At 43.4% G+C, this 72089-nt stretch overlaps 1 protein-coding gene across 1 annotated transcript; it reads right to left on the minus strand.

Moving 5' to 3' along the window:
* Positions 1 to 4381: 4381 nt before the first annotated feature.
* LOC132820307 (FERM and PDZ domain-containing protein 1-like) lies at positions 4382 to 60112 on the minus strand. Its single transcript, XM_060832331.1, has 16 exons — positions 60093 to 60112; positions 58840 to 58991; positions 56552 to 56654; positions 53116 to 53161; positions 50755 to 50859; positions 47454 to 47549; positions 33347 to 33472; positions 31517 to 31636; positions 29318 to 29454; positions 26853 to 26979; positions 23225 to 23320; positions 22950 to 23132; positions 20756 to 20894; positions 14733 to 15530; positions 6572 to 6679; positions 4382 to 5724 (listed from the first exon to the last, which is right to left on the minus strand). Exons 1-16 carry the CDS (start codon positions 60110 to 60112, stop codon positions 4382 to 4384), a joined length of 3699 nt encoding a protein of 1232 aa, XP_060688314.1.
* Positions 60113 to 72089: the final 11977 nt, after the last annotated feature.

Genomic DNA, 72089 nt, shown 5'->3' on the forward strand with positions numbered 1-72089 from the left:
TGAAAATGAACCTTTCAGCTCAGCGAGCAAACCTCCATCCAGTTCCTTTTCTTAGCCAAATAAAGATACCCATAATGTACTGGTTGCTGAAATATTGACCACCATATTCAGTACACTTGGTTTACCTCAACGAATTGTGTCTAACAATGGTCTGCAGTATACAATGCCCCTTCCAAGATATTTGCAGGAAATGGGGTGTTCAAGATATCTTCTCCTCACTACAGCAAAATCTTTGATCATTAATTTCAAATCAACTTGCTAAGATTGTCAAATAGTTGTGATAAATTTTGTGCTACTCCTTATGGCAACAGTTCATCCTGACCGGTAGCTTCAAGGTTTTGAAGTCAAGTCCCCGTAGTTCTTCCCTCCCACACAATCACCCCGCACTACAACCCCCAACTACATGTACACAAACATTGTTCAGAATAAGAAGAAAGTAGTACCAGAAAATGAGTAACGAACATGCAGACAGTCCAACTCGAACAAAATGTTAAAGTCTGAGACACTTTAAAAATGAATTTAAAGGATGTGGGTTTTGTTGGCTGGGGCCAGCAATTAATGGCGTTGTGGGTAGACCCATGGTGGTGTAAGGGAGGGAGTTCCTAGATATTCTTACAGAGCATGGGTTTGTGGAAAAACACTATGTTGTTGTATTTGGCCTCGGTCATACGTTTTTAAGAATAATAGTCAAGTCCTCCAAAGAAACAGATCCATGCTATCAGTGCTCATGTCAATATCTTTCATGCCCCCAAGAATCTATCCTAGGTGTCCTCCTGTTTCACATTGATATGCTGCTTCTTAACCACATTATTATAAAAAAGATATATTGTCAACACTTAACTCTACCTAACCACAATCTCTCTTGACAGCTGCACTGTTGCTAATTAATGATCTGTCTGACTTTCAAGATTGGGAGAAAGTGAGGACTGCAGATGCTGGTGATCAGAGTCAAAGAGTGTGGAGCAGAAAAAGCACAGTCTGTCAGGCGGCATCCTAATGAAGGGCTTTTGCCTAAAATGTCATTTCCCCTGCTTCTCAGATACTGCCTGACTGTGTTTTTCCAGCACCACACTTTTTGACTCTGATTTTCAAGAGCAGAAATTTTCGCTAGTTAAATATTGAGAAAACTGATATGCCATTCCAAACTCTGTTCACTAGCTATGGTTCATCTCTCTCCCTCTTTCTCTCTAGCAACTATTTGAGACCAAAACAGATTGTTTGCAACTTTGACCTCATATTTGACCCCAAGAAGAGCTTTCAACCACATACTCATGCATTGCTCAGACCATCTTTTTCCAAAGATCCAATTTTATCCGCTACAGTTAATCTGCTGCTGAAAAAGGCAGAGTTTTGAGAGTGCTCAGCGGCCCCAGAATTCTTTGCAAGTGGTAAGGCAAAATGAACGAAAGAAGCAATCAAAACTAAAAGTGGATATATAGATTGTACAAACACTGCATTAATGACAATGCTTGTAAGAAAGCTATAGTGCACATTAAATGCCAACACGGTGACAAAGTTACAAATAGCTACCTCCTTACCATGCGCAATTCACAAAAAGAGAAGCTAAGAATAATTGACAGTGTTAATGTATAGTCCTGCATGATATGAATTGGGGGTCAGTTTAGCTCAGTTGGCTGGATGGTTGGTTTGCGATGCAAGGTGATGCCAACAGCAGGAGTTTGTTTCCTGCAATATACAAGTAATCTTTGATCATTGGTAACACATTTTAAAGCTGAAAATGTGTTGCTAGAAAAGCACAGCAGGTCAGGCAGCATCCAAGGAACAGGAGATTCGACGTTTCGGGCATAAGCCCTTCTTCAGGATATGTGTAAGTTTATTTCAAAGGTGTGGCCATTGTCATTTCCAGCTGTAATTTCACTAACTTTATGTAGAAGTCTGTGAATAAGACTTAGTATGAATTCATACTAATCAATATCATAAGCTAAAAGGATTATTCCTTGTCCCTTATAATGATCTTATTGATGTGCTTTATATCTCTCTCTGAGGGTTGATTTGCTTACTGGGCTGGATGACTAGTATCTGGGGTAGAATAAAATGAACAATGGACATTCAAATCCTGCACATAAAGGGTTGAATTTTTGCTTTGCTATGCTTAATGCAGACAAGTATCCTTCAAATCGTATAACCACACGGAACTCTGCAACAGACAGACATGTCTGTGGTCCCCATAGATTATGCCTAAAATCACAGTTCTTTTTAATAATAATAAATACATGTTAATTTAGAGTCATAAAATCATTTAGCATGGAAACAGACCTTTTGGTACAAATCATTCATGCCAACCAAGTTTCTCAAACTAAACTAGTGCCACTTGCCTGTGTTTGGCCCCTATCCCTCAATCATGTGTATGTCCAATGTTGTTTCAATTTTGTAACTGTGCCTGTATCTACCACTTCCTCTGGCAGTACATTCTACATATGACCCTCAAGTCCCTTTTAAATCTTTCTCCTCTCACCTTTTGAATTCCCCCACTCTTGTTAGATTATAAAGACCAAGTTGCGTTTTAAATCACCCGTGGTGAAATTTCTTGCTACTGTAATAGCATGAGCTAATCACGTCACTTATGCAGGCGATCATCATACGTGTTTCCTGTAAATATCAATGTCAATGTGGTCTGTAAATATCCCTACAGAAATCCTCAAATAGTAGAAACAATGTTTTCAGTCATTTTCTGGAATGAATATGGCTTTTTAACCACATGTTGAGACTCTCCTCTTCCCAAACCCATGGAAATTGACCATCAATGATTAGTGAGGAATTGACTGCGAGTAGGACACTGTTAGTTCTTGGATTATGCAACTCTCCAGCTTAGGAGCAAAGATCAGTTTATGTGAATTATAGCTGAAAGAGAAAATAAAATGTTTGAAAGTATGACTTTCTCTGTACATACAACAATGTGCTTCTGTGAAAGTATAGTCTTTGTTGCTTTTTTATTCAAGGTTGTTTGAGTTTTGAACCATTAAAAGAAAAAACAAGGAAAATTTTCTGATTAAAAGCTGTCTTGGGCATCCATTATCACAAAGGTGATTCCTTAAACCAACACTCCCCATCCAGGGACTGATAATTGTAGGGAAACTGTAGACCCAAAATTGCAAGTGACAATTTTCAATACCTTAGTTTCAATGATGGGCAAATTGTTAGCCTCAGTATAACATAATTGTGTTCAAGAGCTCTTTCGGTGCTGTGCATCAAGGAGTTAGTCCCAGACCACATGTATAATTACAAAGAAACTTAGAATTTTTACAGCCTTGTATGTCACAAACAATGGCTTCTATCTTGATATAATCAGCATTGGCATGTCAAAAGAATTGGTGAGGTGATAATTTAAGTTTTTCTGTTGTTATAAACCACTGAGAGAATTAATGATCTTTTGCAGCATTGCCCATTTAAGCTCTGTATCCTAAAATCCTAGCCTCTGTCGATTCAGATAGAAATTACACAAATATATCAACTAACTAAGAATGCCTTTCTTGTAAACCCAGCAAGTGATAGATACTGCAACCTGCCTCCCGCCATCCTGAGAAAATCCAATGATCACTGTTTAACACTGTAATGTGGAAATAAGATTCTTTAATACCATATATTTTCTATTGCAACAAACAATGTCAAATTCAAAGACTGAAACATTCTACAGCTTAAAGTATCTAATGCTAATATCAAACAACAGAACGTGAGATAGATGCTAAAGGAAAATTCTTATATTTCTATTACTTTTCACTGCCTACTTTATCTACAGTCTCAAGGCAGCACCTTCTTACCTCAGCACACACACACACATGCATATATATACACACACACACACACACACACACACACACACACACACACACACACACACACACACACACACACCCTGCACGCATACACAAATGCACTCATGCACAGACACACGTGGGCAGACATAATATTTTCATTTCGAGAGCTCTCTGGAGGAGACTGCTTATTTGGTATCAACTCATATCAAATTATATGAAATTTTGTAGCATGGCCTGGTCCTCTGGAAACACGATGGGAAGCCCCTGAAACCTTCAGATTCCCAACAGTCAATGGAATGAATTCAGACCTCAGTTTCAGTTTGAAAGGGCAGCTTTAAAATGCTGTCTATATGAAGTCTGAAGAATCAGCAGAGTACTACATTACCATAGAAACAGGACATGTCTTGCATCAGTTCTGATTGTTATTAGTCATATGGCCAATGCCAATCAAAGTGTCATATTGTAGTGCACATGTTTTTCCAGGGGATGAGTTTAGTGCATATCATGTACTTGTCACACAATTCTACATCTTTCTTTAAATTGTTCTAATAATATTCTCTCATGGCCCAAACTTTACAAACACTGTTTTCTGTTTCAGGGGTATATTATTTGAATGACTGCGTCTGGCAGAAAACATCAGCAGTCAGTGCATTACACTGCTGAGCCAGGAGTTTCATGCTTAAGTCATCACACTTCCTGCTGCATGCATCCTGAGAGATTTTCACAAAGGTTTTATAAGTCAAAGAAATCTCTTTTAAGTTATTGACCACTTCGGCATGACGTTCTGCGCAATGCATGCAGGTCGTGAACTGGAGACATGTTGCTGTTAGCTGTATGAGGGCCTGGAAACTTTCAGAAACTCCCAGGAGCATCTCCACAGGAGCCTGGTCTACTTTAATGCCCTTCTGGCAAGCAGACGTCAGTTTTCCACTTTCAATATATAATTTCTCCTTTATTGATGAAGTAAGTATTGCACATTCTTCCTCAATATGACTTTCTCTGGGGAATTCTTTCAGCACATTGAGTAGCTCCATGATATCGTTCCGTATCAGATGGAACCCATTCGGCATGCTATATCTTTCAGTCTTGAATTGTGACAGAATGGAGCCTTCAAGCTTTGGTGCAAGATCAGTTTTAGGAAAATCAAAGGAGCAACTGGTAAGCATGAATTTCTCACTTTGCCCAGTAAATGTGGTGAGGTATTGAGAGAGGTGGTTTTCTGAATCAGGTGGGGTGGTCTTTGGTGAACACTGCCATATGGAATATGCTAAATCTTTGCTTTCGTCATTAACATCAGTACCCTGTGCTCGAAAACGATTCCCATATACTATCTGACAGCTACACGTGTCCTTATCACTCATTGGGAGCTGTTCATCTATTTCCTTATCCACGTCAGTTGTGAGGATAGCTTGAACTCTGGAGTCAACATTCAAACTGTGTTTATTTTTTATTTGTTGGAGACAGCTCAGTTTGGTGGAGGGACATTCATTTTGCTGAGTAGCAGTTGCAGATTCCTGAATGGTTGAGTTGTCTACTTCATAAAGCTGCCTTGGTGTATTTGTCAGTGAAGATATTTCCTGAGGAAGGTTTCTATCTTGAGGGCAAATTATCGATGTACTGATCTCAGTTATACTTGCCTCAGTCTGGTTAGAGATCTGTTCTGTTTTTGATAAGTCATCTTTCGAGCTGTCTTCTGCAGGCTCCGTGTTGCACTCAGAAATGTTAAGAGACCTCACTGCACAAGTTTCAATCTTTGGTTCTAAGTGTGGTGATTTTAAATGTTTAAACATGCCGAATGTCTTAAAGGAGACTCGGTTTAAATTCAGACGTAAACTGGATATGTCAAGGGAGTAAGCAACTTTGCTTTTTTTGTCTGTCTTAGATGAGTTCCTCCTGCTGGAGATTTCCTCTTCCAGAACTGAGTTTTCTGTCAGTGCTGTCAGATCTTCTGTAGACACCACAGAATACATCCATGAAGTTATACTGCCATCATCATTTTCTTTGACTATTTTTAACCACTTCTTCAGAGATGAACATATTTTCCTTGGAGTTTACTTGATATAAAGTTTGCCTGAATGCAGTTCCACTTTGATTCTTGTTCATCTACTGAGCATGTTCATCTCCCATTTCTAGGACTGTGTTGTTTTTGACAATTGCTTCACCTTGCCCTTTGTCTTTCATGCTAATTGTGTACATGGTTTGTTGTTCATCAGTGCAAGACACAGTGGTAACATTATGCATCTTATCTTCTGTTAGATTCTGTGAGTATGCATGAGCAAGCTCTAGAATTACTCCTGAAGGACTTGAACACTCCTCCACATTGGTGCAGTCACCTCCAGGCAGCTGAGCTTTAAGAGAAATGTTTAATTTTTCTCCTGCTTTAGTCTTTGTATGAGAAGCACATTCCTCTCTCATGCCAGAATCACATGGGTAACGTCTGACTGAAACTGGAGTAATGACTGGTATTGTTTCTGTGACTGACTTTGTTTCCATGGTATCTGGCTCCATTTCCATTAAATCTGATTGGACCTTTTTATTGGCACAGGTGGAAATGGATGTTAATGAACCAATAGGCTTAGTTTCCAACAAAGCAGGTTCATTTTCGATACTTGTCAAAGAAGAAAGAGTATTCCATCGATGCATTTTTGTCTTTACATGTTTCTTTTCATTACAACGCATACGATCTCCATGTTTGTTTGAATGACGCTGCAATTGAACAGCTTTTACATCATATACGTCATCAGATGCAAAATGTCTTTTTCCTGTGGTTGTGTATTTTATTTCTTCTGGTTTACCTTTGATGCATTCAACAGATTTGATGTCCAGTCCTGTGTCATAAAGACTTGGACTTATCTGCACATTTTGTTTTGCTTCAATCCCCTTAACTTTAGCAGACTCCAACTCTACCAAGAAAACAAAAGAAAATATTTAATTTGTTGACATATTGTTTATCCTTTCTCCAAACATCAAACAACAGTGACTATTCTGCTAGTTAACAGAGCAGTTTAATTTTCATCTATATGACTCTTAGCATATACATGTAATCACTGGCCTCTATTGTTAATTGATTTTCAACCTGTATTGAAATAAATTCTTGAATATACCAATAGAGCTATACAAAGAAGAACTGCCCTATCTTAAATAAAATGAATTGAATAATGGATAAGGAGCAAAACCTCAAGTTTCTATCTTCCTTTCTATTTTATGATCAGCGTATCAAATGTATTTTTTGTACTAGAGTTGCCCCTTGAAATGATTTATTCCAGTGATTCTAGGGGCACATTAGGGTGAATTTTTATAAGTGGATTTTTCAATGGAACAAGGATTCATTGGTTAAATGCTTGTGCCCTTGCCAGTATTGTGCCTCAATGGGACGATATACCAAAATCACAAATGTACCCTTGTTCTGCAACCATACCTAGAATATCATGCTGCTAAATGTCCACTATCCTGACAATAGTTACAACACTATCTTCCTACATAGTCTACCGGTTCAGCTCTCTTTGAGACAGTAGACTGAACTAGGGTTTGGCTGCTTGGCAACAAGGAATGTTACACGGTTAATGACAATTTCAGCTGCTCAACAACATGTCATTTCTATTTTTTCAATGAAAGCTATGTTGCAGTTAGGAGCCAACCACTAATGTCACAAGGAAATGGCACTTCTGCTTGCTCTGCTTAGGTTCAACAGGTCAAGCTTTGTTAGAATGTTGCTGTGATTCATGATGGCCGACTCCCTCCTTCACAATTTGGACAGTTGTAGATCTAGGAGAAAGGAGGGACTGCAGATGCTGGAGATCAGAGTCGAGGATGTAGTGCTGGAAAAGTACAGCAGGTCAGGCAGCATCCGAGGAGCAGGAGAATCGACGTTTTGGGCATAAGCCCTCCATCATGTGCCCAGGTCCTGATGGACTTTATTCAAGAATATTAAAAGAAATGACTAGTCAGAGTGCGATGCAGGAAAATGTAAAATAACCATTTGTAAGTAACTTCCATCTATCAGATCTTTAAAATTAAAATTAATACATCCCGGCATCATGTTTGAATACATTAGACTCTCTAATTTGGATGTTCGTAATTCGGGGACCTCCCTTCCACCCCACCCCTCCAACACACAGTGAGATAGTTGTTGCCTTAGTTTTAATTATCTATATTTCATGAGATTCAGGAAAAATTCTATTAAACTGGAAGACAGTTAATTGTAATTTCTTTACTCAAAATGGGAGGAGAGCAGGAAGCAGGGAATGACAGGCTTAACATCAGGGAAAATGTCAGAAGTTATAAAGAAGTTATAACAGGCCACTTGGATAAACTCTCAATAATCAGGTAGCATCAACGTGGTTTTGTGAATGGGAAATCACATTTAACCAATCTATTAGAGTTCTTTGAGGAAGGAACATGTCCCATGGATAAAAGGGAACTGATGAATGTATTGTATTTCGATTTCCAGAAGGATAAGTGTCTGTCAAGACCACAGCTCAGAATATCAACAATACTGGGGACATTTTTAGTCCTTATTTCCAAAATCTGTGTTTTTTAAAAAGACTACAATTACTGAGATAAAATGACAGCAGATATAAATGTAAAGATTAACTGACTAAGATTTAGTGTGGGATTGATGGGATAGGACAGCGAAAGGAGTAAAAGAACAGACTGAACTGTGATCTTTTGTGAGTACGACGATAATGGGAGGAGCCGATGAGCTCCTGCTCAAAACCAAGTCACTCATGCAAATTACAGACACGTTTTGTATTTCTCCCTGAAAATAATGTACAAGGACAGGAATGAAGTAGCCAGTTTGAACTCTACAATAGTGGACTAGTGGTACTGAAGGCCTTTCTGTGGACCAGAATTCAGGCATACTGGGCTATGAGGGTCACAACTGAAGAACTATGCCATTGTCACCCTTGTTGCTTGTAAAGGAATTTTCTTACTCGAAATGCTCCAAGTCAGCTAACCGAACATTGAAACAGAGATCCCTCTCTGCTGCAAACTGCTTAAAAAAGAAATCAGGACAAAGGAGCTTCAATCAGCCTGCAAACACACAATTCTTGAAAAAATATATTCAATTACCAATATCAACATTACCAGTCACAACATTCAACTGCCTGCTCTTCATGAACAATGCTAGAACAATGTTTTCTTAATTATCATTCTTTTATTACACTGTGTGTGGGGGGAGGGAGGGGGGAGGTGGAAGGGAGGTCCCCGAATTACGAACATCCAAATTAGAGACACTAATATATTCAAACATGATGCCGGGATGTATTAATTTTAATTTTAAAGATCTGATAGATGGAAGTTACTTGCAAATGGTTATTTTACATTTTTATTACACTATTGTCTTGAAGTGTCAGGAATTACTGTGCTGTCTTACATGTTTTGCACTTCATATGCTGCCTTGTTTATGATCATGTAGTTTGCACCAGTCCTTGTGGCACTCCACTGGTCACAGACCTCCAGTCTGAAAAACAACTCTCCACCACCACCCTCTTGTTTTCTACTTTGAGCCAGTTCTGTATCTAATTCTCCCTGTATTCCGTGAGATTAAACCTTGCTAACCAGTCTCCATTGGGAACGTTGTTGAATGCCTTACTGAGGTCCATATAGATCACATCTACCACTCTGCCCTTATCAATCCTCTTTGTTACTTCTTCAAAAAACTCAATCAAGTTTGTGAGACATGATTTCCCACACACAAAGCCATATTGACTTTCCCTAATCAGTCCTTGCCTTTCCAAATGCATGTAAATCCTGTCCCTCAGGATTCTCTCCAACAACTTGCCCACCACTGAGGTCAGGCTTACTGGTCTATAGTTCCCTGGCTTGTCCTTACCGCCCTTCTTAAACAGTGGCGCCACGTTTGCCAACCTTCAGTCTTCCGGCACCTCACTTGTGACTATCGATGATACAAATATCTCAGCAAGAGGCCCAGCAATCACTTCCCTAGCTTTCCAGCGGTCGAGGGTACACCTGATCAGGTTCTGGGGACTTAGCCACTTTTATGCATTTAAGACATTCAGCACCTCCTCCTATGTACAATGGATGTTTTTTTCAAGATGTCACCACCTATTTCCCCACATTCTATATCTTCCATGTCCTTCTCCACAGTAAACACTGATGCAAAATACTCACTTAGTGTCCCCCCCATCTCCTGTGGTTCCACACATAGGGCTGCCTTGCTGATCTTTGAGAGATCCTATTCTCTCCCCAGTTACCCTTTGTCCTTAACATATTTATAAAATCCCTTTATGCTCCTCTGTTTCCTTATCCTTATACTCCCATCACCTTACAAAAAAGTAAAAGAGCCTTTACTTTAATTGTTGCTGTACCTGCATGATAACTTTCTGAGTTCCATGCACCAGTACACTCAAGTCTCTCTATACACGAATATTCAAACATTTTATAGATTTACTTTGCCATTCTTACTATCAAAGTGAATAATTTCTCATCCACACGGAATCACAGAATTGTCATGGTACAGATGGATACCCAATTGGCCCATTGAGTCTGCACTGGATGTCTAAGCTTTTTTATCCTAGTGTCAGACTCCTGCCTATTCTCCACAATGCCGCACATTTGTTTTCAATTTAAATAATTGTTCAATGCCCTCTCGAACATTTTAATTCACCTTCCCTCCATCACACTTCCAGGCAGTGCATTCCAGATCCTAACTATGTGCTGCATGAATTTCATTTTTCTCACTTTGCATTTGTTTTTTTTGCAAAATGCCTTAAAGGTGTACCCTCTGGTTCTCAATCCCTTTAAGAACAGGCACAAGTTTCTCCCTGTCTATTCTGTACACACCACTCACAATTTCCAAAACTTCTATCAAATCTCCCAACAGCCTTCTCCTCTCCAGCAAAATAGTCTCAACCTCTCGGATCGATCTTCACAGCTGAAATTTCTCATCGCTGAAACTATTCTCATAGGCCTTTCTGTACTCTGTCCAATGCATTCATATCCTTCTAAAAGTGTGGCACCCAGAACTGTATGCCATCCTCCAAATGAGATATAACCAGTATTCTGTATAGGTTCAGAATAGCCTCCCTGCTCTTGACCCCTATGTCCTTATTAATGAAGACCCGATTACTGCATACTTCATAAACAGCTCTTTCTACTTGTCATGGCACCATTAATGAATTATGCAGACAAACAACTGGTTCTTTCTGCTCCTGCAGACATTAAAAATCGTATCTCTTATAGAATCACAGTCATAGAGATGTACAGCAAGGAAACAAACCTTTGGTCCAACTCGTCCATGCCGACCAGATATCCCAACACAATTTTTCCACTACTTCCTCTGGCAGTTCATTCCATACATGTACCACCCTCTGCATGAAAAAGTTGTCCCTTAGGTCTCTTTTATATCTTTCCCCTCTCATCCTAAACCTATGCCCTCTAGTTCTGGACTCCCCCACCAGGGAAAAAACTTTGTCTATTTATCCTATCATGCCTCTCATGATTTTGTAAACCTCTATAAGGTCACTCCTCAGCCTCCGCTGCTCCAGGGAAAACAGCACCAGCCTATTCAGCCTCTCCCTATAGCTCAAAATCTCCAACCCTGGCAACATTCTTGTAAATCATTTCTGAACCTTTTCAAGTTTCACCATATCTTTCCGATAGGAAGGAGATCTTATATTGTCTGCCCATTTCTTTCCTACCAAACTGCACCACCCACACCTTTCTACATTGAATTTATCTGCTCTAAATGCCCACGTCACTAAGTTGTCAATGTTTTCTGAACTGTCTTCTTACATTTATAATTCTTCTGAATTTTGTGACATCTGCAAGCTTTGAAAATATCTCCTGCAACAAAAATCCCCAGTGTCAACCAAAGGGGAGCACTATTGCAAACCTCACTCTAGATGAAAAATATCCACCAGCCATTACTCTGTTTCCTGTCACTCAATCAAGAATAAAATGGACAGCAGTAATCACATCCTCAAGAAGCTTTAATAAATTAATTAAACCATTTCCTTTTCATAAAACCATGTTGGTGCTGTCTTATCCTTTTATATTGTTCTAAATGCATTATTAAGACTTCCTTAATGATAGTTTCCAACATTTTCCCAGCAACTGTTGTCAGGATAACTACTCTGTTCTCCCTCTCCCTTCTTTCTTGAAGAGCAATGTTACATTTGCCTACTTCTAATATGCTGGACTGGTGTTTTTAAAATGGAATTTTGCAAAATCATAACTTTTGCACCCACTATCTCTATAGCTACCTCTTTTGAAATCCCAGGATGTAGATCAAGAGAGTTTAGGATTTGTTAGCTTTTAGTCTCTGTAGTTTCTCTCATTCATTTCCTCCACTAATATTAATCACTTTTCCATTCCTCACCCTTGTTAGCTCCTTGATTAATCAACAGTTCTCTTATGTATTTGTGTAGTCTACTGTGAAGATGGGTACAAATAATAATTTCTCCTGTCTCTTCCTCCAAGGGACCAACATTTATTTTAGCCACCCTCTTCCTTTCTTCACAAATTTAAAAATTTTTCAGATTTTCTTTTAAATTCCTGGTTAGTTCATTCTCCAATTCTTTTTACACTTCTCGCCTGGCCTTTTATCACCCAGTGTTTTATCTAAACACTCCCAACTCTCAGCCTTTCAACTATTCTTTACAACCTTATAACCTTATCCCATTCACTGATCAACTACTACCATTGGTCACCTTTTTACTATCAATGATGTGGAGGTGCCAGTGTTGGACTGGGGTGTACAAAGTTAAAAATCACACAACACCAGGTTATAGTCCAACAGGTTTAATTGGAAGCACTAGCTTTCGGAGCGACGCTCCTTCATCAGGTGATTGTGATGAACCATCTGATGAAGGAGCAGCATTCCAAAAGCTAGTGCTTCCAAATAAACCTGTTGGACTTTAACACACTGTTGTGTGATTTTTAACTTTTACTATCAACTCTCTTTTCAAAGACATGACTGAATCTTCCTCCACCACCACCAACTGCATATTAAGGTTTTCCATGTTCTCTTTTGTTACTTCACCAGTCATTTTAAATTCGAGTCCTCAGGTTCTCCATTCCTCCTCTGATTTTTTTGTATCTGCCCTGTCTAGATCGCTCTTCCTTTCAACATCACTTCTCGAAGGTGAACAGACTCACTTGTACAACCCTGCTGATCAAATTTGAATCCCTTATACCTGAAACCAATCTTATTAATCTTTCCTGCACCCTTTGTCTCTTGAAAGCCATGATTACATCTATTTCCACCACACCTTCAGGTAACATGTTCTGGATCGAACACACTCACCATATAAAAATATTAAATCCATTACATGTCATCTGCCACATGTCTGTCCATTTCACAGCCATTTCATATCCTCTTAAAGCTTACACTGAAGTCTAAAATTTATCAAGAAAAACAGTGATCCTATTTTTTAACCATGGGAAACAGCAGTGATCACTTTCTCCCTCCAGTCCAAAAAAAGTAATTACTGCTACCCATTTAGAGTCCCTCAGACATTTCATTTTTATGTATTCCAAGGTTTTCAAATTTGACAGCAAACCTACTTTGGGATACCTTATCAAACCTGAAAATGTGTTGCTGGAAAAGCACAGCAGGTCAAGCAGCATCCAAGGAACAGGAAATTCGACATTTCGGACATAAGCCCTTCATCAGGGATCAGGATACCTTATCAAACACTTTATATACATTACATTAACTGCATTACCCTCAACAATCCTCTTTATTCCCTCTTATACAAGTTATGTAAAAATTATCTGCCTTTAAACATACTGAATAGACTGGGGCTATTTTCTCTGGAGCATTAGAGACTGAGGGTAATGTTATCAAAGTTTATAAAATCATGGTGGGCATGGATAGGTAAACAGACAAGAATTTTCCCCAGGGTTGTAGAGTCCAAACTAGAAGGCAGAGGCTTAAGGTGAGAGGGGAAAGATGTAAAAGGGACCTACTGGGCAATTTTGTCACGCAGAGGGTGGTGTGTTTATGGAATAAGCTGCCAGAGGAAGTGCTGGTACAATTGTAAGGCATTTGGATTGGTATATGAATAAAAAGGGTTTAGAGGGATATGGGCCAAGTACTGGCAAATGGGACTAGATTAATTTAGGATAGCTGGTTGGCATGGACAAGTTGGATTGAACAGTCTGTTTCCGTGCTGTATTTCTCTATGCTCTAAATTGATGCTTGCTTTACATAACTCACACTTATCCTAGTACTGTTAATTCTGAGCCAGATTATCATTTCGAAAAACTTTCCCACCACCAATGGCTCTCCATTAGGGAACATTGTTCTTATCCCCTTTTGTGATGATCAAGGGCTGTTCTGGATTTTGGTTTTGGAAACTAAGCAGGGCAGATTCAAAAAATATCAGCAGGAAAGTATTTCCATAATAGTGACCAGGATTTCACTAAACTGGTCTGGAAAATGATCAAAGGCATACCAAGGGTAAAAAGTTTTAATTTGGAGAAAAATTTTTTCGTGAATTCTTCTATTTTTAGTGAAGTATAATTTTCTTAAATTGCTTTATCTGTTTATTTCTTTAGAAACTGAATGACTTTACCAGGGATTAATTGTCTCGAGATTAGAAGCTTTGTAATTCTCAGATATGTCAATTACTTAAAATTGACTTTTTCAAATGAGCTCAACAATGGGACTAAATTGAATTTATATCTGAAGATGCAATTTTTAACTTGTGGGGATGTCAATAATTTCATCATTGCCTGTTTAATTCAGATTCTTCACATCACTGGAACTCAGTACCTGTTCCTCATGTGTCATCACTAGTCAGGTATATAAAGGTACATTGATAACATGTAATAAGTGAATTAAAATAAACACAGAATATATTTTAATTGTTCATCATTCTTAAGTATGTTTGAAAATGTGTTCAAATATATTTTGGATTTCATTTAATTTGTTGTATGGGGTAAATGGAAGCAAGTGGAAACCTGATTGTCATCTGTCAGACCTACCTGCTTCAGTTCCATTGAATTTGATGTCACCTGAACCTTCCGCATGAGTAACCTTTTCAGCTGCATTGAAAAATTCGTTAGCAGAGCTGCTGTCCTGAAAGTCAGGGGGAGGAGCCAGAATCGGGATAGTGAGGACCTCACTGGATAAGTCCCCATCAATAGCAGGTGGTAACTCAGTGAGCAGGCCATGACTTGTCAAATTCCAAGACTTGTCCCCTTCTGCATAACTGTCACCCTCGTTCCTGGTGCACTGGTTGCAAACTTCTGCAGTGCATGGGTTCTCACTTTGGCTGAGGTCAGGAATAGAGCAAACCACCTTTGTAAAACGTGCAAAGCATTTAGAAAGGGTCGGAGTAGAGGCTAAGGAGTCTGCTGAAGGTTGTTCATAACTGTCTTTCAATTCCATGGTACAGTGCTTCTTTGTAACTGGCTCACCATCACTCTCTTCAGTGTTAGAATCTTTGTCATCATCTTCAGAAATCTCACCATGTGAGTGTGGAGCTGAAGTCTCCATTTGCAGTTCGTCCATAGAGTCAGCAGAACAGCTTCTATCACAAAAGTCTCCTCCCTGACTTGTTGCTTCATCATTCAGATCAGATATATCCCCTGTGCTGCAACTGGTCTCTTCCTGGATATTCTCCCGTAAGCAGTCACTGTCTGTAGCCTCACTTTCCGAGTTCTCAATGTCCTCATTTTCTTCAGTCAGAGGCCCTATGAATCCATTTCTCAATTTGTGGATATCTATAGACTCAATGTCTGATGATGACTCTGAATCACTTAAGCCTTGGGCTTCGTCACCTGCACAGTAAAAAAGTTACATCTAAGGTCAGATGAAGGAACCATCTAATATTTCTTTAAAAACTGAATTCTGCCATCTTAAAATGCCCTCCTGGAAATTAGGAATGGGCAATAAATGACATCCCATTAATGAATTACAAAAAATTATAAAAACTTCAATGATTAACTTCTTGTTTTAGATTAGATTACTTACAGTGTGGAAACAGGCCCTTCGGCCCAACAAGTCCACACCGACCCGCCGAAGCGCAACCCACCCATACCCCTTACCTAACACTACGGGCAATTTAGCATGGCCAATTCACCTGACCCACACATCTTTGGGCTGTGGGAGGAAACCGGAGCACCCGGAGGAAACCCACGCAGACACGGGGAGAACGTGCAAACTCCACACAGGCAGTCGCTTGAGGCGGGAATTGAACCCAGGTCCCTGGCGCTGTGGGGCAGCAGTGCTAACCACTGTGCCACCGTGCCGCCCCCACTGTGCCACCGTGCCGCCCCCACTGTGCCACCGTGCCGCCCCCACTGTGCCACCGTGCCGCCCATGCTCTTCCTTTCTGTTTAAGTTATTTATTTTGCTTGAAAATGTTTGTTTGGTTAAGTTTCTTCACGAAAACAGAATATTCCTGTCTGCAAGGAGTTAATTGAAGGAAATACCTGGGGTGGAGCCTTTAACTGTTAAAGTTTCAATATTGAAGTCATACCAATTGTACGTGTTCATTCAGCTTCAGGACACCACTCAAATACAGTGCCAGGCTATTACTCATGATTTAAAAGGAAAAGTAGTAACTTTTACAGTAAATAAAATTTGATATCCTATTTCTTGATCAATATTTCTGATTGAGACATTCCTTGAATAAGCTTTCAACACTTTCTAGATCCTACGGATACATATGATAAAATGTAAGTTCCTACATTCTGGAATTTTAACAAGACCTATCAGCAACTGAAACTCATCTAACTGGCATAAAGTCAGAGTGAGCAATGCCATTGGAAAATGTGAGTTGTGTCTCAACTGTGATTCGCTCATCTCTCTCAGATCGCTGCTACTGATATCATTCTGTGAGGGTAACGTGTTTAAACTGACATGAGTTTATTTTCTATCATAACTTCATTGCAAAGAGTCACTGTCTGAAAATGATGCCAATAATCACAAACCTCGTTAGTGCTCCACAGAACTGATCAGTCTAATGGAAGGATTGGCATGACATAAAAATTGTTACCATCCCTTAGGTACAACACCCACAGGAGCTGAACAGTCCGTTAACCTCGATTTCTAATAATCTGCACACATCTCATAGGGTCTGAGAGAAGAGTCCTCCTGTCCTTTACACTGTGTTTTTTCATACATTAATTCATGTGATGAGGGCATTGCTGGATGACCAACATTTATTGCCCATCCCCAATTGCCCTTGAGAGGATGGTGGGTGAGCTGCCTTTTACCTTTACTGACTGTGTGGATGATATGTCATAGCAGGAAATGTACACTGAGAAAAGGAACTGAGCCTTTACATCCAGGAAATTGACTGAACGGAAAGTGAAGAGAAGAGGTAGGGCTTTATGACTATGTAAGCACATACTATTTGGGAACAGATGTGAGTCACTTGGACAATAAAGTCTTCTCTGCCAATCAATACAACCATAATTAATCTATTTGTGCTTTAAATTCCATTTCCCCACTTCCATGTGATAACCTTTCATTCTCCTGCTTAACTATTTATCTGCTTTTGCCTTAAAAAGGATTTAATGACCGCAGCCCCCAACAACCATCTGAAAGAAAAACACTCCTGAAGATTAGATTACTTACAGTGTGAAAACAGGCCCTTCAGCCCAACAAGTCCACACCAACCCGCCGAAGCGCAACCCACCCATACCCCTACATTTTACCCGTTACCTAACACTACGGGCAATTTAGCATGGCCAATTCACCTGACCCGCACATCTTTGGACTGTGGGTGGAAACCGGAGCACCCGGAGGAAACCCACGCAAACACGGGGAGAACGTGCAAACTCCACACAGTCAGTCGCCTGAGTAGGGAATTGAACCCGGGTCTCAGGCGCTGTGAGACAGCAGTGCTAACCACTGTGCCACCATGCCGCCCACTCATCTCTGCTCTAAAAGATTGTATTCTTTTAAAAACTGTGACCTCTAATTGTTGATTCACCCACAAGAGGACAGGCCATTTCCATTTCCAACTTGTCAAGGATTGCACTTCTAAACTCCAAAGGAAACAAGGCAGTCTGCCCAACCTTTTCTCATAAGACAACTTGCACATTCCAGGTATCAATCTCAGAAAGCTCCTCTGAACTGTTTTAAAAACATTTATGGTCTTCCTTAATCGAGAAGACCAAAACTACATGAAATATTAGAGCTGTACTGTCATCAATTCCCTGGATAATTGAAGCAAAATACCTTTATGTTTACATTCCATTAGCCTTCATAATTATGTGCTGCACATGCAAACTAACATTTTGTGAATCATGCACTATCACATATAGATATCTCTGCTCCTTGAAATGGTGCAGTTGTTCTTACTTTAAGTAATACTCTGCTTTATTTTTATTCTGCTTGCAAACTAAATAATTTTTCCACATTATACTACATTGGCCTAACTTTTGGGCAGGGGAAAAACAATGGCTGCAGATGCTGGAAACCAGATTCTAGATTAGAGTGGTACTGGAAAAGCACAGCAGTTCAGGTGGCATCTGAGGAGCAGGAAAATCGATGTTTCGAGCAAAAGCCCTTCATCAGGCTTTTGTCAAAACGTCGATTTTCCTGCTCCTCGGATGCTGCCTGAACTGCTGTGATTTTCCAGCACCACTCCAATCTAGAATCTAATTTTTGGGCGCTCATTCAATTGATTGACACCCATCTGAAAACTCCTTATGTCCTCTTCACAACATACTTCCTCGCCCATCTTTGAGTCATCTGCAAGTTTAGCTGCCATGGCTTTCCTCCCCATATCTAAATCATTGTTATAAATGCTGAGGCCCCAACACAGATTCTTCTGGGACTCATCATCCTGCCAATCAGAAAGAGAGCTTTTTCAAACACATTCTCTCTTTCTGTCAGCCAGTCAATCTTCTAGATATTTTTAATTAACCTGCTCAGTGATGTTATTACACATCTCTGGAGCAGATGTGACTTGAACCCAGCCAATCTTCTATCAATTCAAATCTGTTAATATTTGGGTCCTATTTGGTGCAATAATCTTTTATGTGGCACATCAAATCCCACTGAAAACCCAAGTATAGTATCTCTACAGGTTCCATTATCCAAAGTATAGGCTAACACTTCCAAAGATTGACATAAATTGATTAAGCACGATTTCCCTTTCACAGAATAATGCTGATTCTTCCCAAATAGCTAGAGTTGCGTCCAGCTATAAGCTCCTCAATAATGATTCTAACACCTACCCTGTGACAAGTCAATTGTTTCCTCTTTCCCTCCCTTCTTGAATAATGACATAACATTTGCTACACTTCAGTCCAATAGAACCTTATCCAAATCTATGAAACTTTGGAAAATCAACATCAATGCTTCGACTTTCACATTGGTCCCTCTGTTTAAGGACCCAGAATGAAGTCCAAATGGGCCTGAAAGCCTGTCAGCCCAGAGTTCTACCTGTTGGCTTCATCACACTTCCCTCTTAATTGTAATTTCACCAGGTTTCTCTCTCCCTTTGATTTACAGCTATTACTAGAGTGTTTTTGTATTTTCTATAGTGAAGACAGAAGCAAATATTTGTTTAATTCAACTGCCATTTATTTATTATATATTAATTTCTCCCCATTCTCACTATCAGGAGGACCACTCATCTTACTTAATCTTTTCCTTTCTAAATACTAGTAAAAACACATTATCTGTTCTTCCTTTTCTATTTAGCATCCTCTCATACTCTAATTTCTTTCCCTTGATTAATCTTTTTGTCATTCTGTGCCATTCCTTATCTTCTGTCCAATATCTGACCTGCTAATCATATTATACTTCTTCCTTAATCTCAGTACCTTCCTTAAATTCTTAAGTTGCCCATAGATGATTTGTTCTTCCTTTGCAACTTCTTTTTTACAGTAGGAAGATATTTACTCTTAAATATACCTATTTTGAAATATCCCTTAAATATCTAACCTTTACTTCTATATCAGTCTATTCCTGAACTTAGTGTCCCAGTTCATCTTAGGTGTGCAGTTTTCGAGCATACATAATTGCCCTTTTTAAATTATAAAATACTAGTCTCAGACCCACCCATCTCCCTTTAAAACTGGATAGGAGATTCAATCTATCTAGAGATGCCTTTTCTCTGTGGCCAATAATTAATCTTGTCACGTTGCACTACACCAAGTCTGGTACAACAGACCAATGGAGTCAGGTGTTACTAGGGGACATAGCTTTAAATTAAGGGGTGGTAGGTATAGGACAGATGTTAGGGGTAGATTCTTCACACAGCGGGTTGTGAGTTCATGGAATGCCCTGCCCGTATCAGTGGTGAACTCTCCTTCTTTATGGTCATTTAAGCGGGCATTGGATAGGCATTTGGAAGTTATTGGGCTAGTATAGGTTAGGTAGGATTCGGTCGGCGCAACATCGAGGGCCGAAGGGCCTGTACTGCGCTGTATCCTTCTATGTTCTATGTTCTATGTTCTATGCCAGGAGAAACCCCTTCCCTTTTTTCCAAATAGTAGACAGAATTATCTAAGCTTTCCCAAGTCTTAATGTTCAGCATCCAGTCAGTGAGAGAGTCTTCAAGTGTTACTTGAAACTGCAACTTTCACACAGGATGTAAAGGTTGCCATTTAACAAAAGATGACATTAACCAAGGATTCAATCAGTATTCAAAACATCCTTGTCGGATTTGGAATGTTAACAAATGGCAGAGAAAACATATTTCTGCATGGGGGTAGTGACAATAGAAACAAAATTCACATTTGGAAGTTTGCTTTCAAAGATCAAAGAAAACTTACAGCCCAGGAACAGGCCCTTCGGCCCTCTAAGCCTGAGCCGATCCAAATCCACTGTCTAAATCTATCACCCAATTTCTAAGCATCTGTATCCCTCTGCTCCCCACCTACTCATACATCTGTCCAGATGCACCTTAAATTAATCTACCGTGCCTGTCTCTACAACCTCTGCATTCCAGGCATCTATCACTCTCTGTGTTTCTTGGGCAAAAGTATGGCAGGAATAAAACTGGGATTCTTATTTTTAAAAAAACCGACTAATGTATTACCTTCTTCAGTTGTCTGACTTTGATAGTTGCCAAGCCAGATGAATATGGAGTCTGTTGAGTTCACATATAGCCTATGATATCCAGCAATCAAACACACAAGGTCTTTAGCATGACGAGTTTCCAGTACCAACGTCAGAGACTGTAAATAAAAACAGAGTCAGTAATTAAACTTTTCCACTAACAGACCTAACCTGAAAATGATATCAGCTCACTCATTTTAAAGATTTTGCTCAGCATTAGCTTCCTTGAATTTGCTGGGTGCAGTGTCTTCCCTCATTTGTTTTCCTTCATCTATAGCATGAAAATGTTGTACAATGCTGAAATTGCTTGTTGATAAGTGAGTGCAACAGGGAATCTGAGATCTGGGCAAATACTGGATAAAACAATCTATTTCTTTAACCACTAAATTCAAGGATTGAGAAAGAAGCAGGGACAATAGAGCAGGCAGGTGAACTAGTCAAATTGGGCTCAGAAAGAGAAACAAAGAATAAGAAAAATTGTTTGGATACAGACAAAAAAAAAGAGAGAAAGAAGAAGCGAAAGCAAATGTAAAACGTTGCAAATTTCTAACAACATTTATTACAATTTGGAATAATATCTGGGGTTTGATTTATTCCTCTTCTGAATGGGAGAGGTGGATTGTATTATGAAAACCTAAACTTCATCATTAAAAATGTCTTGGTGTTGTCAAGTATTAACCATTGCCAACTTCCCGAACGGAAACTTTGCATTTATATAGCATATTTCAGAGCCACTAGGCATCACTTTACAAACACGGATTACTTTTCAGATACAGTCACTGTTCCAATGTAGGAGTGGGATGAGTTCAATTAATCATTAATATTTAAATGCAACAATTTCTTATAACTTTCAGGCAAATTTGTCACAGAAAAATGGGGCGCATTCAAGAAGGAAATATGGAGAGTACATGGCCACCGTGTTCCAATAAAGGAAGGGGTGGGACCATTAAATCCGGTGAGCACTGGATATCTATGGATACACAGCAATGGATTTAGAGAATAAAGAGATACTTATGGCAGATATCCAGGACTGAAAACAGCTGAAATCCTAGAGGAGTACTGAATGTTCAAGAGGGAACTTAAAATGGAAGATAGGAGACCAAAATTGGTGACATGAAGGGATACTAACAATTAAAATAGAAGGAAATCCTAAACTGGTTTACAGTTAGAGTAAAAGAGTCGTGCCATTGGGACCACAGAGTAAGGCAGGGAGTCAGAGGATGTAGGTAGGATTCCAAAAGAATACTTTCAGACAGTACTCACTTGTGAAATGGACAATATGCATACAGAAATCAGGGAGAAGGTCTGTGATACAATTAAATAAATTATCATTGACAGAGAGAGCTCTGAGTGGTCTGGCTTAGAATTCGATAAATGCCCAGGGCTGGATGAAGTATATTCCAGGTTGGTGAGTGAGGCAAGGGGCGAAATCAGGGACGTTGCAATAATTTTCTATACCTGTCTGGCCCAGGAGAAGAGTCAGAGGACTTGAGGACAGCCAATGTAGTAGTTATTCAAAAAGGAGCAAAGGATAAACCAGGAGCTAGAAGCCAGTCAGTCTAACCTCATGCTGGAGAAATTGCTTGAATGATTCAGAGGAACAGAATTAATTTGTAATTGGAGAGGCAGGAATTATGACTCGAAGAGCCTGCCTTCCACTGGTCTGCAGTGGCCTAGTCATTGCTGCCTTTGGAAATTACTCCGGTGTCAGCAGATTAGTGTCACTGGCATTCTGGGAAAACAGGCAAGATGGGCTGGCAGACAGGCAGAAATCCCACCTTTCTTTGGTAAATGTCCTTAGTACCTCCTCCCTTTCCTTCACTTCACTTTCTGGGCTTGATCAGATTGGCCTGGCCTGGCTGGAAATATGCAGAGACCTCCCTAGCTCAGGGCCAAGTTAAATTGCAGTCAGGTCTCTTGATGTTGGGATCATGGACGTGCCAGTGCGGCTACGTACTAAAGCCATCTGCTGTCTGATTGACAGTGAGCAAAGGTAAGAGTCACCCGCAAGTAACTTCATTGCAAAACATTAGCAAACTGAGGATAGGAATAATTGCTGAACAAATGTTACTGCAGCACAGGTCACAGCAGCAAGGATTTGACCAGACAACACCCGTATCAGAAAATGTACTAAGTCCTTGTTCAAGCAAGCAGTTAGCATCAATAGCCTTTACCTTCACATCCACCAGGTAGATGTTCACCACGCTGATCTTCTCATACTCAAAGGTCAATTCCAACTTCTGGATGTTGTTGAAGTCTGTTAACTGGTTTATAATATTGAGTTTGCTGTTAACAACTTCGCTGATACCATATTTGGCTCCGACCAACAATGTGATAAATGATTCGCTGTCCTGCAGCTGAAGAAGTTGCATTTCATTAGAAACTTATTAAAGATGACAAAAAAGTCTAGTTTTAAAAAATGAGCCAGTTTCTGTTTCTCCCTACATACCAGAAGGGTTGCGTTAAAGGTTTTCCCTCCATATGCTCGAAGATCACTCAATACGTTCAGGTAATTCAGCCGGACTTGTGCCGTGGATATCAGTTGCTTCAAACACAATGCGTGTATTTTAATATACTGGCATGAAAAGTTATTTTAATGAAAAGATGTCCCCAACAGCGTTGCACATGTGGCAACATTGATCAAAAATGGTCAAAGACTTTCAATGGAAAATAATGGGAATCCCGCCTGGAATTTTCCAACTAGTGATTGAATACAATGACAGAAAACACCTATCAGCAAATCACGTTATGCATTGGCAGCAGGTATGGCCCTGTGGTTACATCCTCTTTAAACTCAATCTTGCATATTTATAAAGACCCTACAATAACTCTCTCCTTCAATGCATATACCATGATTTTCAGCATTTCCTTCCCAGACATAATTATAGTTCTAAATTTTCAGATGTCTATTTAATTTGCCATCTTCACATTTTGATTCCATGACTTCATTATTTAACAAATTAATCCAGTTGAGTTTATTACCATAAAACAACAAGGCACACTTCCTCTGATTTTAAAGAAATTAATGGAAAATCCATGTGATGAATACATTTTATCTTTTATCTTTGCTGCATGGATTTAAATAACTGCTTTACAAAAAAAAAGTTTTAATATCAAATAATCGATGTATATTCATGAAGCTCAATTTATCAAAGATATTCTTTATATTGTGAACAATTGGTTTTCCTCCCTAAAATGTAATGTCCTGAACGTCTGCAGTTAACGCTGGGGATCACAAAGTGGCTGATAGATAATGATGAGCAATTTCAGGGGCTGATCAACTTTAATCTTTCACACACAAAAATATTGAAATGCTTAACTGGGCTTACAATATGAGAAGCTTTAATTAAAACTTATGACCTAATTATAAAATATGCAGCTTTGAAACTGCATTTCCCAAAAAAGCAATTTTGTTTAAAGCACTCTTTACAAACAAGCTTCAACTTAATAGCACTGGTTACAGTGGAATTTCCTACATCACTTCACAGCTGAGTAGGAGGATGTCTAAAGAGAGGCAGAAGCAGTGGAGGAAAATACACAACTGAAGTCTCTTATTGAGGAATACAGCAGCAGAAAAGGCAAACACATGATGAGGTTAAAAGGATATGGACTTGTCGGTCAAGGAGGAAAAGTTTCCTAGAGATGTATGAGACCATAGAGGGATTGTAAAAGTGTTATTAAAATGCAGTATATGGATAAAAAAATTGAAGGGTGATTCAAGATAAAGGATAATTCTGCACTGGTGCTAAGATTAACTTGAAGCACTTAGGATGAGAGGCACTTTACAGGCACGCATTAATGATTAGCTGACTGATAGAGGAGGTGATAGTCTAGTGCTGTTATTGCTGTTTTGTTAATCCAGAGACCCAGATAATGCCCTGTGAACCATTTGAATCCTGCCATGGAAAATGGTGAAATTTTAATTCAATAAATATCTGGAATTAAAGAGTCTAGTGATGATCATAAATCTATTGCCAATTGTTGGGAAAACTTCATTAATGTTCTTCAGGGACAAAGTTGTCATCCTTTGATTGAGATGTGAGATATTCCACAAAGAGAATTAAACAAGATTCCATGGTAAGTACAGTAGTGGCCAATATTTACCACTCAGCCAACATTTTATCAAGGTACCTTGGTTAGTTATCGTGTTGTTGTTTGTGGGAGTCTGTCTTGTGGAAATTGTTTGCTAGGATTCCTGTCCTATAACAATGACAACATTTCAAAACAGGGTCACTTGGTCTGAAGTATTTGTGACTTCTTTTGTGAAAAAGAATATTGCTAGGTACACGTCTTTCATTCCTTTAAATAGGCCTCAATAACCTTGGGTTAAGAGATAAAAGTTCAGATTTTGCCCTTCAGATGATGGCCATTAACTCAGGCTGGATTTAAGGTGGAGACAAATGGAGAAAATAGCGAGTTTAAAAAGAATTGTGATCCTTGGACACAATGAAGCTTAATTTCAATACAGCGCAGAACAGGCCCTTCGGCCCTTGATGAAGCTTGATTACAAGAAGGGCAGACCAGTATGTGTCATCTGCCGGTTTTATGGGGTTTTTTTCTCTGGGTATGACAGGGCTTAATTGTGATGCCCTCTACAGTTGAATACAGCAACCATTCACGACCAGGTTCCCATATGAGGAAAGGCCACTTGGACAAATCACCAAGGAATGAATAATGGCAGCAAAACCAAACACTCGGAATGAGCTAACAGCATCAGGAGATGGAAACATAGAAAACAGCAAAAGTTTGTTTTCTCCTCCTTTAATACTTCACGAATACAGATTTGAACTGGAATGTCACTCAGACACATATTTAAGAGGCTTTAATAAGTAACAAATAAATATTTCACTGATTCTTAGAAGGCAAAGAACATTCACACTTTACAGCGCTCTGCTTTAGCAACAGTATTAAAGTGTAAAGGGAAATATTTTCCCTTCAATATAAAACTAGAAACTTTTGTACTTGGGATAATAACCTCTTCCATGTTCCTACATGTTTCAATGAAGTCACCTCTGACTCATCTAAACTCCTATACAGGTCCAGTTTGGTAAAGCCCCGCACCAATCACAATGCATTAATATCCTTCCATACATATGGTGATCAGTATTGTACACAGTGCAGTAAAAAGATTCCATAATCGTAATGTGTAAATGAACGATAATTATTTTGCTTGTTCTCTTAATTGAGAGCTATCGATTCTCTTGGACACAAGAAGAATCTTGTGTTTGAAATACTCCTGTGCTCTTGGATCAGTGGTTAGCACTGCTGCCTCACAGTGCCAGGGACCTGGAATCAATTCCAGCCTCGAGGCACTGTCTGTCTGGCGTTTGCATGCTCCCCCGTGTCTGCATGAGTTTCCTCCAGTTTCCTCCCACAATCTAAAGATGTGCAGGTTAGGTACATTGGCCACGCTAAATTGACTATATTATTCAGGGATGTGTAGGTTAGGTGCATTAATCAGGGGTACATATAGAGTCGTGGATAGGGGAATGGGTCAGGGTGGGTTACACTTCGGAGGGACAGTGTGGACTTGTTGGACCAAATGGCCTGTTTCCACACTGGAGGGATTCTATTCTATGAAATCTCCAGAGAGCAGGAAGGGACCTTGGTTTAATGACTCATTCAACAGATGGCACCTTAAGCACTTCAGCATGCCCTCATTACTGCACTGCAACATCAACCAAGTTACTTGTTCTCAAGTCTCCAGAATTGGACCTGATCCACAATGTTTTGACCAAACGGCAAGTGCGCTACACATTGAGTCATGGCTTATGCAACAGCACAATTTTATAAAACAGCAAAACGACCAAGAAAGCTGTAAATCTGAAATAGATACCTGAAAAAGTTGGAAATATTCAGCAAGTCGGGTAGCATGATTGGAGGGAGGAAAACAGTTAACATGGGGAATGCTTTGTCAGAACTGAGAGCACTTTGAGATGTAACAGTATTTAAACAAGGCATAAAAAAACTCAAGGGTACGTGCAGAAAGAGCATCTGTGATTGGGTGGAAAGCAGTAAAGATTGATTTTTTTTAAAAACTCACTTTTACCTCTGGATATCCAGTTATAAAGAATTACCTTTTGTCCTGGTGCAATCAAGCTATGATTGTTCTTAAGGTGATAGTTAATGGCCTTTCTGATATCTTTCTCTTTCATGTTGTCAAGTACAGTTGATGAGACAAAATTCTCAATTCCCCAATTCACCCTGAAAATAATAAGGTTGCATTTAAAACTATTTCACCCCAATCATAGAATTGTACAGTTCAGAAAAAGGCTATTTCACCCATTGTGTCTGTACTGACTCCCAGAAGAGCTATGATATTTGTGACATTGGAAACTATCCCTCCAAACCACTTACCATTCTGACTTGGAAATCTATTGCCATTTCTTCAATGTCACTTGGTCAAAATCCTGCAATTCCAACTCTAAGGGCATTGTGGGTCAATCCACAGTACGTGGACTGCAGCAGTTCAAGATGGCAGCTCACCACCACCTTCTCAAGGGCAACGAGGGATGAGCAAGAAATGCTGGGCCAGCCAGCATCACCCATGATTTATGAGTGATTTTGTTTTAAAATTTCATGTTCAATTAATTAATAGTTGCAGCTTATGCACAATGATGGTGGAGTTGGAACAAAGAACCCTACCTCATAGAGCCATCTGGTGATCTGAAGCTGCAACTACATTGTGACAGTTGCCATAGTGATTTCCAATACAGGGAAGTGTCTGGTTTGCAAATGGGTTCCATTCTGGAGTTTGTTCACAAGTTGGTTTGTACACATGGCAGCACACAATACAGGACAATGGAAAGCAGCTATTCATTAGTACAGGAAATGTTTGGATATCTGGTCGTTAAAGTTATGAACATGCAATGGAACACATTCATAAGTACAGTCAGTTCTGCTATAACGCTATTGTTCTGTTCTCGTGTAAACCTGTGTTATAAGAAAATCACATAATAGCAGCACTATTTAAACTAATGGGGCCATGGTCGTGTTATACACAAAAGTTCACACTATAGAAACAGTGTCCCCAATTCGTCAATTATGTTATAGCGAATTCACATTAACAAAATCCACACTTTAGCAGAATGATCTGTATGAGCATTCTTAAGTTGGACGTTTGTAAATCAGGGATCCCTGTATATGATTCAGAACCTTGGGATGACCCAAAGTGCTTTATTGCTAATAAAGTACTTTTAAAATATGGTCACTGTCATGATAAAAGAAACATTGCAGTTAATTTGTACACAGCAGTAGCTGACACACAGCAATGTGAACTGAAAACCTGATTTTGATGAGCAATAAATATTGGCTAGAAATATTCAATGCATGTTGGATTTTTTAAAAAATTCTTGTTTTCTCAGGAAGAATATACCAAGTACTGCACTTCTGCTTCCTAGTTGTGAAACCTGAAAGGCTTCAGAAAAGATTTACAAGGATGTTGCCAGGGTTGGAGGATATGAGTTATAGGGAGAGGTTGAATAGGCTGGGGCTGATTGCCCTGGAGCGTCGGAGGCTGAGGGGTGACCTTATAGAGGTTTAGAAAATCATGAGGGGCACGGATTGGGTAAATGGACAAAGTGATTTCTCTGGGTGCGGGAGTCCAGAACCAAAGGGTGAGAGGGGAAACATTTGAAAGGGACCTGAGGGGAAACTTTTTCACACAAAGGGTGGTGCGTGTAGGGAATGAGCTGCCAGAGGAAGTGGTGGAAGCTGGTACAATTACAACATTTAAGAGGCATCTGGAAGGGTATATCAAAAAGAAGAGTTTACAGTGATATGGGCCAAGTGCTGGCAAATGGGACTAGATTAAGTTAGGACATCGGGTCGGCATGGACGGGTTGGACCAAAGGTCCGTTTGCATGCTGTACATCTCTATGACTCTATCAGTGGACTGCTGTTACAGCTATTGAGGTCACACTGACAGGGTCTGGGAGTGAAAGGTGTCTGGGCCTGTTTTTGTGTCAGTAGAGATTGATACTAAGTTGACTTCCATTCCTATCCCAATTTAAAATCGGGTCTGGATGAAATTTAAAGAATTACGAAGTGCCAAGGAGTTAGTCTTCAAGTAGAGGACTAAAAATAAGAATCTAAGATTAATTCCACTTAAAGGGGTAATTCTATGACACGTTAGTGAAGTAACTCATAACTGAAAAGTTCCTCTAGCCTGGAGTTTCGCAGACACTGAGTGCTGTCAATGAGGAGTTTCCTTAATGAAGGGTCTAGTTGCTAAACTCATGCAAACAATGCCTCACTAACAGCAAGTTCCTCCAGACAAGCGTCTCACTCGCTAGGAATCTTATTAACAAGGAAACTGACTAATAAAGAATCTCGTTAATAAGGAGTTTCAATGAAAGGAAGACTAGCTAATGGGAAGATTTGCCAATTAAGCAGCTCACTAAGAAAGTGTCTGACTGATGTGATGGCTTATGAAACAGGGGTCTTGCTATCAAGAAGTCCATATAGTGCTGTGTGAACATAGTGTGGTGTGAGGTGCAGCTGAAGCATTGCCCAGTTCAATCTGCCCAATGTATTGACTCACTCAATGTACTTCATGGAGACTTTCTCAGAATGGTTGGAGCTGAGGATGCATTCCTGAATTTGCAGTGCTGCAAGACGGATAGCAGTGCTGTATTTCATCTCCATCGCAAACCTCTCCAGCAGCACATCATTGCAACTCTGTAAAAGAGATTACTAAAGGCATCACACAGCATTCTAGAAAATATCCACACAAATTGCCACCACTTACAAATGCTTTCACAAAATTACAGAATAGAATAAAACTATGCAACAGAAAAATGCCCCTTGGTCCATCAAGTATGCGCTTGTCAAAAACTCCTTTTCCAGCACTTGGTCCATAGCTTTGTCTGTCTTGGCTTCGCAAGTGCATTGTGTTGCTGCTGGTTCTTTGAACAATCTGTCCAGTTAAACCAACACCCTAGTTTTTTCCTTGTAGCTCTACATATTTTCTTTACAACTACGTATCCAAAACTAATCAAAGGCTCTGTGGTACAGTGGCAATGTCCCTCCCTTTGAGCTAGGAGTTTTGGTTGTAAGTCCCATCTGCTCCAGAGGTGTGTAAAAACACCTCTGAGCTCTGAAGGAGGGTGATCATTTAGTGGTACAACTGGACTCTTAACCCAGAGACCCAGGTAATGTTCTGGGGACCTGGGTTTGAATCCCACCATGGTAGATGCTGGAAACTGGAATTCAATAAAAATCTGGAATTAAAAGTCTAATGATAACAGTGAACCATTGTTGGTGAAAAACTCATCTAGGTCACGAACATTCCTTAGGGAAGGAGTCTGCCATCCTTACCGTCTGGCCTACATGTGACTCCAGACCCACAGCAATGTGGTTTGACTTTTAACTGCCATCTGGACAATTCGGAATGGGTAACAAATGTTAGCCTAGTCAGTGATGCCCTGATCCCATGAATTAATTTAAAAAACAGGTTGAGCAGAAATTATCTACAAACACTAAACAAATCTTACTGTCAAACCTACATCCACCATTCTTTTTCAAGCAGTGAATTTCAGATTATAACACACTGAATATAAACTTTCACCTCCTTTCTCAAAAATTATTTTTCTGCTGCATGGAATCTTGAAATTCCTGCAGGATCTTCCAGAACCGGAAGTCATTGAAATCTACAGGACCTCTGAGAGGGAACATTGCTCATCTGCCCACTGTTCTTTGACCTTAAACCAGTGCCTTCAGGTTAGGAACCAAAATGAAAATAATGAAAACAGTTTCCTTTCATTTACTCAGTCAAAGCCGCTTGTATTTATAGACACCCGTATTAAATCTCCCCTTAATTTTCTCTGCTCTGCAGAGAACCACCTCACTTTCTCTAGCTGCTACAAAATTCAAGTTGCCAATCCCCACATGTCAACTACAATTTTAACCATGAATACAGAACATCTGACAAATACCGAAATTGCTGGATGTATGAAAATGAAGTCCATCTAGTTCACCATCTGCAATCTTGCTATATTAATTGTACAATGATAATATTACTATTAACTAATCACGGTAATTCATCCCTAACTATTAGTCTACAACAGATGCAGACAGGTGTGCAAAACCACTGGAGGTGGGGATTTTGGCAGATCCAAAGTCACCCATTTCTCCTAGACCAGCCACACTTATCAAATGTCATGTTTATATGACTTATCCAAAATTGCTATTGTCTGAAAGTAATCTATTTAATTTTTGTGTGAATCGCCCAAGCTGATTTACTCCATTCCCTGAGAGGTATGTTCCCCAATGTCCTCATCAAAATATTTTAAAAATTCATTTAGGGGATGAGGGTGTCACTGACCACATCGCTTAATTACCCAGAGGGTGGTTTCAGAGTCAACCACATTGCTGTGGGTCTGGGTCACATGTATGTAGTTTCCTTCCCTGAAGGATTTTAGTGAACTGGATGAGTTTTTCCTAACAATCAACATTTGACCCTTAATTCCAGATAATTCAAATTCCACCATCTGCAGTGGCAGGATTTGTTCCGAGACTCCTAAAACATTAGCTGGGTCTCTGGATTAATAGTCCAGTGATATTAGCACGAGATCATAATCTTCCCTAATGTACTTCAGCATATTAGTTTTGAATATATTCCATTTTAAGCGCAGAATACGTCCTCCGGCTTTATCGCTCTTGGGAAATAGAACCTTTTTTGGTGTGGTCAGTCATGATTGTTATAAGGGGCTTACCATGATCCTTCATGTCAAATAGATACCTGTGAGTAGAGGTATTCAAAAGTAACTGGATCATCTTGTAAAAGTACAAGTGGATCTCTTGGCAGGAAACAAACCCTGAAGAGACATCTATAATCACGGGGCTCTGGCTTCTGGACCACCTGTGACAAGGTAGAAAACATTTATATCAGGAATTACCTTCTTATTGTCACACTGTGGAAATAATCAACAAAAAGATTTCTTTAAGCTTATGTTTTAACAAGAAGCATTTCGCACTGGGTGGTGTTGTGATACAGAGGAGGGGGGCTTCTCTGGATAAATTTGTTGATATCAGCCCAGGCTTCCTTTTATTAAATAGAGGCCCAATCCCCAAGTTCTTTAATTACTTGCAATGCAATGCTATTTTTAGCAGTCTCAATAAAACTTGTTATTTCCATGCTGAATCAATTTTTACATACATTTTGCAGTTGAACAGATGAAATATAAGCATTAGGAACTGGGGCAGGCCATTTGCTCCACCATTCAACAAAATTATAATTAACATGTACCTTAACTTCACCTTCCTGTACTATCTCCATATCCCTTTGTTCTTTTAGAACACAAAAATCTGCCACCCTTTACCTTGAATAGGCTCAATGTCAGACCATCCTCAGCTCTCCAAAATACAGTTTTCCAAAGATTCACAACTCAACTCTCCATCCCGGTTCTACTTGGGCAGCATCGCATTCTGAGAGTGTGAGTGACCCTATGTGCGAGATTCACCAGCCATGTGGGAACTTACAAAGGTGGGGAGTGACAGCCGAGGGGAAGGCTCTCGATGTGGACACGCCACCCAAAGAAGGATGGACCACCACTCTCTTTCCTCCCATCTTTTAACCAGTCTGCTTAAGAAAATAGCTGACCCATACCAAGTATATCATGGCATTGCCAATGTAATATTTAGATCACGTTAACAATTCCAAATACCTGTTAATTTCTTTTAAAAATACAGTTCAGTTGCTGATGTTGGCACTCACTCACGTACCTTCATTTTATCAGGAGCAGGTTGGAGTGGACAGGAAGGCAGCTACCTGTCATATTTTATGTTATATGGGACATTAAGAACAGTCCCATGGATTTCCATTCTATCTCCTTGCATTCTTCTGAACTTCAAGAAACACTGAATTCATTTACTCAACCTTCCAACATAAGACAACCACCTCATTCTAGGAACCAATCTGACTGGTCACAGCCCCTCTTCTGCTGTTACATCCTTCCTTTGGTAGATGGATCCAAACTGTACACAGTCGTTTAGGTGTGACCTCACCAATATCCTGGAATTGTTGTGAGAAGACTGTTTGACTCCTATATCCAATCCAACTTTTTATCCAAAGTGAACGTACAATTTGCCTTCCCAGAAAAGTGATTACCAGGAAATACCATAGGTAATGCAGAGAGACATCTTCTTCACTCCTATGTTGTGTAATATTGATCAGCATTTCTGAACCAGAATTTGATAAAGCCAAGAGATGCTGCTTTGTTCAAATTCCATTTACAAAGTCTCCAAAAACAGAACTTTTCTTTAGGCTGCAGCAAATGGAACAAACTATTCAAAATGCCAGATTTGGACAGCAGTCCAATGTTAGGTAACAAAGCCAACAGATATAGAGGCAAAAACAGAAGTTGCTGGAAAAGCTCATTTGTGAAGAGAAATCAGAGTTATTGTGACCCGGTGGGTCCAGTGACCCTTCCTCAGAACTGATACAGAGGATGGTTAAGGGTTTCATTCTGTAGACATACATGTGGGTAACTTTAGTTGTCTACTTAAAAGCTTGCAAACTCTCAAGGATATCACTCCCTCATGTAAACAGTTCAAAGAAACCCCAACGTACCTGCTCAATGAGTTCATCATCATGTAAGATATAGATCTTGTTGACAGTGTATCGTTCCTTCAAAACCAGAGCAAAATGCTCAATACAACGGATGGATAACTTTGACTTCAGGGTGAGAATGATATCCTTTCAAATTTCAGTAGAAAGGGAAAACAAAATTAATTTCTTATTGCCTTTCTGAATTTCCTGTTGAAGATATATGGTTGTATTACCTATCCCCAGCTGCCTCACAGCGCCAGAGACTTGGGTTCAATTCCCGCCTCAGGCAACTGACTGTGTGGAGTTTGCACATTCTCCCTGTGTCTGTGGGTTTCCTTCGGGTGCTCCGGTTTCCTCCCACAGTCCAAAGATGTGCAGGTTAGGTGAATTGGCCATGCTAAATTGCCCGTAGTGTTTGGTGTAGGGGAATGGGTCTGGGTGGGTTGAGCTTCGGTGGGTCGGTGTGGACTTGTTGGGCCGAAGGGCCTGTTTCCACACTGTAAGTAATCTAATATAAAATCCTCTCCTATTGGCTGATTCCTGGGACGAAGAGGTTGAGTTCTCAGGAACGGCTAAACAGGTTCGGCCATTATTCACTCGAGTGTAGAAGAATGAGGGGTGACCTGATTGAAACATATAGGATTCTCAGGGAACGTGAAAGGCTGGATGTTGAGAAGATGTTTCCACTTGTTGGGGAATCTCAAACTAGGGGACATAGTTACAGAATGACATGGAAAAAAATTTCTTTTCCTGAAGCAAGGTAAATATCTGAATTCTCGTTCACAAGGAGTTGTGGAGTTGAGATCCCTGAAAGTATTTAAAGAAGCACGAGGTAGATATTTAAAATATTAAGACGTGAGCATGAAACAGGAGTTGAGGGCTGGAGCAGATCAGCCATGATCTTGCATAATGGCAGGATAGGAGTCAGGGAGCTAAATGGCCTACTTCTCCACTTGTTCCTTATGTTCTTACGATCTAAGAAGACTCCGAAGCAACATGATAATAAGCACTGCAGAAATATGAAGGAAAAAGTGTTAAATCATCCCTAACATCCTGCCTTACTCACTGCCCAAGTCTACAGTCCCTGTTCCATTCACAGTCTACATCTGCTGCTGCATTGCTGTGGGAACCCCCTGCTCTATCCAGTGTCCCAACCTCATCCTCCATCCACATTCATACCCACTTCTCCACCCATTCTTCGAACCCCTTCTCCACCCACTCCCCCAAACCCCCATCCCCATCCACTCTCCCAAACACCCATCACCATCCACTCTCCCAAACTCCCATCCCCATCCACTCTCCCAAACTCCCGTCCCCATCCACTCTCCCAAACCCCCGTCCCCATCCATTCTCCCAAACCCCCGTCCCCATCCAGTCTCCCAAACTCCCAGCCCAATCAACTTTCCAAAACCCCCGTCCCCATCCACTCTCCCAAACTCCCGTCCCCATCCACTCACCCAAACCCCCGTCCCCATCCACCCTCCCAAACTCCCGTCCCCATCCACTCTCCCAAACCCCCGTCCCCATCCACTCTCCCAGCCCCCTTCTCCCCCAACTCTCCCAAACCCCTTCTCCAAACACTCTCCCAAAGCCCCTTCTCCACCCACTCTCCCAGCCCCCTACTCCACCCATTCTTCAAACTCCTTCTCCACCCACACTCCCAAACCCCCGTCCTCATCCACTCTCCCAGCCCCCTTCTCCCCCCACTCTCCCAAACCCCTTCTCCAAAATCTCTCCCAAAGCCCCTACTCCACCCACTCTCGCAGCCAACTTCTCCACCCAGTCTTCGAACCCCTTCTCCACCCTCTCCCAAAGCCTCGTCCACATTCCACTCTCCCAAAACACCGTCTCAATCCACTCTCCCAGCTCCCTTCTCCACCCACTCTCCCAACCCTCTTCTCCACCCACTCTCCCAAAGCCCCTTCTCCACCCACTCTCCCAGCCGCTTTCTCCACCCACTCTCCCAGCCCCCTTCTCCACGCACTCTCCCAGTCCCCTTCTCCACCCACTCTCCCAACCTTCTTCTCCACCCACTCTCCCAGCCCCTTCTCAATCCACGCTCCCAACTCCTTCCCCACCCACTATACCAGCCTCTTTCCCCATCCACTCTCCCAACCCCCTTCTCCACCCACTGTCCCATTGCCCTACTCCACTGTTCCAACCCCCTTTCCCATACACTCTCCCAAACCCACCCTCCCCATCCACTCTCCCAGCCCCCTTCTCCAACCACTCACCCAAACCCCCGTCCCCATCCACTCTCCCAAACCCTCATCCCCATCCACTCGCCCAGCCCCCTTTTCCACCCATTCTTCGAACCCCTTCTCCACCCACTCTCCCAGCCCCCTTCTCACCCACTCTCCCAGCACACTTTCCCATCCACTGTCCCAACCTCCTTCTCCTCCCACTCTCCAAATGACCTTCTCCACCCACTCTCCCAACCCCCTTCTCCACCCACTCTCCCAGCCCCATTCTCCACCCACTCTCCCAGCAACCTTCTCCACCCACTCTCCCTGCCCCCTTCTCCACCCACTCTTCCAACCTTCTTCTCTGCCCACTCTCACAGCCCATTATCCATCCACTCTCCCAACTCCTTCTCCACCCACTCTACCAGCCTTTTTCCCCATCCACACTCCCTACCCCCTTCTCCACCCACTCTCCCAACCCCCTTCTCCACCCACTCACCCAAAACCCGTCCCCATCCACTCTCCCAAACCCCCGTCCCCATCCACTATCCCAAACACCCGTCACCATCCACTCTCCCAAACCCCCGTCCCCATTCACTCTCCCAAACCCCCGTCCTCATCCACTCTCCCAAACACCCGTCCCCATCCACTCTCCCAAACCCACGTCCCCATCCACTCTCCCAGCCCCCTTCTCCCCCAACTCTTCCAAACCCCTTCCCCAAACACTCTCCCAAAGCCCCTTCTCCACCCACTCTCCCTGCCCCCTTTTCCACCCATTCTTCAAACCCCTTCTCCACCCACACTCCCAAACCCCCGTCCCCATCCACTCTCCCAGCCCCCTTCTCCCCCCACTCTCCCAAACCCCTTCTCCAAACACTCTCCCAAAGCCCCTTCTCCACCCACTCTCCCAGCCCCCTTCTCCACCCAGTCTTCGAACCCCCTTCTCCACCCTCTCCCAAAGCCTCGCCCACATTCCACTCTCCCAAACCACCGTCACAATCCACTCTCCCAGCTCCCGTCTCCACCCACTCTCCCAACCCTCTTCTCCACCCACTCTCACAAAGCCCCTTCTCCACCCACTCTTCCAGCTCCCATCTACACCCACTCTCCCAGCCGCTTTCTCCACCCACTCTCCCAGCCCCCTTCTCCACGCACTCTCCCAGCCCCCTTCTCCAAGCACTCTCCCAGCCCCCTTCTCACCCACTCTCCCAGCACACTTCCCCATCCACTCTCCCAACCCCCTTCTCCTCCCACTCTCCCAACCTTCTTTTCCACCCACTCTCCCAGCACCCTTCTCCAATCATCTCTCCCAGCGCCCTTCTCCACCCACTCTCCCAACCTTCTTCTCCACCCACTCTCGCAGCCTCTTCTCCATCCACTCTCCCAACTCCTTCCCCACCCACTCTATCAGCCTCTTTCCCCATCCACACTCCCAACCCCATTCCCCACCCACTCTCCCATTGCCCTACTCCACTGTTCCAACCGCCTTTCCCATACACTCTCCCAAACCCACCCTCCCCATCCACTCTCCCAGCCCCCTTCTCCACCCACTCTCCCAGCCACCTTTGCGACCCACTCTCCCAGCCCCCTTCTCCACCCACTCACCCAAACCCCCAACCAATTCACTCTACCAAACCCTCATCCCCATCCATTCGCCCAGCCCCCTTTTCCAACCATTCTTCGAACTCCTTCTCCACCCATTCTCCCAGCCCCCTTCTCCACCCACTCTCCCAGCACACTTTCCCATCCACTCTCCCAAGCCCCTTCTCCACACACTCTCCCAACCTTCTTCTCTACCCACTCTCCCAGCCCCTTCTCCATCCACTCTCCCAACCCCTTCCCCACCCACTCTACCAGCCTTTTTCCCCATCCACACTCCCAAACCCCTTCCCCACCCACTCTCCCAACCCCCTTCTCCACCCACTCTCCCATTGCCCTACTCCACTGTTCCAACCCCCTTTCCCATACACTCTCCCAAACCCACCCTCCGCATCCACTCTCCCAGCCCCCTTCTCCACCCACTCTCCCAGCCACCTTCTCGACCCACTCTCCCAGCCCCCTTCTCCACCCACTCACCCAAACCCCCGTCCCCATCCACTCTCCCAAACCCCCTTCCCTATCCTCTCCCCCAAACCCTCATCCCCATCCACTCGCCCTGCCCCCTTTTCCACACACTCTCCCAGCCCCCTTCTCACCCACTCTCCCAGCACACTTTCCCATCCACTCTCCCAACCCCCTTCTCCTCCACTCACCCAATGACCTTCTCCACCCACTCTCCCAAATCCCTTCTCCACCCACTCTCCCAAACCCCTTCTCCACCCACTTTCCCAGCCCCCTTCTCCACCCACTCTCCGAACCCCCTTCTCCACCCACTCTCCCAAACCCCTTCTCCACCCACTTTCCCAGCCCCCTTCTCCACCCACTCTCCGAACCCCCTTCTCCACCCACTCTCCCAAACCCGTTCTCCACCCACTCTCCCAGCACCCTTCTCCACCCACTCTCCCAGCACCCTTCTCCACCCACTTTCCCAACCTTCTTCTCCACCCAATCTCCCAGCCCCTTCTCCATCCACTCTCCCAACTCCTTCCCCACCCACTCTACCAGCCTCTTTCCCCATCCACACTCCCAACTCCCTTCCCCACCCACTCTCCCAAATCCCTTCTCCACCCACTCTCCCAGCCCCATTTCTCCATCCACTCTCCCAGCCCCCTTCTCCACCCACTCTCGCAGCCATCTTCTCGACACACTCTCCCAGCCCCCTTCTCCACCCACTCACCCAAACCCCCGTCCCCATCCACTCTCCCAAACCCCCTTCCCTATCCACTCTCCCAAACCCTCATCCCCATCCACTCGCCCTGCCCCCTTTTCCACACAATCTCCCAGCCCCCTTCACACCCACTCTCCCAGCACACTTTCCCATCCACTCTCCCAACCCCCTTCTCCTCCCACTCTCCCAATGACCTTCTCCACCCTCTCTCCCAAACCCCTTCTCCACCCACTCTCCCAAACCCATTCTCCACCCACTCTCCCAGCCCTTCTCCACCCACTCTCCGAACCCCCTTCTCGACCCACTCTCCCAGCTCCCTTCTCCACCCACTCTCCCAGCACCTTTCTCCACCCACTCTCCCAGCACCCTTCTCCACCCACTTTCCTAACCTTCTTCTCCACCCAATGTCCCAGCCCCTTCTCCATCCACTCTCCCAACTCCTTCCCCACCCACTCTATCAGCCTCTTTCCCCATCCACACTCCCAACTCCCTTCCCCACCCACTCTCCCAATCTCCTTCTCCACCCACTCTCCCATTGCCCTACTCCACTGTTCCAAACCCCTTTCACATACACTCTCCCAAACCCATCCTCCGCACCACTCTCCCAGCCCCCTTCTCCACCCACTCACCCAAACCTCTGTCCCCATCCACTCTCCCAGACCCACTTCCCTATCCACTCTCCCAAACGCTCATCCCCATCCACTCGCCCAGCCCCCTGCTCCACCCATTCTTCGAACCCATTCTCCACCCACTCTCCCAGCCCCCTTCTCCACCCACTCTCCCAGCACACTTTCCCATCCACTCTCCCAACCCCCTTCTCCTCCCTCTTTCCCAATGACCTTCTCCACCCACTCACCCAAACCCCTTCCCCACCCACTCTCCAAAACCCCTTCTCCACCCACTCTCCCAACCCCCTTCTCCACACACTCTCCCAACCCCCTTCTACACGCACTCTCCCAGCCCCATTTCTCCACCCACTCTCCCAACCCCCTTCTTCACCCACTCTCCCAGCAACCTTCTCCACCCACTCTCCCAGCACCCTTCTCCACCCACTCTCCCAACCTTCTTCTCCATCCACACTCCCAATCCCCTTCCCCACCCACTCTCCCAACCCCCTTCGCCACCCACTCTCCCATTGCCCTACTCCACTGTTCCAACCCCCTTTCACATACACTCTCCCAAACCCACCCTCCCTATTCACTCTCCCAAACCCCTTCTCCACACACTCTCCAAGCCCCATTTCTCCACCCACACTCCAGCACACTTCTCTATCCACTCTCCCAACCCCCTTCTCCTCCCACTCTCCCAACCCCCTTTTCCACCCACGCTCCCAGCCCTTTCTCAATCCACGCTCCCAACTCCTTCCCCACCCACTCTACCAGCCTCTTTCCCCATCCACACTACCAACCCCCTTCCCCACCCACTCTCCCAACCCCCTTCTCCACCCACTCTCCTGTTGCCCTACTCCACTGTTCCAACCCCCTTTCCCATACACTCTCCCAAACCCATCCTCCCTATTCACTCTCCCAGCCCCCTTCGCCACCCAATCTCCAAGCCCCATTTCTCCACCCACTCTCCAGCACACTTCCCCATCCACTCTCCCAACACCCTTCTCCTCCCACTCTCCCAAACCCTCATCCCCATCCACTTCCCAAATCCCCATCCACATCCACTCTCCCAGCCCCTTCTCCACCCATTCTTCGTACCCGTTCTCCACCCACTCACCCAAATCCCCGTCCCCGTCCACTCTCCCAAACCCTCGTCCCCATCCACTCTCCCAGCCCCGCTCTCCACCTATTCTTTGAACCCCTTCTCCACACAGTCTCCCAAAGCCTCGTCCACATTCCACTCTCCCAAACCCCCGTCCCCATCCATTCTCTCAGCCCCCTTCTCCCCCCACTCTTCCAAAGCCCCTTCTCCACCCACTCTCCCAGCCACCTTCTCCCCCAACTCTCCCAGTCCCCTTCTCCACCCAATCTCCAAGCCCCATTTCCCCACCCACTCTCCCAGCACACTTCCCCATCCACTCTCCCAACCCCCTTCTCCTCCCACTCTCCCAATGCCCTTGTCCACCCACTCTCCCAACATCTTTCTCCAACCAATCTCTCAGCCCACCTCTCCATCCACCCTCCCAGTCCCCTTCTCCACCCACTCTCTCCGTCCCCTTCTCCACCCACTTTCCCAGTCCCCTTCTCCACCCACTCTCCCAGCCCCCTTCTCCACCCACTCTCCCAGCCCCCGTCTTCACCCACTCTCCCAGCCTCCTTCTCCATCCACTCTCCCAGCCCCCATCTCCACCCACTCTCCCAGCACACCCGCCCATCCACTCTCCCAACCCCATCTCCTCCCGCTCTCCCAATGCCCTTTTCCACCCACTCTCCCAGCCCCCTTCACCACCCAATCTCCCAAACCCCTTCTCCACCCACTCTCCCAACCCCCTTCTATACCCGCTCTCCCAGCCCCCTGCTCCACCCACTCTCCCAGCTCACTTCTCCACCCACTCTCCTAGCCCCTGTCTTCACCCACTCTCCCAGCCTCCTTCTCCATGCACTCTCCCAGTCCCCTTCTCCACCCACTCTCACAACCTTCTTCTCCACCCACACTCCCAACCCCCTTCTCCACCCACTCTCCCAATGCCCTTCTCCACTGTTCCAACCCCCTTTCACATCCAGTCTCCCAAACCCCTCCCTCCCCATCCACTTTCCCAGTCCCCACCTTCACCCACCCTTCCAACCCCTTCTCCTCCCACTCTCCCAAACCCCTTCTCCACCCACTCTCCCAGCCCCCTTCTCCACCTACTCTCCCAGCCCCCTACTCCACCCACTCTCCCAAAGCTCCTTCTCCACCCACTTTCCCAGCCCCCTTCTCCACCCACTCTCCCAGCCCTCTTCTCCCCCTACTCTTCCAAAGCCCCTTCTCCACCCACTCTCCCAGTCGTCTTCTCCACCCAATCTCCAAGCCCCATTTCCCCACCCACTCTCCCAGCACACTTCCCCATCCACTCTCCCAACCCCCTTCTCCTCCCACTCTCCCAATGCCCTTCTCCACCCACTCTCCCAACATCTTTCTCCAACCACTCTCTCAGCCCACCTCTCCATCCACCCTCCCAGTCCTCTTCTCCACCCACTCTCTCAGTCCCCTTCTCCACCCACTCTCCCAGTCCCCTTCTCCACCCACTCTTCCAAACCCCTTCTCCACCCACTTTCCCAGTCCCCTTCTCCACTCAATCTCCCAAAGCTCCTTCTCCACCCACTCTTCCAACCCCCTTCTCCAACCACTCTCGCAGTCCAATTCTCCACCCACCCTCCCAGTCCTCTTCTCCACCCACTCTCCCAGTCCCCTTCTTCACCCACTCTCCCAGTCCCCTTGTCCACCCACTCTCCCAGTCCCCTTCTCCACCCACTCTACCAAACCCCTTCTCCACCCACTCTCCCAACCTTCTCCTCCATCCACTCTCCCAACCCCCTTCTCCTCCCACTCTCCCAACCCCCTTCTCCAACCACTCTCGCAGTCCAATTCTCCACCCACTCTCCCAGCCCTCTTCTCCACCCACCCTCCCAGTCCTCTTCTCCACCCACTCTCCCAGTCCCCTTCTCCACCCACTGACCCAGTCCCCTTGTCCCCCACTCTCCCAGTCCCCTTCTCCACCCACTCTACCAAACCCCTTCCCCATCCACCATCCCAACCCCCTTCTCCACCTACTCTCCCAATGCCATTCTCCCCCTGTTCCAACCCCCTTTCACATCCACTCTCCCAATCCCCATCTTCACCCACTCTCCCAACCCCCTTCTCCACCCACTCTCCCAAACCCCTTCTCCACCCACTCTCCCAAACCACTTCCCCACCCACCCAACAAAACCCCTTCTCCACCCACCCTCCCATGCACCTTCTCCACTCACTCTCCCAAATCCCTTCTCCACCCACTCGCCCAGCCTCCTTCTCCATCCACTCTCCCAGCCCCCATCTCCACCCACTCTCCCAGCACACTCCCCCATCCACTCTCCCAACCCCTTCTCCTCCCACTCTCCCAATGCCCTTTTCCACCCACTCTCCCAGCCCCCTTCACCACCCAATCTCCCAAACCCCTACTCCACCCACTCTCCCAACCCCCTTCTATACCCGCTCTCCCAGCCCCCTGCTCCACCCACTCTCCCAGCTCACTTCTCCACCCACTCTCCTAGCCCCTGTCTTCACCCACTCTCCCAGCCTCCTTCTCCATGCACTCTCCCAGTCCCCTTCTCCACCCACTCTCACAACCTTCTTCTCCACCCACACTCCCAACCCCCTTCTCCACCCACTCTCCCAATGCCCTTCTCCACTGTTCCAACCCCCTTTCACATCCAGTCTCCCAAACCCCTCCCTCCCCATCCACTTTCCCAGTCCCCATCTTCACCCACCCTCCCAACCCCTTCTCCACCCACTCTCCCAGCCCCCTTCTCCACCTACTCTCCCAGCCCCCTTCTCCACCCACTCTCCCAGCCCCCTTCTCCACCTACTCTCCCAGCCCCCTTCTCCACCCACTCTCCCAAAGCTCCTTCTCCACCCACTTTCCCAGACCCCTTCTCCACCCACTCTCCCAGTCCCGTTCTCCACCCACTCTCTCAAACCCCTTCTCCACCCACTCTCCCAAACCCCTTCTCCACCCACTCTCCCAACCTTCGGCTCCACCCACTCTCCCAACCCCCTTCCCCATCCACCATCCCAACCGCTTTCTTCACCCACCCTCCCAAACCCCTTCTCCATCCGCTGTCCAAACCCCCTCCTCCATCCACTCACTACATCTCTTGCTCTATAGGTTGTCCAAACCTCTGCACCATCCACAATCCTGGTGCCTAATATATCAACTCAGAGGGCATGAAGTTCCTCTTTTTTCTCACACTGGCTTTCAGTGGTGAGTAATGTACCCCTGCCCTTGGCTGAGAAGACAGTCAGAGCTGACTGGTAAGCCTGGGCGAGTTTCCTGGCCCTTCATTGGGCTCAATGCTAGTATCCTGGGTTGTCAGAAATTGCCTGCCAATCAGAGGCTAGCAGCCTTTGAGTCCTGAAGTCAGGCAAGGCCTACTCATCATGAGATCCAGCTGCAATAACACAAGTCTTCTTTATCTTCTTGTCACAGTGTGGGAAGACAATGGGGGATGGTCATGGAGTTTAGAGGTAGATGCCATTTGGGGTAACTGGAGATCCCCCCTCCCAATCCGGCAGCGAGGTCACCCTGGTTTTCCAGGGAAACCAACACCAGCAGGAATGTAAAGAGAGAGACATCGAAGGTGGTCATTTGACGCTCATCAGTGGCCAATAATTGATTACTTAAGACCTTAGCAGATTGAATAGGTTGCCAATGGACTTTCTTGACTAGAACTAATTGGTGACCAGACATAAAGGTCGAGGGGGTTACCGTATCTCCCAGTACCTCTGCCATTGGCAGGAACAGGGCCCATTGTAATTAGCAGTCGTTCTTGCTTCCCTTTCCAACATCTATTGTCTGTCCTGTTCTGTCAATGTCTAAAAGCTTTTTTAATTGCTGGATAAATGCAAAAATGGAAAAGCATTTTTGGAGTTGACTTATTTCAGTTATCATCCATGAATCTTGACAATCCTCACTGCAGAATTTGGCCTTTAGTGGATAAATGCTTTCATCCATTACGCAGTGAATACAAGACTTTGGATATTACCTTGAAAGTCAGATTAAAAATCAAGTGTTGATCGAGAAGCTTACATCAATAATTTTTGTTCTATGTTATGTTTGCTATTCTGCAGATTCGGTTGCTTTTGTATACTGTTCATGTGCATTAAAGAAATCGACAGCATTAGGACAACACATTTTTATCACCAAAAGATGTTCCACAGTGCTTTAATGCTAAAGAGCTACTTCTGAAACGTGGTCAGTATTGTACCTCAAAGTTTGCTCATTTCACAGATTACCAGATGGCTACAGTATAATCAATCTTGCTCTTTCAGTTCATAACCAAATTAAATTCTTAAAGAAATTATTGAACTATGATTCCATTCCAACCTCCAATGTCTCCAGAATGTCAGACTTTGGAATCACATTCAGTACTGATGAGAGAAGATTTCTTCAAACTGAATACCAGAAAGACTAAAGCTATTATCTTCAAGTCCTGCTGTGTTCTCTAGTTACCAATTCCACCTCGGTCTCAACTAGCTGAGGCTGAACCAGACTTTGCAACCTGGGAACCACATTTGACCAGAGATCCTACCACAAATCCACATCATCACTAAGACTGCCTATATCCCACCTCAATACTATTGCCTGACTCCATCCTCGACTCATCTATTGCTGAAACACTCTACTGCAACTTAATTATATTGAGGTCCGAATTCCTGCCCGGTGTTCCATCCCCCACCCTTCATAGATGATAGCTTAGCCAAAAATCTGTTGCCTACATTTAACTTACAGGTTCCTGTTCACCTGAACTCTGTCTCTTTGGTGTACATTGACTTGACCATTATCCTTCATTTCAAAACCCTCCATTTTCTTGACCATCCTTATTTCTGTGTGTCCTCCACTACTACCATCCTCCAAGACATCTACATTCTTCAAATTCTGGCCTCATTCAACTCCCTGACTTTAAACATTCCATCGCTGATAGCCAAGTTCAGCATTTCCCTGCCTTTCCATTCCTTTCACCTCCTTTAAGGCACATCGCTTTCACTAAGAGTTCTATCATTTATCCTAGTATCTCTTTATATGATTTGTGTCAATTTTGGTTTCATAAATGTCCTGTGAAACACCTGAGTAAATACACTCTCTAAATGCAGATTGTTGTCATTGATGTTGTTAATAAAAATCATGTTAATATAAGAGGCAGATCAGAATACTGAGACTCTGAAATAAAAAAATAGAAAAAGCTGGAAATAATAAACTGGTCAGGCTGTATCTATGGAGAGAGAAACAAAATTAAAGTTTCAGCATTAATGAAGAGCGTATTTCAGAATTAGAGAGAGTTGGAGATGTAACAGGTTCAAAATGAGTATTGCAGACAGAGAGCAGTGAGTGGTGAAACAGAAAAAGGGAAGGTCTGTGATGGAAGGCAGGAGAGATTAAATGACAAGGTTTCACTGGGCAAAACAGGATGTTAATGAAACAAAAATTGGTGATGTAGTAATAGTGAAGAAGGTTATCTCAGAATACAATAGGATCTTGATCAGATGGGTCAATGGGCCGAGGAATGGCAGATGGAGTTTAATTTAGATAACTGTGAGGTGCTGCATTTTGATAGGGCAAATCAGGGCAGGACTTATACACTTAATGGTAAGGTCCTGGGGACTGCTACTGAACAAAGATACTTAGGAGTGCAAGTGCATAGTTCCTTGAAAGTGGAGTTGCAGGTAGACAGGGTGGTGAAGAAGGCAGTTGGCAAGTTTGTCAGTGCATTGGTCAGTGCATTGAATATAGGAATTGAGAGGTCATGTTGCAACTGTACAGGAAACTGGTGAAGCAACTTATAAAATACTACATTCAATTCTGGTCACCGTGCTATAAGAAATACATTCTTAAGCTTGAAAGGGTTCAGAAAATGTTAAAAAGGATATTGCCAGAGTTGGAGGGTTTGAGCTATATGGAGAGGCTGAACAGGCTGGGGCTGTTTTCCCTGAAGTGTCGGAGGCTGAGGGGTGACTTTGTAGAGATTTATAGAAATCAGGAGGGGCATGGATAGGATGACTGGTCAAGGTCATTTTCCCAGGATAGGGGAATCCAAAATTAGAGGGCATAGGTTTAAAGTGAAGGGGAAAAGATTTGACAGGGACCTGACAGGCAACTTTTTCACACAGAGGCTGGTGCATGTATGGAATGAGCTGCCAGAGGATGTGTTGCAGGCTGGTACAATTGCAACATTTAAAAGGCATGTGAATGGGTAGATGAATAGGAAGGGATTAGAGGGGTATGGGCCAAATGTTGGCAAATGGGACTAGATCAGATTGAGATATCTGGTCAGCATGGTTGAGTTGGTCCGAAGGGTCTCTTTCCGTGCTGCATGACTCCATGACTGTATGACAAGACAATCTAACTCATTTCAGTCAATCAGCCTGTTCCTTGAATTTGGAACCAGTCATTTGTTGGATGTTTATGTCTCACCAGTGCTCCCAGAGGAGACCTCTATTTAAAGGTAAGGTGCTGAATCTAACATTTATCAGAATGATAAATCCAATTCAATCTCACTATTATTTATATTAATGAATACTAGATTGCCCATAGCAACTTCCATGGTTAGATAACAAACCTGAGTCTTTACTACACATCATATTGAGGGAAATCACTTAGTGGCCGCAGCTTGTAAAAACATTATGGCACTTGAATGGAAATGTTGATTTACAACATTTAGTGTTCATAAAGCATAAACAAAAATTGTGACAATGGAAAGTAACATTTGTAGACAGGAATGAATGGTCTAGAATTGGTTTTTAAATCAGAGTTAGATTTTAGGTTTTATTGTCACGTGTACTCAAGTATAAAAGTACAGGAGTATGGTGACAAGTTACGATGCCGCCACACACGGCACCACGTTAAGTACAAAGTTAGGGGCAGCACGGTGACTCAGTGGTTAGCACTGCTGCCTCACAGCGCCAGGGACTGGGTTCGATTCCAGCCTCAGGCAACTGTCTGTGTGGGGTTTGCACCTTCTCCCTGTGTTGACGTGGGTTTCCTCCGGGTGCTCTGGTTTCCTCCCACAATCCAAAGATGTGCAGGTTAGGTAAATTGTCCATGCTAAATTGCCCACAGTGTTCAGGGATGTGTAGATTAGTCAGGGGAAATGTAAAGTAATAGTGTAGGGGAATAGGTCTGGATGGGATACTCTTCGGAGGGTCAGTGTGGACTTGTTGGGTCAAAGGGCCTGTTTCCACACTGTAGGGATTCTATAAAAGTTCTACCTAGTTACAAACTTTAAGTACAAAAATAGTGAAATAAAGAAAAAAAGCACCATCAACTCTCTCCTATATCTTTGTCACTAATGCTACTTTAATCCATTGACAACTGAATTAAAAGTTTTCACTCATTTACTGCCCTCTCCACCAAGCCTATCCCCAACACCTCCTCCCTCCCTCCTACCCCACCCGCAGTAGATGGTTAAAATTAATAGTACATTCAAAGCTGAGCAAAATCAACAAACGGGAAAATTCACAGCAAGGAACAAAGAACACCTATAGCCGTCATTACCTTCACTGTTGTATTTTTCTCAAATCGAAAAGCTTTGGTCTGTCCATTTTCCAAATACACCTTGAGAATACCGGGCATTAAGAGTAGCGAGTTACCCTGTGGGGATGATAAAACGCAAAATTCTAGGATTATTTATGAAAACAGATAAGCAAAATAACATAATAGACTCCTCATTACCTTTGTTACAAATACTAAAATGAGGGACAGCAGAGAGAGATTGTGTGTATGCATATATAAAATATATAGGTGTGGATGTATTTGTGCGTATGCATGTGTGTGTGCATGCATTTATATGTTTCTGTGTATCTTTGTGTGTGTGTATGCATTTGTGTGTGTTTGCCTGTGTGTTTGTATGTGTCTGTGTTTGTGTGTGTCTGCGTATGTGTGCCTGTGTGGGTGTCGGTATCTGTGCTTGTGTGTGTGTGTCTGTATCTGTGTCTGTATGCGTCTGCGTTTGTGCATGTGTGTGTCTGTGTCTGTGTGTGTGTGTCTGTGTACCTGTTTTTGTGTTTGTGCTTAGTGATATGTACAGTTTGCCTCCAATATCCCTCCTGAAGTTTCAGATCCAATCTCTCCAGGTATTCATGAACTTCTTGCTGTCATTTTGTTCCAAAGTTCACTCACACACACATCCACAGAAAAGCTCAGCCAATCCTTTGGGATTTAACAACCAAAACAAACCCCATCACAGCCATAGGAGTTTTCTATGTTTTGTCCGGAGACCAAGCCAAACAAAGCAACTGGTTTGGAGGGACTACACTGAAGATCAGGAATCCAGGGTGGGGTTAAGGTAGTGTGCTTCTTATGCCTAAAGTTTCAGATTTCCAGCCTTATTAAGGGCCTTGTGTTAGGTTTGGATTAGATTCCCTATAGTGTGGAAACAGGCCCTTCGGCCCAACCGGTCCACAACGACCCTCCAACGAGTAACTCACCCAGACCCATCCCTCTCTGACTAATGCACCTAACACTATGGGCAATTTAGCACGGCCAATACACCTGACTTGCACATCTTTGTGACTGTGGGAGGAAACCGGAGCACCCGGAGGAAACCCACACAGACACGGGGAGAACATGCAAACTCCACACAGACAATTGACCAAGGCTGGAATCAAACCTGGGACTTTGGTGCTGTGAGGCAGCAGTGCTAACTATTGAGCCACTGTGCTGCCCTAAGTAGAGTTGGTAGATCTAATGAAGGACATACAGTTGCTTCAGATTAGTGAAAGAAGGCCTCAAAACGTGGCTAGTTGGAGGGCACTAAATTTTGTTCTGGGCATCCAAAAAAGTAGTGGCATAACTGAGAGTTGGCACCATGGTATGAAGTATCCAAGGAATAGGAAATTCGACGTTTCGGGCATAAGCCCTTCATCAGGAATGAGGAGAGTGTGCCAAGCAGGCTAAGATAAAAGGTAGGGAGGAGGGACTTGGGGGAGGGGCGATGGAGATGTGATAGGTGGAAGGAGGTCAAGGTGAGGGTGGAGGGTTCCCAGGCGGAAGATGAGGCGCTCCTCCTCCAGCCGTCCAACCAAAAGGAATGAACTCAGATTTCTCCAGTTTCCTCATTTCCCCTCCCCCCACCTTGTCTCAGTCGGTTCCCTCAACGCAGCACCGCCCTCCTAACCTGCAATCTTCTTCCTGACCTCTCCGCCCCCACCCCACTCTGGCCTATCACCCTCACCTTGACCTCCTTCCAACTATCACATCTCCATCGCCCCTCCACCAAGTCCCTCCTCCCTACCTTTTATCTTAGCCTGCTTGGCACACTCTCCTCATTCCTGATGAAGGGCTTATGCCCAAAATGTCGAATTTCCTATTCCTTGGATGCTGCCTAACCTGCTGTGCTTTAACCAGCAACACATTTTCAGCTGTGATCTCCAGCATCTGCAGACCTCATTTTTTACCATGGTATGAAGTATCAGGGGATCCAAAGTCCACACATGTCTGGAGCACAAACTGTTTTTAATAACCTGATGGGAAAGACATACAGGTTCCTTCCAGTTCCACATTATCTGGAGGGAGGCAGAAGTAGGAAACCACAGACCAGTTATGTGTGGCACCTTATCAAATGCTTTCCAGAAGTCCAGATATACTACATCTACAGGACCTCTATTACCCACTTCACTTGTTACATCTTCAAAGAGTTCTAGCAAATTAAATGAATTACTCTTCACAAAGAAAATGAATTATTCTTCATCAAACCACACTGACTGTGGTGGGTTGTTTTTACTTTACAAATGTAATACTACTTAATAATGAATTCAAACAATTTCCCAGTGACAGACAATAAACTAACCATTCTCTGGTTTCCTACTTTCTATTTCCCTCCCGTTTTGAACTATTGTCTTCCATTAGCAATTTTCCAACCACTAGAACCTTTCCAGATTCCAGGACATTTTGGAATACTATAATTAATGTATCCACTATCCCCGCTGTCACTTCCTTTAAGACTATAGGGTATAGGTCATCAGATCCTGGGGACTTGTCTGCCTTTAATCCCAATACTTTGCTCAGAATTTTCTCCCTATTGATGGTGATTGCTACAAATTCTACCTTTTCTATAATCTCTGCATTACCTGTTGAAATTGGGATGGTTTCAGTGTCTTCCACTGTGCAAACTGAGGTAAAATATTGATTTAGAGTCTCTGCCATTTCTGCGCTCCCCACTATTAATTCCTCGACCTCGAAAGGGCCAACATTCATCTTAGCTACTCTCCTTTTTATATACTGATAAAATTATTTGCTGTCCGTTTTTATATTTTGAGCTAGTTTTCTTTCATAATTAACCTTCATTCTTTTTATTACTTTTGAGTCACCCTTTGCTGGTCTTTAAAAGTTTCCCAATCCTCCAGCCTGCCACTGCTCTTTGCAATATGGCATGCCTTAGTTTTTGCCCTTATGTTATCTTTAACTTCCTTAGTTAGCTATGGATGCATTTATCCCTCTTATATTCTTTTCTTCCTTTCTAAATATATTTTAGTTGGAGGAATTAAATATCTCCTTTAATGTTCATCAATGGTCCTACATTTTAGTCTTTCCTCATGGCCCACTGGGCCACATCTGTTGATTTCCCTATGTAATTAGCTTTGTTTAATTCTAAAATACTAGTATGGGACTCAGGTTTCACCAACGCTCGCCACAATCAACATTATTCAGGCCCTCAGGAAGCATAAAACCAATAAGGCACCTAGTGCTTTATAGAAAAATACAAGTTACCCAGTCCAGAACATACTGGGAGCAAATCAGATTAATTATAATCTGGCTGAACTAGTCAGTGGGCTAAATGCCTGTGGAAGGCACAAACCTGTACTTGGCCATTGACGATCACTTCCTCAGCAAAGTGTACTTTGACTGGGTTGCTTTTCAATCTGGCTCGCTTTTCTTCAGTAATAAATGATGACTTGGGCCCCTGTATACAAACAGAAACCATGGCACTTAAAGAACAGCTTTGGCGTTTTGTGTTGACAATGTGTGGCAATTGGGAAAGCCCTGCACTGATGTTCTGAGTTCCAAAAGTTTGATTGTAACCTAAAATACGGACATACAAAGAAGGATCAAGAGAGTAGGCCTATAAACCTACTTCGCTCTTCAATAAAATCACGGCTGTTCTGATTTTATTGTAGGATCCAGGCCCTTCAGCCCAACAAGTCCACCCACCAACCCTCCAAAGTGTAACTCACTCAGACCCATTCTCCAACAGTAACCCCTGACTAATTCACCTAATCTACACACCCCTGAATACAATGGGCAATTTAGCACTACCAATTCACCTCACCTATACATCCCTGAATACAATGGGTAATTTAGCACTACCAATTCACCTGACCTACACATCTTTGGACTGTGGGAGAAAACCGGAACACCAGGAGGAAACCCACACAGACACAGGGAGATTGTGCAAACTCCACATGGTCACCCAAGGCTGGATTACGAACCCAGGTTCCTGGCCCTGTGAGGCAGCACTGCTAACCACTGAGCCATCATGCCTCCTCTTGACTTTAACCTCAACTCTACATTCCTGTATCTCCCTGATAATCTTTCAACTCCTCAGTCATCAGGAATCTGTCTATCTCTGCCTTAAAAAATATTTAAATACTCTGCATCCACTACCTCATGAGGAAGGGAATTCTAAAGGCCCACAACCCTTTGAGAGAAAAAGGGTTTCCTCATCTTTGTTTTAAATGGGTGCCCCCCCCCCCCATTTTAAAATAATGATCTCCAGTTCTCAGATTCTCTCACAGAGGAAACCTGAATTCTTTCAGCATTCACCCGTTCAAGACCCCTTGAGATCTTAGATGTTTTAGTTAATTCACTTCTAACTCTTCAAAACTCCACGGGATACAAGCCCATCCCATCTAGCCTCTCCATCTAAGGCAATCCACTTATTCCAGGTATTCCTTCTCTGAACTGCTTCCGATGCGTTAACATCCTTCCATAAGTACAGTGACCAATACTGTATACAGTACTCCAGATGTGGTCTCCCCAAAGCCCTGTAAAATTAATGTATAATCTCCCTACTCTTGCAGTTAATTCCCTTTGCAATAAACCATTCAAATTGTGCCACGTGACCATTTATATCCATCTGAAAGAGGACATGGCTTCTCAGTTTAATATTTCAACTCTAAAAGTCTAGTGCTTGCCTCAGTCTTGCACTGAAGCTCATCCAATATCCCCGTAATAGCATATACTTCTAACTAGATAGAGAGAGCTGGAGGTCTAGTTGATGGGTGCTGCTCCACTTTAGGATATGCTGAGATTAATGATCAAATCTTCGTTTGTATCCTGCATGAAGCCTGGAAACTTCTTTGATTATGTAGCTTGATAACACATCACACAAGACAAATGGCCACTGAAGCATGAATCAAACCCTTCTGACGTGAGCTGGTTGAATTTGTGTCAAACTTGGAGCAGTGCACAGTCTCATCAAGCCCCATCAAATGTTAATTGAACATAAAGCACCATCCTGTTCTGAGTCAGGTGGCTTTCTGCAAGCTTACTTCAAGACATCTAGTTCTCTTAATGCTAAGGAAACAGGGTCAATTGAAGTTTGATAGATTTTTATTGGAATACTCAGCGACAGTGAGTAGACAGAGATGAGGTACAGCTGACTGAAGGAACAGGCCAAATAGCCTGCTCCTGTTCCCGTGTCCAAGATCAAGTGCTCACTGTAAATGTCAGCATCCATCCCATCTATAGATTTGTTATATCTGTTAGTTATTTCACTTATAAGTCTTCAAAACTCCACGGGATACAAGCCCATCCTGTCTAGCCTCTCCATCTAAGGCATGTCATTCAAACTGCCTTTGCAAATGCCAGACTAAAGTATTTGGGAATGAATCTGAATCACATCGAGTGAATCTCTCTGGACTGCAACCGAGTTGTGAATAAACCCATAGAATCCCAACAGTGTAGAAACAGGTCATTTGGCCCAACAGGTCCATACCGACCCTCTGAAGAGTATCCCACCCAGACCCATTCCCCTACCATATAACTCTACATTTCCCCTGACTAATGCACTTGACCCACACATCCCTGAACACTACGGGCAATTTAGTAATTTAATATGGAAACTTCACACAGACAGTCGCCCGAGGCTGGAATCGAACCGATGACCATGAGTAGCATTGGAAAGCTCTGCTTTTAAAAGTCGAAAGATTGTACTTACAGGGGTATTTCGCAGGACAGTCACTGTAACAGTGTTACCACATTCCCTGCAATAAACAATTTGACAAATATTAAAGCAATATGGGTCCAATGCAGAAAAAAAAGGACACTTGACTAAAACCTGAAAATTAAGCTTATGGCACAGAATATTATTTTCCGGGATCACAGGCTTGAACTTAACAGCAACACATAAGACTCATAAGAGTTGTACAGCGTGGAACCAGACCCTTTTGTCCAACTTGTCCTCACTGACCAGACATCCCAATCTGATCTAGTCCGTCTATCTCACTCAGATTGTAGTTCGATGTTAAAAATAAAATTGCCACGATCTTACAAGCCCCATGGGACTGCTCTCTCATTTGAGAAAGAGAGGTGACTGGTGAATTAGAATTAGGTTCAGTGTCACGTGTGCCCAAGTTACAAAAGTACTGGAGTGCAGTGAAAAGTGTACAATGTCACCAACACACAGTGGCACCTTAAGTACAAAATACCTAGGTATAAATCTCAGGTATAAAATTAGAGAAAATAAAGAAATAAGTTACAGAACATGACAGATATACACAGTATATGTTAGGAAAATAAGAATTAAAGAAATAAAAAGATTCACAATGCAGTCTTTCTATTGTTGGGGGGGTTCAGAACTAGAGGGCATAAGTTTAGAGTGAGAGGGGAAAGATATAAAAGGGATTGAAGAAGCAACGTGTTCACGCAGAGGGTGGTGAATGTATGGAACGAGCTGTCAGAGGAAGTGGTGGAGGCTGGTACAATTACAACATTTAAAAGGCATCTGGATAGGTATATGAATAGGAAAGGTTTAGAGAGATATAGGGCTCAGCGCTGGCAAATGGTATTAGATTAGGTTAGGATATCTGATCAGCATGGATGAGTTGGAGAAGGGTCTGTTTCTGTGCTGTACATCTCTGTGACTCTCTGGCTCTATTAGGGCTTTCTGTAATGGTAGTGGTTTAACTTGAACCTCAGACAAGGGGAAAGGTTGAGAAGGAGAGTCTCTCATGGTAACCTATGTCTACACAAAGACATCAGCATCAGAAACATTTCTGGTAAACAATCGCATTAAAGCTCCAGTGTAAGTCCAGAGTTCAGATACAAAGGGTAAAGATGCCTTCCTATAAGCAGTCTCCCACAGCCCAGATTAAAGCAGAGTGAAGTCTAATGAAGACGTCAGCCTTACACATTCTGAATGTGATCATGAACACATTGGAGATTGAAATACATCCAAAAGAGTACAAGTCATAACTCAGACCAATCTTAGTTTTACATATTTAGTTCTTACAAACCCTGCCTCCAATGTTTGGCATGTATTTAAATTGGGATTGCAGTGAGGTTTTCTACACAGGTGGGAACTCCATTCTATATATTCTGCTAAACAGTTCTTAAGATCCAGCCAGACAACACTGTTTAAGCCCAAGACCCTTGATAACACCTTTAACAGGAAGCAAATCAAATTCAGTAAAGTTACTGACAGATTCTTTTGTAATGATCACCACCTTAGCACTGAATCCTAGAGCTACAAGCATTGGACAGGAGAAATATATTCCAACAAAAGAGGCTCTGGGTTTGACAAATGCACACGCTACATTACACCTTGCTTTGGTTTATCATTTATGAACAATCTTTAACTTAAAATGCTTTCTTTAACTACATTTCTGATAGAATACACTGAATTATAAATAGTGGGACTATGGATACAATGGAGAATTCATCTTAGGTAAGCAAGCAAGAACTCAACTGTGTGGATAATAGAGCGTTCAACTGTCTGTATTTATGGAGAAATTGGCTGTATGTGTAATGGGGTACTGGTTGTTTGTGTAGGGTACACAACGGAGCATTCAATAGTACTTGGAATGGAGTTCTTGATTGTGTGTATATGGAGTATTTGACTATATGTATATCCAAGTTTTTGACTGTATGTATAACCTGACAGTGCACATATCAAAGAAGGAGAAAGTGAGGACTGCAGATGCTGGAGATCAGAGTCGAGACTGTGGTGCTGGAAAAGCACAGCAGGTCAGGCAGCATCCAAGGAGCAGGAGAGTTGACGTTTTGGGAAAAAGCCCTTCATCAGGAATAAAGGGTTTCTGTCGAAGGGCTTTTGCCTGAAATGTTGATTCTCCTGCTCCTCGAATGCTGCTTGACCTGCTGTGCTTTTCCAGCACCACACTCTTAACGCATATCTAAGCATTCAATTGTGCATACAAGTTTGTCTTTGTATTTGAATTTTCAAATGTGTTTAAAATGGGGTATTCAATTATGTTTGCATGTAATAGAGAACTGGCCGGGTGTGTAATGGAATATTCAAACTTGTGTGTGAAAACTTACTCAACTGTCTGTGTAATGGAATTTTCGATTGAAATGTCGACTGTGCGTGCAGCAGAATATTTGTCTCTGTAAGTAACTGAGAACTCAACTGTTTGTGTAATTCAATATATGTAATGGTTTATATTATAGAACACTATTGTGCAAGATGTCTGGGTGAGCTGCTGTAGAACTAAGGAGACATATAACACTCAATTAAGTCTTGTTGGTGATCTCCCTTTAGAACTGCAAACAATTTTCTACACTTTAGCTTTGTTTTATTTTCTGAGTTTGCCACCAACAACTTGCATTTATATAGCACTTTGAAGGTCACAAAACTTCATAATTCAAACTTCATAGCAAGTTCACCTATTAAAGGACTTAAAGACAGCCCTCAAATAAGGTCATAGAGATGTACAGCACAGAAACAGACCCTTCAGTCCAACGTATCCATGCCGAACAGATATCCTAAATTAATCTAGTCCCATTTGCCAGCATTTGGCCCACATCCCTCTCAACCCTTCCAATTCAGATGCCTTTTAAATGTTGCAATTGTACCAGCCTCCACCACTTCCTCTGGCAGCTCATTCCATACATGCAGCACCCTCTGCGTGAAAAGCCCCTTAGGACCCTGTTATATCTTTCCCCTCTCACCCCAAACCTATGCCCTCTGGTTCTGGACTCCCCCACCCCAGGGAAAAGTCATTGGCTATTTACCCCAACCAGGCCTCTCATGATTTTATAAACATCTATAAGGTCACCCCTCAGCCTCTGAAGCTCCAGAGAAAACAGCCCCAACCTGTTCAACCTCTCCCCATTGCTCAAATCCTCCAACCCTGGCAACATCCTTATAAATCTTTTCTGAAACCTTTCAAGTTTCACAACATCCTTCCAATAGGAAGGAGACCAGAATTGCACGTAATATTCCAAAAGTGGCTTAACCAATGTCCTGTACATCCACAACATGACATCCCAACTCCTATGTTCAATGCATTGAACAATAAAGGAAACCATAACATCTTCTTCACTATCCTGTCTACCTACGACTCTGGCCATTAATGATTAGCTGGTGGTAACTATTAAAACTTTACATTCAGTGAATGCGCTAAAAGGGTCCTCACCTAATAATGTTATCGATACGTTCCTGGGAAATTGTAACCAGAGGCATGTCGTTAATTTGTAAAATCTGGTCACCTGGGAATAGCTTTCCCTCTCCAGGACCACCTAAGAAGCAAAATGAAGTCAGCATATTTTTGAATGGAGCATTAGTTGTCCCTCACAGAAAGAGGAGAAAAAACTGAAAGTACATGGGAAGCTATTAGCATATGCAATGGATAAAAAAAAGATAATTATTCATACTTTTTTTTACAACTGCACATCTTGCTGCCTGAAGCTTGTCTCATCTCAATGAAAAGGGAATGATGCATTTCTCAGATTGTGGAGAGAGAGAGAGAGAGGTGGATTGTACCTGTTTGTGACTTTCTTATAAAGAACAGATAATGTCAATGGGACTAAGGATTCTTGTGTGTGTTGAATAATCACTGTGTAGAACCAGAGGACCAGCATGCTAGAGATCATAAGGAAATTGATATTGGACCAAGGACAGGAGCTCACCCAAAATAATCAAAGCAAATCTGCCTGTGTGGAGCTTCTACCTTCCCCCTCCATATCTATGTGGGTTTCCTTCAGGTGCTCCGGTTTCCTGCCAGTCCAAAGATGTGCAGGTTAGGTGGATTGGCCGTGCTAAATTGCCCCATAGTGTGTAGGCTAGGTGGGTTAACTGTGGTAAACGTGGAGTTAAGGAGATTGGGTGAGATGCTGTTCAAACGGTTAGTGCAGACTCAATGTGCCGAATAGCCTCTATCTGCACTGTCGGGATTCAATGATGATTCTATGAAAATAATGAACAAGTTAAAGGCATGAAAGTGTGACAAATCACCCAGAGCAGAAGATTCCATGCCAGAGTTTTAAAGGAGAATTGGTGCAGACAATGTATATGCCCTGACTGTAACCTATCAAAGCTGAGGAACTGGTCCCATAGACTGAAAAAATTACTCATGTCACTCCAACAGTTGAGAAAGGGAGAAGAACTGCATCAGAGGTCAGATCAGTTTTCCTTCGTGTGAATCCAAGGAAAGTGATGGTACCAAACAGAGTACCAGGCCGTGCACTCAGAGCATGGGCAGATCAACTGGCAGAGGTCTTCTCAGATACCTTCAACCTCTCCCTGCAGCAGGTCACTGTCCCTGCCTGTTTCAAGAGGGCCAACATTATCTCTGTGTCTAAGAAGGCTCATGCTGCATGTCTCAGTGACTACCGCCCAGTGGCCCAAACTTCAATGGTCATGAAATGCTTTGAAAGGCTGGTCATGGCATTAATCAAATCCAGCCTCCCCACTGCTCTTGACCCACTCCAATTTTCCCATCAGACCAACAGATCCATGTCAGATGCCATATCACTTGCCCTTCACTCCGCCCTAGAACATCTTGACACCAAGAACTGCTACATGAGAATCCTACTCATTGACTACAGTTCAGCTTTCAACACTATTATCCTCTCGAGACTGATTACTAAACTTAGTTATTTCAGACTAAGAGCCACTCTCTGCAACTGGATCCTCAGTTTCCTGACCCACAGGGCACAATCAGTGAAGACTGGGGACAATATTTCATTCTCACTAATGCTCAATGCTGGAGCCCCTAGGGTTGTGCATTCATCCCCCTACTATACTCACTGTATACCCATGATGCATCACCAAATACCAGACTAATGCCATTTACAAGTTCGCTGATGACACCACCATAGTCAGTCGAATTTCAGATGGTAACGAAACAGACCACAGATGGGAGGTGGAAGACCTGAAAAAATGATGCACTGAGAACAACCTAGCTCTCAATGTTGGCAAAAGAAGGAACTCATTATTGACTTTTGGCAGGATATTACTTATGCCCCCTTGCACATTAACAGCACAGAGGTGGAATGACTGGAGAGTGTCATCCACAACAAGCTTTCTTGGACCCTTCATGTGGATGCACTGGTTACAAAGGCCCAACAATGTCTCTTCTTCCTCAGGCAGCTGAGGAAATTTGGCATGATGGTGAATACCCTCGTTATATTTTATAGGTGCGCCATTGGCAGCATTCTGTTTGGATGTATCACTGCTGTACCAAACAAGATTTGGAGATGGTTACGAAGAGTGGTGAACTCGGCCTGGACAATCATAATGGCCAAACTCCTATCTATAGAATCCATCTACCAGGACCGCTGTCAAGGAAAGGCCACCAGCATTCTCAAAGGTCCATCCCACCCTTCAATGTTTTTCTACAATCTCTGGCACTGTGAGGCGGCAGTGCTAACTGCTGTGCTGCCGTGCTGCCCACATTGGAACCTCCCATTCCCAGGTATTTACCTGCAGTGACAGACTTCACACATACTGGTGAATCTTCTGAGACCATAAAACCGTAGTCCAGGAGTGGATCTTTGATAATCTTCACTGTGACCTTCAAAGGGCTGCTCAGCTGGTTTGTGTTAGCAGCTGCTCCATCGGCTGGACCTTGATTACTTCAATCACAAACAAAGCAAGGGTCACATTTGTCAATCATTGTCAGAATCTTATTATTTTCCATATTATTTAATCCACCTCTCACCCATCCTCACCACACCCCTTCAATCCCCCATCCCCCATCCCCAGCCTGGACTCGGTCAGGTTCCTGCAAAATTCTCACTCGTAGTCTCTCCCCATCGCATTGGCTTTCTGAGAGAGAGGTCATTGTAAAAGGGATTTCCTCTGCTTCTCTGTATCCACCTCAAAACTGACACACCCATTCTCTAGGAACCTGCCAAAACCAGGGTGAAAAATTCCAGCAAGCTGTTTCGAGCATGTCAAAGGATCAGGAGATTCTTGGTGAGTTAATAGAATAAAAGACAGAGGCCATGAGTCACAGAACCTCTGCTCTGTCCAAACTGCAGCAAATTGACTAGGATGAGATCAAAATGTAGTTAGTGAATAAAACCAGGAAATTTTCAGCAAGTTCGGCAGCATCTGTGGAGAAACTTTCAGGTTAGTGAGTCACTGACACGCCCATTGAGCTGATTGATCAGTCCATGGTCTAGAATGGCGGAACAGGCTCAAGGGGCTGAATGGTCTGCTCAGGCTCCAATATGCCTTCATCAGAAGTGGATAAGGTCAGGGTGCAATTTCCCCTCCCTGGAGATGGTGAGGAAAGGGAAATTATTTGGTTGAGTTCACCCAGAGGTGTACTCAGTCCCTTTCTCACCACCTCCACTCCGGGCAGGAAAATCCATGGTGGGCATCCTCAGCCCGACAACAAGTGAAGCTTTTGAATCACCAGCTAATAGACAAGAGACAGTAGACAATAGGTGCAGGAGTAGGCCATTCAGCCCTTCGAGCCTGCACCGCCATTCAATATGATCATGGCTGATCATTCCTAATCAATATCCATTTCCTGCCTTATCTCCATAACCCTTGATTCCAAGGGCCTAAGCCACTCATTGGGCTGAATACCCCCTCTCCCAGCTGGTGGGAACAGGGCGTGTTTTCTTCACAGGGAAGCTCCACTTGCCTCAATCTGGGGCTAATTGGGACAGGGAGGGTTACTCACCCCATCCCCAATAGTGTCCCCAAAATACCCACTTTCTTACCCACTGGTGAAGCTGGTCATGGTGTGCCACTTGTGCTTCCAACTCTGAGCCTACAAATTTCTGATTGACCAGTTACCTCTGGGTGGGTGGTGGACAGGGCAAGGATTCAGTGAGCAGGCTCCTGATTGGACAAAGGAGAAGCCCTTAAGTACCATATTGATGCTCAATCCAACGAGCTTTCATGCTGGGGTGATAAAGAGAGCCTAAGTAGGTTAATGCCCTTTGAAGTCACCTATGCCCACACTTAGTACTCACCACATTAAATCCTAGCCTTAGGGATGTACGAGGTTTTAAGCAAATGCAAGGGTAGAGAGTGGAAAGAAAAACCATGGGATGGTCTGTGATGAGATTGAAGACTGGACAATAACAAAGGGGGTAATGGTGTTAGGCAAATTAAGTCAGAATGGAACAAATCAAGGAGCAAAACATGAATGTGGAGGAGGGATACACAACGACAACAGAGTCACTGACACAAGATTGGCTGTTTTCCCTGGAGGCTGAGGGGTGACCTTACAGAGATTTATAAAATCATGAGGGTAAATAGATAAGGACTTTTCCATGGGGTGGGGAGTCCAAAACCAGAGGGCAGAGGTTTAAGATGAAAAGGGAAAGATTTAAAAGGGTCCTAAGCGGCAACTTTTTCACACAAAGGGTGGTGGGTGCATGGAATGAGCAGTCAGAGGAAGTGGTGGACATTGGCATAATTACAACAGTGAAAAAGCATCTGGATGGGTATATGAACAGGAAGGGTTTAGAGGGATATCGGCTAAGTGCTGGCAAATGGGACTAAATTAAGTTATCTGGTCCTCATGGATGAATTGGATTTAATACTCTTTTCGTGTTGCCCTGACTCTATAAATGATTCAGAGATCTGAATTATTGGGTTAGACATCAAATGGCCATGGGATTTTGATCCAGTGCTGGGAAACTTTGAAAATTACAGTCCCAGACATTATGTTGGAATACCATCTTCTGGGACACTTGTGAATTTGAAAGGCTTAGGTTTAATTTTAAAATTTTGAGTGAATTCTCCCACCCTGATGTCATGAGAGTAATGACAAGTGTGGTGACAAAATAAGGTCAGAAAGAAAAAAGTATAGATTTGCATCATTGCAAAAGAAGGTCTTGACTTGCCCTGAGCTTAGAAAGGTGAGTTCAAAGAGGTGACAACTTTATTTCAGTGCATTTGCAGTTCATTAAAAGCCTAATTCGGCCTACTTACATCGCTTTTCCAAAACACCTCTCCTCTACCATGCAACATAGTCAGTGAAAATTCCCAACAGAAAGGTCAGAGCCAGTTCCTGACAACTACAACTTGGTGTAGACCCATCCTGCCATCACCTAATGCACTTCACACATCGATGCTGACATGGCAGATTGACGCTCATTAACTTTAGCACCAGGTTACAGACTGTCAGAGACCATCATCACTCAGACTGCCAGCTGCTTACACACCAAATACAATTCATGTGCTTTGAGTAAGTGGTGATGTGTGAACATTAGAGGATCCACCACAGTCAATCAATCACACTATATGGGGATGGTCACAGTCAGTTCAAGTGATGTAGTCTAGTGATTACAGGTAGGTCAGTTGAGGGATCAATCTGTGAGGGTGTGGCCAGCTTTTCTTTGCAATGAGACAAAGGGAGAGACTCAGTATGACAGAGAAGGACACATGAGTGGAGGGCAGTGATGATGAGCAGGAGAGTGTTATGGACCAGACCCTCTCAAAATATTTTAAGAAGGTAGACTAGGCCCTAATTTTTTCTTATTTTAAAGACAGATGTAAAGTGCCATGTTCCAGAAACTATTTACTGGTCAAACTACTTGATATTAAACAAAACATAATGTATTCAAATGCTATAGTTAAAATACAACAAAAGAAAGAAGAACTTAGAATAAATTAACTCTACTGGAAAACTTAACAGAACAATAGATACAACAATTATTACTAATTAACTGTTTCAATATAGTAGTATTCCATAAACACTCCTTTTGGCAAAAAGGCAAATTCAGAAAACAGATTTTGTCTCACATGTAATCCAGCAACCTACGAAGAGAACCGCTAGCTTTTGGCTATAATCAAGAGAGGGGGAAATAGGTCCCACTTTTTCAACATCACAATAGCAACCGATGCTGAATCTCAAAACTAAAACACTAAAAACTAGAAATCCTGATTTGTGAGAGCTGGCCACACACATCCAGGCTGCACCTATTATTCCAACTTTATATAAAAACAAGGCCTCCCAAGTTGTTTACTTTCTAGGCTCTCACTAGCCAATTCGGCACCTCTGCCTTTAAACTTTGCTTAATTGTAACCAGGACAAAGCACACTTCCTAAAGCCACAGCATTGTCACAAAAAGTCATCAGGTGTTCCCAGTGAATAAGCTGGAAATGCAGAAAGGGTTAACAGTTTGGGAGGATGTGATGCTGTGAGCCCATGGGTGGAACACGATGCATGCAAGTAGTTCATGAGCCTTGGCAAAGGCATGTGCCCTATTCTGAGTAAGAGGTAACAGAGAGAAAATGGTGGCAGTTGACCTTGCAGAATGCAGAAAATCTTTTCACTCCGTACACAGCACTGACCCACACTGCTCTTTATGCCAAGGTTGGTTGTCTTTGTTATGGTGTTCCTCTTTGGGGGATGGGGGAGGTGAGCAAGGATAAGGATTTCCATCCTCTCCACCAGACAGCCCAGCAGCACCTTCAGATCTCTGTCCTGGAAGGAGCTTGTCTTTCCCCTTGAGACCGTTTCCAGATCGAGCCCCTGCAGTCTGAGAGATCAATGCTGATCAGGAGAGTCTGAAGTAGTGGCAGCTGGGCTTTTGGGGCAGGGGTGGGTGGTACAAGGAAACCAGAAGAAGATCTTACCTGGAGCACAGGAAACATGATTTCATGAGAAATGCAGCCAACATCTCAGAAGTATAATTAGTGAGGAGAAACGTAGAAGACAGTGTGAGAAAATTGATTGTGGGCCACTGTGAAACTCACTGGCCGTCACACTTTCAGGAGAAATCGTAGAATTTAGCCCGACTTCACTGTATTGGAAAGTACAGGATGTTCAAAGGATGTACTTGACAAAAAGTTTGCAAAAAAGCAACAGATCAGTTCAAATCAGCGAGATTTTTTAAACAAACACAGAGGAAGTTTCCTTGCTGGGTTTGAATCTGATTAGAATGTTTTTGTTTAATTGGTGGGCAACAAGATTCCGTGCACTGAAGTGTTCCATGCAGACCCAACTGGATGGCCTAACAGAGGTTACCACAGCAACACCCCTCTGCAGGTCAGGGGAAACAGCAGGGATGGCCTGCTCTACCACTTATTAAAAATGTGAATTATAAACAGGGAACTTAGCCAGGTCACCACAGCGGGTGGAAGGAGCGAGCCCTCTACACTGTGCCCTATCTCCAGCCCTCTCCCTGTAACCACATTACGAGGTAAAAACAATGACTGCAGATGCTGGATACCAGATTCTGGATTAGTGGTGCTGGAAGAGCACCGCAGTTCAGGCAGCATCCAAAGTGCATCGAAATCGACTTTTCGGGCAAAAGCCCTTCCTGATGACCACACTATAATCACACTACCCCCAGCACAAACACACACACAAACACCGCCAGACCAGAACACTGGGAGCAGACTGGAACATCTCACTGTCAACTCTGGTCAGCGACTGGAATCGGGTATTAAAGATGCTTCAGCTCTGAGTGAGAGCCAGTCAGACTATCATGATGCCCATATTAAGAAGCTAGACAGTATAAGTATGAACTGTATCTAACCTTTCAAATGTTTTGTACATTGTGACCACCCCCAATCAGTTCTTTGAAAATACCTGAGCTATGTTTGTGGAACAGTCCCCTTCTCTTAATCATCCTGCAATGGGATTTAAGAGTACATTTTACTATTTAGTATTTCTATTTCAAAAGGAATGTACATCAGACAAAGGTCAGGAGGCCTGACTTCGAGCCTACAGGACTACTGTCCAATGTCTAAGTTACAGTATTCTCTCAATTGTACAGAGATGTGAGCTAATGATCTGTGGGTGAAAATTACTTCTTAAATTGCGCAACAAATTTTCATGAAACAGTCTGGATTGGAACAAAGATGCAGCTGAAAGGAGTAGGGTATTTATGTTACATTAAATTTAATCTGACTTCAGGCTATCAGAAAACCGGTACTTCCAGACAAGGTGATTGACATGATCTCGTGCAGATAAATAATTCATAAAGGCTTTTAACGATGTAGCAATTGTGGCTCTTTGTTGTATTATAGACAAGGGAAAATCAAAACTCTCAACAACTGAAAGTGCTTTGTGCTTCTGAAAAGGGTCATTCTGTTTTGTTTTTGAGATTTTATTTACAAAAACGATAATGCTTTTGGTGACAAAATGTAGTTTTATAAAGTCAACGTTGACTTGCTTTACAGTACACGGCATGTAATGTCATAATTGAGAGAAATCAGCAAGGTAAAGGCTATGTTGTAAATGTAATATCCATGTTAATTTGCTGAGGCAGGTTCTGAGAATAGAACCAGATTTTATAAACCTCCCGGAGGTGGATCAAGAGGTAGAAGAGCTGGTGAAATGATGAGTGGCCATGTGTGATTGGCTGTTTGGTGTGATACGGCCAAAAGGGCTTCGGGTTTTTGAAAAGATTCGTAGGGTTATGGATTTGGTCATAGATTCTTTCGCTGAACTGGTGTGGTTTTCTGCAGACGTTTTGTCACCTTGCTAGGTGACATCATCAGTGTGTCTTCGATAAAGTGCTGGCGGTCTGTCCTGCCTGGTACTTGCGTGTCTCTGCTTTTTGGTACTTCCAGTTCTGTATCTGAATGGTTTGTATATCAGATCCTGTTCAATATGTTTATTGATTGAGTTCCAGCTGGAGTGACAGGCTTTAAGGAATTCTCTCATGTGTCTCTATTTTGCCTGTGCTGGGATGGTTACATTGTCCCAGTTGAATTTGTGTCCTTCGTTGTCCGTGTGGGTGGAAATCAGAGTACTGGTTGAGTCTGGCAGTGGGGAGTTGATGCTCATGCTTTCATATAGTCAACTTTTCTTCCTGTTTGTCCTATGTACTGTTTTTCACAGGCCTTGCTGAGTATCTTTGTAGATTATGTTCATCCTGTTGAATGGGGGTGTCGGGTCTTTAACTTTTGTGAGGAGTTGGTGAAAAGTGTTTACCGGTTTGTGGGCCACTAAGATTCCTAGGGGTCTGAGTAGTCAGGTAGTCATTTCAAAAGGGCTTTTTCCCAGTGGAGGGAACGGATGCAGAGACTGTCCATCGGGGTGGGGGGGGGGGAAACGGGCTTTTTTTATTCATTTCTGGGACATGGATGTCACTGGCTGGCTAACATTTATTGCCTGTCCCTAGTTGCCCTTGACAAGGTGGGCAGGAAGATATCTTCTTGAACCGTTGCAGTCCATGTGCTGTGGGTAGACCCACAATACCCTCACAGAGGGAATTTCAGGATTCTGACCCAGCATAGTGAAGGAACAGCGATATATTTCCAGGTCAGGATGGTGAGTGGCTTGGAGGGGGACTTAGTCAATGGTATTCCCATGTATCTGCTGCTCTTGTCCTTCTGAGTGGAAATGGTTGTAGGATTGGAAGGTGCTGTCTGAGGATCGTCGGTGAATTGCTGCAGTGCATAATGAAGATAGTACACACTGTTGTCAGTGATGGAGGGAGTGGATGTTTGGTTGCAAAAACATAATTGAAGCCCCAATTAGGGGTAATTTTGCTGGTGGTGAGGCAATCGCCCCCGATGCAGGGGAAAAGCCAGTTAAATGGTGGCAGCATCTCAACAACAGCTCAACGTTCAGGACTGATAGCTCAGGGAGGGAGCTGCAAGCAGTTCCAACAGCTGCAATGATCGTCTTGCAAGGGTTGCACCTCCAACTCTCAGCTCCTGATTTTATCTATTTTTTCAAACTTCCCTGGCTGAGCTCCCAAGGTCTTGTACCTCAGCAGCACCCACCTCTCTCTCTCTCTCTCATTGAGATTATTAAGCTCTTTGACTGGGCCAGCAGCATCAGCTTCCCTCATTGATAGTGGGTCTGTGGGCAACTCGTGATGAGTATCTAACCAATGGAATCAAGGTCTGTCTTACAACTCCTTTCATCATGCATCAAACATCAGGTGGATAGATAAGCCTACAAGAACAAGTCCCACATGATTCAGGGCTTTCTATTGAGCTCACTGCCCCCTATCACATCAAATTGCATCTTCTAACGTTCTTTAAATGTCATTCCCCTCAGTCAATTTACACGATCCACCAGCAAGGTCCACTCAATGCTGCTTGTCTCCCTTCCCTGTTGCTCCAAAAGTCTCAACAGTTCTACTCCCTCACTTCAAACAGAAAAATTGATTCCTACCAACGCCTCGATACCGCAGTATCAACCTTGCCTTTCTCTTCCAGCCCCTTTACGGTGCCAAGGTGTGAAGATTATCATTGCATTTTTAATTTGGGTTTTGATTTGGGTTTTTTTTTCCACTAGAAGTTGCAACTTGATACAGCAGGGAGTGGTGACCGGAAGACTGTAAGATACAGGAGCAGATTTAGGTAATTCAGCCCATTGAGTCTGCACTGCCACTCAATCATGGCTGATATATTTCTCAACCCCATTCTCCTGCCTTCTCCCCAGAATCCATGATCTCCTTCCCAATCATGAAACTATCTACCTCTTTCTTAAAGACACACAATGGTTTAACTTCCACAGTCTTCTGTAGAAATGAGTTCCCCAGATTCACCACTCTCTGACTGAAGAAATTCCTCTTCATCTCAGTTCTAAAGGGTCATCCTTTCACTCTGAAATTGTGCCCTCAGGTCTTCGTCTCTCCTACTGGTGGAAGCATCTTCTCCACATCCACTTTATCCAGGCCTCTCAGTACTCTGTAAATTTCAATCAGATCCCCCCTCATTCTTCTAAATTCCATCAAGTACAGGCCCAGAGTCCTCAACCACTCACCACACAACAAGCCTTTGTCCCTGGGATCATTCTTGTAAACAACCTCTGGCTCCCTCTCCAATGCCAGCATATTCTTCCTTAGATATGAGGCTCAAAACCACTCCTAATATTCCAAACACAGTCTGACCAGAGCCTCATAGAGTCGTATCTCTGCTCTTACAGTCTCAAGCCTGTTCTGCCATTCAATAGGATCACGCCTTATCTGACATTCTTCATGTTCCACTTTCCAGCTCTTTTCCCGTAACCCTTGATTCCCCAACTGAGCAAGAATCTAGCTGTCTCAGCCTTAAGTACACAGAAGGACTCTGCTCCAAATAGCTCACTGTGCAAGAAGTTCCAAAGACTCACAAACCCCTGAAAGAAGAAATTACTCCTTACATCAGTCTTAAATTGGTGCCTTTAATTCTGAGACTATGCCCTTTGCCCCTGGATGTTCCCCTGAGGGGAAACATCCTCTCTGCATTTACCCTGACAAGTCCACTAAAAATCTAAAATGTTTCAATGAGATCACCTCTCATTCTTTTAAACTCCTGGGAGTAGAGTACCAACCTGTTTAACTATGGTTTGTAAGATAATCCACCCATGTCAGGGATCCTGGTGAACCCAGGAGAGCTTGATAGAAAGTTGAGAAGATTGTGGATTTGTTCTTGTTACTGTATCCATCTTGTAGACGTTAGGGGCACAGCAAAAGATCACATGGGCTTGTCTCTGGATTGACGTTAAATATAATCACCACTATCCCTACTCAGGATTTTTTGTCACACCTCAGGTTAAAGGAGACATCTCATGAACACAACTGAGGATGTCAATCCGGGTGTTCCCCAACAGGAAACCCTGGATGAATCAGGACATACAGAACCTAATAAAAACCAGGTGTGAGGCCTTCAGATCAGGAGACCCACTCAAATATAAGGAATTCAAGTATGACTTCCGCAGAGCTATTAAGACAGGACCAATACCGATCCAAACTAGAGACCCAGACTGACACCTGGAGACTATGGCAAGGACTGAATGACATCACAGGTTCTAAAAAGAGTCAGTGATAATGATAATGATACATCCCTCCCAGATCATCTCAACACCTTCTATCCTCGCTTTGAGCAGAATTTCAGCAGAGAGGTAACACCTAATATGACAAGTCCTGACGACAGTCACTGCATCAGAGGTCAGATCAGTTTTCCTTCACGTGAATCCAAGGAAAGTGATGGGACCAGACAGAGTACCAGAACGTGCACTCATGTGCAGATCAACTGGCAGAGGTCTTCTCGGACATCTTCAACCTGTCCCTGCAGCAGGCAACTGTCCCTGCCTGTTTCAAGAGGGCCAACATCACCCCTGTGTCTAAGAAGGCTCATGCAGTATGTCTCAATGACCACCACCCAGTGGCCCTAACTTCGGTGGTCATGAAGTGCTTTGAAAGGCTGGTCATGGCATTAATCAACTCCAGCCTCCCCACTACTCTTGATCCACTCCAATTTGCCTATTGGACCAACAGATCCATGTCAGATGCAGTATCACTTGCCCTTCACTCCTGCCTAGAACATCTTGACACCAAGAACTGCTATGTAAGAATCCTACTCATTGACGACAGTTCAGCCTTCAACACTATTATCCCCTCGATTACTAAACTTACTGATTTGGACTAAGCCCCACTCTCTGCAACTGGATCCTCAATTTCCTGACCCACAGGCCACAATCAGTGAAGACTGGGGGCAATATTTCATCCTCACTAACACTCAACACTGGAGCCCCCCAGGGACACGTACTCAGCCCCCTACTATACTCACTGTATAACCATGACTGCATTGCCAAATACCAGACTAATGTCATTTACAAGTTCACTGATGACACCATCATAGTCGGTCAAATCTCAGATGGTGACGAAACAGGCTACAGACGGGAAGTGGAAGACCTGGAAAAATGATGCACTGAGAACAACCTAGCTCTCAATGTCGGCAAAACCAAGGAACTCATTATTGACTTTCGGCGGGATATTACTCATGCCCCCTGCACATTAACAGCACAGAGGTGGAATGACTGGAGAGTGTCAAGCTCTTCGGAGTGGTCATCCACAACAAGCTTTCTCGGACTCTTCATGTGGACGCACTGGTTACAAAGGCCCAACAACGTCTCTTCTTCTTCAGGCAGCTGAGGAAATTTGGCATGACAGCGAATACCCTTCCCAACTTTTATAGGATCACCATCAAAAGCAATCTGTCTGGATGTATCACTATCTGGTCTGGTAGCTGTACCATTCAAGATCGGAGACGGTTACAGAGAGTGGTGAACTGAGCCCGGACACTCACAAAGGCCAACCTCCCATCTATAGAATCCATCTACCAGGCCTGCTGTCAAGGAAAGGCCAGCAGCATTCTCAAAGATCCATCCCAACCTGGCAATGTTTTTCTACAATCTCTGCCATTGGGGAGAAGGTACAGAAGCCTGAACAAATGCACCAGCCAGTTTTGGAACAGTTTCTATCCTACTGTTGTTAGAATACTGAAGGGACTCACAAACTCTTGACATTCATCTGTATCTGTATTTTTGTTTTTGCTGCTGTTTACCTATTATTTACTTATCTATGCTACTTAACTCTGTGATCTGCCTGTATTGCTCGCAAGACAAAGCTTTTTACTGTGCCTCGGTACACGTGACAATAACTTAAATTCAATTCAATTCAGTTACTCTCTTTTAAAGAGACACATTCATAGCATTTGCCTCAAATGAGTCCAGACTGTTTTGTTCACCAGAAGAATTATGAATGGAACTGAACCGTGCAATCATGGGTGAACATCCCTACTCCTGACATTAAGATGGAGGGAAGGTTATTGTGGAAGGAGGTGAAAATGGCCGAGTCTAGGACACTTCCCCAACTCCCCCCTCGATCCCAAACCTGCCACTTCCTCCAACATCTGCTCCCATTTAACAGTTCTTAGGAGTTAAAATTCAGCTGGATTTGTTGGATACAGTAGAGTTTATATCCCAAGGAGATTGGGAGGCCAGCAGGACTTGAAATGCAAACATTGAGGTTCAAGATGGTTTACATATTCACTAATGGCACCCAATTACTATCATTTTAAACTCACAAATATTGGAATACAAATATTCTTATACCAAGATGGTAAGAACAGAAATATTTGAACTTATACAGCATGACTCACTGTGTCCCAAAATGTTTATAGTGAATGAATTACTTTGGAAATGTAGTCACGTAAGTGCAGAGAAATGCAGCATCCAATTTCTGCACAAAAAGATCCCACCAGGAGCAATAACTTAAATGGACAATTATGATGTTGGTTGAGAGATAAACATTGACTGAGACACTGGGTGTACTCCCCATTCTTGTTTGAAAAGTGGTTCTGCATCTTTTACTGCCAGCAGACAGAGATCAGTTCAATGTTTCAAGTCACAAATGGCACCTCAGACAGTTTAGCACCCTTTCAGTGCTGCAGTGAAGTGTCAGCCTCGATGATGAGCTCAAATCCCTGGAGTGGGGAATATTGAACCTAAAATCTGATGACTCAGCAGCATCTAGTGCTCAGATACTACAGCTACATTGTACCCTTTGACACATCAAAAGTGGATATGAGAAGCAAACAAAGAAATTTACAAGATTAAGTACCATTACATGTTGTGAAACAAAAAATTATGATAATGTAAATGCTATTACACAGATGGCATATATATAAAATCTATACAATATTGATAGGTCACAAAGATTTAAAGGTACACAGGCACAGCAATTGTACTGGCAATGGAAACAGCTCTGTAATGAAGCTCAAGTCCTGAACCTGCCCCCACAGGTCACAACAGTCATTCATTGTTATTTCTATGGGGAACTCTTAATTAATCTGGAGATGGGACTACTTCGAATTAAGGATGGCAGCAGGTTTGCGATTCTGGGAGGTCAGTTAGAGGTATTGGAGCGGCAGCTTGCAACTGAGTAAGACACAGACAACACTTCAAGAGGAGGGTCTCTTACAACTTACAAAAAAAACCTGCCTTACAGTTAGAATTAAGTTAATTGTTATGCAGGTCTCTACTGTAGGGTGGAAAGGGGTGGGAACAAGATATAAAATGTAAATGATTTTATCCACAGTTGCAGATAAATGAATAAAATGTAAATATTCACATTTGTAAAATTTCAATAAAAATGTAAACAAAGCACTATAGATAAGTGTAAGATGTAAACTGTGAATGAATTACACTATAGTATAAGGAGAATACATGGATCAATTCCTACTTCATTGTGAATAATATATGAAACAGAATGAATTATTTTACAGATGGGAATTAATTGAATGATTTCCTTCATTGGTTGGATTAAAAATTGAATGGATTCTTCTACAGAAGGGAAGAGAATATTGCAAAAAATGTGAAGTTGTTTTGCAGAGATGGGCTGAAAATATGTTGCTGAAAAAGCGCAGCAGGTCAGGCAGCATCCAAGGAACAGGAGATTCGACGTTCCTTGGATGCTGCCTGACCTGCTGCGCTTTTCCAGCAACACATTTTCAGCTTTAAAATGTGTTACCAATGATCACCGATTACTTGTATATTAAACAAATGGAACCATTTTCTATTGATAATATTAGTCATGTTATCAAATTTTTTCTCAACATGATGTCCATAGTGCCTTTACCCCAGATGAAGCCAGCTACATTAGCAAAGCCTACTGTGTGGGTTATAGCTCTGACATCATCTTGAGGAAACAAGGTGAAATGGTGTGATGTAGCACAAATTACATTAGTCATGGCTTTAATATATGTGGGCTGAGGATTGGGAGATCTCACATTGATTCCCAGAGGACAACTGAAAGTAGCCAGTTGCATAAAACTTTAGGATGATGACCTCTGGGACAGGATGGCCACTCACTTCTTCAGGTTGTAGGTCACAAACCAGCAAATTCTAACAAGGTGGGCCGGAGCATTTTCGTTCACAGTGGCACTGTGCCTTGCTGCACTGGAGGAGATGACAGTGGAGCCAAATACTCAAGTCCCCTCTACAGCCTCAGGACCTTTTGCTGTGAATT

The sequence above is a fragment of the Hemiscyllium ocellatum genome, chromosome 11 (assembly GCF_020745735.1).
Source record: "Hemiscyllium ocellatum isolate sHemOce1 chromosome 11, sHemOce1.pat.X.cur, whole genome shotgun sequence".
Lineage (NCBI taxonomy): Eukaryota > Metazoa > Chordata > Chondrichthyes > Orectolobiformes > Hemiscylliidae > Hemiscyllium > Hemiscyllium ocellatum.

Coding starts and splice junctions, on each gene's coding strand:
- LOC132820307 (XM_060832331.1), bottom strand. CDS start 60,112: ATGACCAGCTTCACCAGTGG. Junction 50,860..53,115: donor CTGTCCTGCGAAATACCCCT/GTAAGTACAATC, acceptor GTTTGTATACAG/GGGCCCAAGTCATCATTTAT. Junction 23,321..26,852: donor TGATTGCACCAGGACAAAAG/GTAATTCTTTAT, acceptor TTGTGTTTGAAG/CAACTGATATCCACGGCACA.